This window comes from Netta rufina, assembly GCF_964035555.1.
Source record: "Netta rufina genome assembly, chromosome: 2".
Lineage (NCBI taxonomy): Eukaryota > Metazoa > Chordata > Aves > Anseriformes > Anatidae > Netta > Netta rufina.
Genome location: NC_140124.1, coordinates 57,515,387 through 57,576,681, shown reverse-complemented (window position 1 = coordinate 57,576,681; position 61,295 = coordinate 57,515,387). Strand labels below are relative to the sequence as shown.

The window sequence follows — 61,295 nt, the reverse complement described above, 5'->3', positions numbered from 1 at the left end:
TGGAAGGATATGGCAGAGACTTGCCTTCTTCTCCTATCTTTAAATAGCAATTTTCTTTATCTTATCTTAACCTATCATATCCTGTGCAGGCAGATAGGGGGATTACACTGCAGCTGTGTTTCTTTGACTGTCTTGTCCTGTTGCATCCTTTGTCACTTTTTATGTTTTAGTTATTTGAACTGAGATCAGTGGAATTTCTGAATGCTTATTCTTCCCAAATATCCACACATTTTTATACCCACCCCATTCTTTAGCAGGGGAATTTATCTCCATCAGTGTCTCCATCTCTCTGAGTATTGCTGTGCCTTTAATTTCCTACATGTGAAATACAGGGAAGAGCAGTTTCCTGCCTGATAAAGAAGGCTTTTAAATCTATCTGTAAGTGGTTTTGTGATCTTCACATAGGAAATTAATGGACATATAAGTTTCATTTTCCTATTGAAATTAATAATATTAATACTAACATATGTACATACAGTCTTCCCAAGGCAGGTGATCACTAAAGAGGAAAAAAAAAAAAAAAACATGCTCCCAAACGGCAAAGATTTATTTAATTACTTTTATTAAAATAAAAATATCATGCATTAATACGCATTAGACATTTCTGAGAACCAGTAATATGAAGATTAAGACTACATCATTTCTGCATAAAATAAGTTGAGCTGGTAAAAATGCAGCCTAGTATTGGAAGGGACTGGATGGAAAGATGAAAATGAGAAAGGTGCTGTAGTGGCTTTTTTTTTTTTTTTTTTTTTTCTCCTGTGTACAAAGTTAATCTATAAAGACAGAAATTATTTAATTTACTAATGACAATACCAGGGACTCATCCAGGCTGAACATGTACTGTCAGTTCTAGCTCCTCTCTTCTTTAGTGTCTTGTAGACCCAATGTATTTTGCTCTGTTACATTTATGACCCTGCAATTCCTGTTGTATGCTACGTGTTCCACCAGTTGGATAATTAAACACCAATATTCGGGGGACCCTGAGGCTTTATTTGTCTGGCTTTGATAACAGAATTTCTCTTTCTTGCTAGTGTCATATAATAATGTAAATGTTTTGCATGTATGTGACTCTAGTTGAGACTTTGACTTTCCTTACCACAGAGTCCTGGTGCAATGCTGTTGCACAACACATGACTATGAAATTCACAGATGGCCAGAAGTATGGCTTCATAAGCCAAATGTAATATGGATGAGAATTTGAGGGATTGCTTTGACTGTGCTTCTGCTTTTGCCATAAAACTGAAGTGAGAACCTGCCATGCATTTTGAAAGAGCAGCTTTTATTAGCGCCCTGATAAGCAGCACCTGGGCTTTCATATTGCACTTCCAATTTTCACAATTGTTAGCTGTATTATTGCTCACATTATGGAACTCCAGTACCGTATATGGAGAGAGGCCAAAGAGTCTTGGAGAGAAGAAGGGGTCTTGTTATTAGTTTCACTAAGCTCTGGATAAATCCCCAAGGTGACAACTTGTACGAAAATCTAAGTCAACCAATAAAGAACCCTTATTGTGAGTTCCTGTCTGGCTAAAAACCCTACAAGCTACCCACTGATTTTTCTTCCCCCCAAATACAACAGTATATTACAATAGAGTTCTCCAAAAATTAAAAACAATTAAAAAGAATAATATACACCTCATTTTTTATCGCTCAATATACAAACAATCTTTGATCAACAGTATAAACTATTAAACCATATAAAAGTCGAGAGTTTCTTATTGTACAAATAGTGCTTTCATAGTTGAGTAACTTTACAATGCTGCAAGGTACTGTCTGTATCTATGGGTATATTGCTTGACAGTTCATTAAAACCAAAACATTATTCCTTATACTCAATTGATTGCATCAAGACAAAGCAGCCTAAAATGGGGCAATGGATCCATAGGATCTCTGATTATCAAAATCACTCAACATTAGCCTTTTTTTATAGTCTCAGTGAAATCAAGTCAAACATCCCATTAATTTCAAGGGGAACAGTGTTAGGAATGTAGGATTAAAAAGAAACCTAGGTATGTGAGCCAACCTTCCTACCATTGTAGACGACTACTTCACATATTCCCTTTCATAAAATGTGAGGATAGCACTGATGGTATTTGAAATTCCACAGTCTTCAGATAGATTGTGAGAGGTCAGGAGAATGGTTTGGCTAAATTCCAGAGTGACTGGAAAAGATGTACCATATCAGCTACATGGGAAGAAAACCTTCAGCAAGTCTGGTTGATAGGTTCACAGCTGTGGTTTTGGATATTTTTTTTTCACTTTATTAATTAGAAAATCCATTACTTCAAAAAGAAAGGTACAGAGAGACCGCAAAACCCACTCTGTCTTGCATCCAGACAGCCTCATCTGCAACAAAGCTGAAACACATAAGAGGACAAGAGCAAAACTGATGATGGAGCACCAGCACCAAGTCTTGGCCAAAGGTATTTTGCCTGATGACTACAGTGGTGCAGGTGATGTGTCTTTTGCCAGCCAGGTCCTCTGTTCTCTCTTTTTCATGAGGAAACCTTTTTCTCTGATGTTACTGAGGGTTTCCTTGACCACTACCTGTGGTACAGCCTACTGTCTCCACACTTTTCTCTCCTTGTCCGCTTCATCTTCCCATGTAAAAGAATGAGGGATTTATGTGCAGTACCTCTTACTCATATGAATGAGCTATAATGTTCAGTCCACCAGGCTATGCTAACACAGGTGATCTGCAAATACACACAATGCCCAAAGTAGGCAAAACATGTGACAGAAAGTAAAACCTATCATGGAAGTGCCGTGATTTCAACTCCCCCTCACAATTAAAGTAATACATAACCCAAAGTATTATCATTTTAAACTCTCACTGCCAGCCTACACGCTTCCTCACATAAAAAGTAGTTATCTAATCATCTCATCTTCACATCATTGTATTTTTTCCTGATGTTGAGCCAAAGCATAAAGTATTTGTTTATTTTTTTCTTGTGTTTTTGTTTTACAATTGTATTCAATAGACAATGAATCAAAAATGTGTAGAGGTCATAGATCTGGCCCTGAAGTGTTACCTGGTCCTGATATTTGGTTTAGTTTTCTATGGACAGGACTCATCCTCCTGTCAAGCCCTCCTGGCACAGTGGCACTATGGCCCAGTCCCAATGAGTTCTGCAGATTTTCCCAGTAATGAGATGCTATGGAAGTGGTTGGTGATCAATACCCTATTCCTTTAAAGCAAGAAAACAAGACATTATATCTTTGGTCCTAATGCAGCCTATTTAGAAAACTACTTAAAGGTGTCATGTTTTTCTTTTATATAAACTTTCTATTTTTTTAAAGGCTCCTTATAAAGTTGTATGTTGGAACAAAGAGATAAAACTTACAAAAAGAACACTAGAAAATGGGATTCCCATATAGAAAATTGAATCAGTGGTGATAAAACATTACAAAGCATTCTTGCTAAGTGTTATACACAGAGTTTGACACTTCATCAGTATACAGTTTTCATCAGGAGGAGGACACAGGTACATTTTCATACTTTGTCCTGATTCAACATTTTCTCATGGAGAAACATGGGGAGAAATAAAAGCCGGCATCCTGTAACACCTCATCTGGAGAGGCAGCAGTCATACTAATAAAATGTGTTGAACTCTGAATCTGAAAAATGAGTGCTTGTCTGGAAATGCAAAGTTTCTCACTGGCATCCTGGAGCACCCCCAGACAGCCCAAGGACACCCCAGGCACCTTGTGATGGGACCTGCTTGAGCTGCTTGGGGTCCTATGACATTGCCACAGCCCTGGCTGCACCCTCCAGGCTTAGGGTGAGAGTCATCCCTTAGCACAAAGGCTGAGCATGCTGGGTTTTGCACAGGCAATCTCTGCAGAAATGCAGTTGACTTCTTTTCATTCTGGCAGTGGGAAGAAGTGTGTGCATCTATCCACTCTCACCCATGCGTGCAGTAACAGTCAATGGTTTCAGTGATGTCCTGTGGCAAATTTGGCAGCTGTCTTGGGATGGATTAGCTGGCCATGCCCCAAACCTGGCATTACTCTCCCTGCACAAGCCCCTTCCTTTCAAATAAACCATGAGAGCATATGTTGTAATGCTGGACCTTCACACAGCCATCTGACTGTGACCTGGGGGGACAGGGAAGCACCCTGAGATGTTCCAAAACCACCAGGCACAGTGTCTATTTCCAACTGCTTTCTCTGGAAAACTCACTGTGCAGTAGCCTGTCAGCTGGAAAAAAGAGTAAGATCCCACCCTCTAAGATGGATTTACCCTACCAGAAGTATTGCAACATGAAGGAGATTTCCCAAGCCAACTCCCTTTGCAGCAGAAGAAAACAACCCAAGGCCCAAATGAAGTAAAGTGCACTGACAGTGTACACTGGAAAACATCAAAGCAATGTGAAGACTCTTGACTTATATTTTCATATACTGAGCAGTTATTAAAAGTCTCCGAGCATGTAGTGCTTAAATTATTATTGCAAAAACAGTTCCTTGTTAACTGCTGCTTTATGATTAAGAGACACTGAGCCCTAACTTGTGTGTGCTGTCATTTTGCCTTTCATGAGAAATATAGTGAAAATGGAATCTTTTTTTTTTTGGATTGGTAAGACTCTGCTAGCTTTTAACAGTGGCTGTGGCTGTTACATTTCCCTATTTAGTTGCATTTTAAAAAACGGTATTTTATACCCGCACCTCCTTGGAGACAACGGCAGAAGTTTTAAGTTATTTTTGGATGCTGATTTACGTAAGCTCTCGGTGCATTTATGTTTTTCTATTATTTGAAAAAAAACACAACTTCTGTGTCCCATTCAATAGCCTGCATTCTGTACAACACTGCATCAGCAAGGTGGTCCCATGACCCCCTCCCCAAAACCGCTGCCTGACCATGTTTGCTTTTACAAGCAACTGTGATGTGCATGGGGCTATTTGCTGTTAGATGGTCTATGACCTGCAGTGGGGTAAAAAAAGCCAACAAAGAAACAACAGCAAAACCAAAAAACGATATTTCAGCTACTTTTTTTTTTTTCTTCTCTGTTTTTTCATCTCAGTGGCAATGGTTGGATACCTTGCTAATGCCTGTTATCCTACAAGTACCACTAACTACCCTGTAGCGCCTGTGCCTCCAGCAACAGCCTTGGAGCTATGCACTCCCAGTGCCACTGTATCTGCTCCTCGAGGCACTGCCCATTTATCATTTGCTGGCTTTTGAATCATTACCGAGCTGCCTATTTACATATCATGGCTTAGAGGGTACATATTTACTGGAATTATTTCACAATTCAGCTAATCCCACAAATCTGGAATCTTCCTGTATGCTTATATCAAGAGCTTGTAGTCCTAAATCTTCTTTCTTACTTTTCTCATCAGAAACAATATATTCCAAAAATTATGATCTTTCAAACTTACATTGTTTAATTTTAGATGAATTTCCCTTACTAGTAAATAAGACCCTTACTAGTAATGAGTCTCTACTGAATTCCTCCTAAATTGCTTTAAAAGGGCAAGCAAATCAACCTTTATTAAATAATTTTCATGCTACATAATGCTGGTGATACATATTGCCACTTCTCAGTGGCTTTCTTGTTTTAGATAGAAGGTTAAATCAAAACACCAGTACATTCTTCTGTGCAATAGTGTTGGAAAGATCCTGCGGGAGAACTTGCACTGTATGATTTTCTAGTGTTCTGCTTAGAGACATAACAGATTTAGCAATCTGAAAATTATCCATGATTTCTGTTAAAATACATTTTCATTTTATTTACATTCCTCCTGGGGTAGTGGGTGGAGAGAAAAGCACTGCTTGTCCATACAGGCTGCACACTTGTGAGAGTAACAGAACAAATCTGCTCTCAGGAACGCACGGAGTAATCTGTCACAAGTTGGACATAGGAACTGAATTTTGGTTATTGTCTTAAACACAAGCAAGTAATAATCAAATACTGCATCTTCCATAGTGCTGTGGCTAGGACTTGGTTACACTGACACAAATCTGTGAAACAGCACACCAGGACTACCACTGGATTTTGACCAAATATACTTCTTTACCCCAAACTGCAGTGTGGCTGATGAACTACAGCACGCACAGAAGTTACTAACACATTTTCCACTGCATTACTCTTAAAAAGGGTCATTTCACATGACCACTCTTCTCCTTTACTCCTCAATAAATCTGTAAAACCAATGTTCTAAGGATTTTCTGCTTGATCCTGGGGTCCAGATGCAATACTTAAACTGAAGCATGCACTGAGAGACTCAAAGCACAGTGGCAGCACACATTTAACAATTTCTTGCTACTTAAAGTGCTACCTCAAGTAAGTTCCCAACACTTAACTAGTTAATGGCCTTCGTACCAGAATTGCCAAATGTGCATTTGATTTCTGAGCTAATGATTTGATTAAAATAGCACTGCCAAGCTGCTTCTAAGTTACTGGCTGAATTCATGCTTTGGGCATTTTACTCCTGCTACCTTCATAAGAAATGTTAATGACGGAGGAGTTTAAGTTCTGTAACAGGGGTCCCTCGAAAGAATAGCTGTTTCACTTACTGTGATTGACACACCGTTAACACACAGGGTCTATATACTTACTATTAAGCTAAAATTCTAGCTTTGGCTGGTCTGCCTCTTCCACGCTGGTTACAGACCAGGATGGGTGTATAAAGAAGCTGTAGGCAGCCCTGTGTTTCAGAAGAAGAAGACAACTTTTTCTGTCGCTCCAGATTACTCTTCCTTTCCTTAAAGCATTTTCACTGCTCCTCCTGCACTGACAGGGGCTATAAAAGGTTAACCTAAGGGGGAGGTACAATGCGGCAAATAGCCTCAGCCTCTGCCCCGGCCTGATACAGCAATTCGCTGTATTCTGCCTTGAAGTGCAGAAAGTGTAACGCTGACACCACCCTTTTCTTTGCCAAATTATATACAGGATAATTTCTGCTCGGAGTCCCTTTAAGAAGGGAAATAAAAGTGCTTGGCTAGAGCTACCTGTGTTTCTTGCCCTAGTCAAGTTTAATTTAGTATAGTGCATCCTGTGTGTCTCATGAATGCTCCAATTTGCCACCATTTGCATTTCCTTGACATTTAATTGAAGACTGTTAAACATTATTTGACACTTCATTTTTCAGTTTTCAACATCTTTAACAGTTTTGTCGAAGAAAGACATTTTGACATCTCTACAGCTCCTACAAAATGGATCAGAAAAACGTCTTGTGTTTGACCATTAGAAAACTGAGCAGTGAGCGCTTTATAAACATCTATAAATGATTCTGTGCTGAGTTCCTCCTGTCCGCTTTTAGCAGTAGTGGTCAGTAGGTGATGTGTCCTGCCGTTTGCTCCTCGTGCTAGTTTTCCCCAGAGCGATCCGCCCCATCCTGCTATGGACAGAATCTCCCATACGTCCCCCAGATGCACTTTTCCTGTTCGTGCCAAGAAGCAGTATATGGAGCCAATTTGTAAAAATCCGGTGGTTTGGAATAACTTTTTCCGTTCCAGGAATTTTGGAAAACTATTTAGTAACATTATTTTTCTTCCTGCTGGTGATCTGAGCACCACATAACAGACCAGCAGTACAAGCATCTGATCTTGTAAAAGATCCAAAAATTCTGTTAAGAAACATTTATAAAAATACACGCTGTAGAAAGGAATTTGACTGTACAATGTGTACAGCTCTCAAGTTCATCCCAGAGTGGCTTCTTACCATGCTACCATTTGAAAACAAAAGGAATGCATCCATATTTCTCCTGTACAGGTAGATCTTGCTCCATTTCAACACACATCTCAGTGCAGGGCTGGCACCTCAGTTAATACGTGGAAATGGGCAAGAAAAGACCCAAGCTGTCCTGTTAGATGGGCTTTGCAGTTTCAGCCCACGCGCTGAAAAGGGAAGGTGTGCTTATTGATGCATTGTGGTTGCCATTCACGCTGAGCAGAGTCTGTTCTTGCAGCAGCCAGGTGATTCACCACGAGTCTGGCTTGCCTCGCTGCAAGAAGAAATTCTCTATGGTCATGCCGAAGCTTCAATGTATTCACTTTTTGGTGCTGCTACCCTCAAGTACTCTGGGTTTTCTGCCGCAGGAACTTTCAGGAGACCGTTAGGTTTCGTTTCCTTCGGTAAGAAGTCCTGCTGGTAGTCAGGATTGTCCAGATTTATTTGGTGGTTACCTGACTGGATCCAGTAAGGAGAGCTCTCAAAGACTGTTTTAGCCAGCGGAGACTGGTTGGTGTTGAGATACTCGGGGTTGTCCACGGCTGTGCTGTGGGAATTCTGGTAGCTCGAGTCCGTGGGGAGCTTTGAGTTTGCTGTGAGGCAGATGTTGTTGTAGATCGGATTCTGGACCATTGCGGTAGATGGTTTCTTGGGCATTGACTGGTTTACATACTCTGGAGTTAAAAACAGACAAATGAGATACTGAAAATGTAGACGTGTAACTAGTGCAGCCATTTGCATCACTCGAGGTGCAGTTTTAACCAAGCTGCACCACGCTTTTCGCACACAGCATCTCACCAAACTTCCCAGCTTTGCATTAGGAGGGGAAGAGAGCCAAATACAGCGACTGCCATGCTGTGGCACAAAGCACACCACCCTGGAGTACACCTTCAGGAGTGCAGTGTTCAAAGCAGCAGAAGGATGACTGACCACGAGACTGCTAAATAGCTACTGCTGATTTTAGTGTTGTGTGGGTGGCTACGTCCCAGATACTGTTCTGAAATTTCAGTCAGGAAGTTTGGCTGCCAGAAGCCATTTCCCTTGAAAAATGCTTAAAGACAAGGGAAATACCTTGAAAATACAGGATAGGCAGCAAGAGAGACTCCACATCTCGCTTACATGCCATCCCTTGCAGGATCTATCAGTCTTTTCAGCTGTTTTTTTGGGGGGAATGGATAGAAGGTTGATTTTTTTATTTTATTTTTACATCAAAAGCATCATGACTGCTTAACCCACTTTCTGGCTCACTCTATAACTACCCACGCTGTAAGTAAATGGGAAACTGTGAGCTTCCTTTTGTGTATCAACATCTGAAAGCAGTGACGCTACCAGAAAACTGTTTGTATTGCAGAAAGGGCTTTAAGGGTGAAAAACATTTTTACAGGCTATTTTCTGAAGTAGTAGAAGGCTTCAAACATACACCCACACACACCCAAACTCCCCAGCCTGATGGCACACATGGCAAACATGAGGAACCTGGCTTGTGAAGGAACTGAAATGAGAGGTGGCCAGAAAAGTATAAGAAAGGATATGCGCATCCATTTTCATTCTTGCTTACCTAGCAAATAAAAGCAGGAAGCATTTGGACTGCTTCCTTTCTCTAGAAGAAGAAGGAAAATGACTACATTCAAGCAAGAATCTTAAGGGATATAACCAAATGGCTTGTGAATGAATGGCTCTGGGATGGACACACAGGAGAGGTACTCACCTGGAGCAGGCAGAAAGCCATCATCTATGCTGTCCTCCAAGAAGTTGCCTGTTGGGTCTGAGCTGTACCTCTGGACAAAACTGTCTTCCCTCACTGGGTGCCCCTGCTAGGTTGGGAGTGCAGAAAATCAGTATTGAAGAGACTGTTTTGTAGAAGCTTATTCGTATAAATGATGTATAAATGGAGGGAGGGGAGTTTCAATAGGAAAATGACCTCAGAGTGCTACTCCTCTTTTACAAGTCACCCCACTTACCCCGTTTCTGTCGATGCAGGTTGTAGCAGAGTTGTTGCTAGTAGCGCTCTTTTAAAAAGAGAGAGAGAGAAAATATAGGCATCATGAGAAACGCTTCACTCTCAAATTGCTTTTTCTGTTCTCAGAGAGGAAATGCTTCCTACCAGTGAACTCAAGAGAGGAGTCCGGGATGTAGATGGACTGTTGAAGAAGCCCTGGTGTGGGACGAGATACTCATCTGCATCCACAATGTCTTCCATGTCCTCCTCCTCCATCAGAGTGCGATAAAACTTGGAATCTGTAGGGCTGGGCAAGTGCATCCTTTCGTCTCCCTGTGAGAGAAATCAGTGTGAGGAAGGACTCACAGGCTCCCTCCGAGCCCTTGTTATCCTGTTCTCTAAGAGACAAAGAAATTCAGTAAGAAGCCCAAGATGCAATATTTTGATCTGCTTATTTAACCAAATTTACCTAGAATTTAGGAAAATTTGGGTCTGCAATGTCTATACTGCTGTAAAATATCTGCATTTTTAAGAGGTTCAAACTCTGTTCTCCTCTAGTGATTGCAGTATGTTACTGGGCATAGACTGGGACCCGTACAAATTAAATATTGACTGGTCTCAAAATTCTGTGTGGAGTTCCAGCTAAGCTTGTTAAGGCATGGAAGGCAGCAGTAGAACTTGGCCTTAAATTATCAGCATGTGTTAAATGCTAATTGCAATACATTTTCTCAACTCATGCTGTTACTGAGCGTGAGCTCTCACTGCAGAGAGCATCACGAACAGCTCAGCTCTGTTTCCTTTTGTCAGAGCCAGAGAGGATGTTCAAAATCTATTCTGCAACTGCTCTCACTTTCCTAAATGGCTTCCTTTTCCACGTCATGTTTCAGCAAACACTTAACAGGAAATAATCCTTCATCGGCAGGGAGATAAACAGTCCAACAGATTCAGCTCTCTTATTCTCTGAAATAGAAAGCTCTGTCATTTCAGTCAGCTTTTGCTCCCTCGCATCTATGCCATTTATGCTGTATCTTTTAGTTTCAAGTAAATGCCAATAAAACAAAACCTTTTGCTGCAGCACCCAGCAGTGGTACAGGCAGGAGAAATCATTCTGCCCCAGCAGGAAGCATGCCATTAGAACATGGGCCCGTGGGGTCTGGCTTCTTTTAAGTGGAAAAAAAAAACATTTGTGGAAAACCTGTCCAAGCCAGGAATATGTTTTCCTATGCGTTATAAATCATTTTGGGCCTCATATTAAATGCCCATCAGACATGTTACTGCTGTTGGGTTTCCTACCTGTATAACAAGATAGCGTGGAGGGTCACGGGCCATTTTGGAGAACTCCGCAATCAGCTCACGGAACTTGGGTCGGCTGTCTGCATCGATCATCCAGCCTGGCGGGACAGCAGGGAGAGCAATGCACAGTTAAAGTTACTTTGGCAATCAAACACAGAACTTGAAATAAAACATACATGCATGGTACAAAGAAAGTTCATTCGCCAGCCACTAGCTGGTGTGAATTTCAGCATTTAACATGAATGCCTGGCAGTTTTGGAAGAATGATGGAGGTAGTAAAACAGTGCTGGAAAACTGCGCAGGTGCTCCAGGAGTCCCCAGAAGTGCTGCACTACCGTGTGCTCATGGTAGCATGGCTCCTATTTCAGCAACAGGTACAGTTTGCTCCAATGAGAAGGTCTTAAATGCCACCTAGTGGGCTGCCTCTCAGCATCCTCACAAACACTAGTGAGCAGGGATGCAGCCCAGTCCTAGCTTAGGGGATATGTAGGAAGCAAGGTAATAATCTGACATTCTAGCAGCTGACATAGATGAAAAAGGGGATTGGGATTCAGAAGCCCTTTGCTGTGCCCTATCTGGTCAAAAAGTGCTTTAGAGACACCCTACCTCTTGTGCTATTTTACTGCAACAGTTGGTGCTGGAAAGAAGCAACTGAAAAAACAGGGAAGAAATCAGATGAGGAACTCAGGATCTTGAAGTGCATCTGACAGTGCTGTGGTGTCTATGCTCATGGCACTCATCTTGTAAAAGGAGCACACAATCTTTTTCACATAATCATATTTCCATGCCATTGCCAAGAATTCAGCATATAGAAATGTGATATAATGAAAGCAACAGTGCCATTTTTTGAGCTTAGAGGAGTACCCACAAACCATCCGAACTCACATTTGACCATGATCATGTACACATCAATGGTGCAGATGGGAGGCTGGGGCAAACGCTCGCCCTTCTCCAAGACAGAGGAGATTTCACTAGCAGGGATCCCATCGTAGGGCTTGGACCCGAATGTCATCAGCTCCCAAACTGTTACACCTGCAGGGGGAAAGGAGAAGACAGTGACAGAGGTTTGGTGGGAGTCAGGGTGCCTGGCTGGGCGCAGAGAGGCAGCAAGAGTGTGTCTGCCTGTGAGAGTCAGTGCATACGCAGCAAAAGCATTTTTTGCCATGATTTTAAAGAGAGACAAATTAATAAAACAGGTTGAAATCATACTTCTAGTATCTTAGTGTTGAATGTCCCACAGACTTCCCAGACCCACAGAAAGGAAATACAGGTTATCAACTCCCGACTCAAGCCTAGGAGGTGGTTTTAAAAATGGAAGTTGTCTTTTTGTTTAAAATTATCTCTTTGGAGACGAGCAAGAGCAGTTGTTGAAAGATGTGTAAACCAGCTGCCTCAGTGTCGTTTGCTGACATACCACATACTCTGTGATGTAGCTGTTGTGATTGTCTGGTAGCTTAGGATACAAAACAAGATTTTGGAAGCCAAGATACATAAATGGATTAAGGGGAGCAGAGGCCTTTTTTTAACAGGACACAGGGTTTGACCATCTGTACTAAACATTTTCCAGGAGTATAAGAGAACGCAGAGTGGAAATTTTGCAGCAAGTTTCTCTGTCAAGTTTCCTTTCAGCTCGTCTTTCTTTGAAGTTGACTTATGAAACTATACCAAGTATAAAATTAATTCTCTATGGAGGGTATTGCTTTGATTCCCTTTTTCTGTTGTCCTCTCAATTCCGGGACATCCTACCACCTGCCCTGTGCTGAAGCACAGGCAGGTAAGTACTCCAAAACATTTTAGGCTACCAGGTTAGCCACCACCACCAAGTAAGTTTCTGCTATCACCTGAAATAGTGATGGCAGAAAACGGCGGAGTTACACCGATTGACACTACCTGATTATGTGGCCAATAGTTTTAAGTCTGCCTATTCATTATTCTGCTTTATTGTCTGTCCAGTTCTATTCCACATGAAGATGCTGAAGAAAAGCCTCAGCAGAAGATGACCACATGGAGTGCAGTCTCCTACCTGCAGCTTCGGTCAGGGAAGAGCTCATCGTGTGAAAGCATATTCCGTAAGACACCTTACACCTCACCACCACTCAGTTTTGTGTGAATTTTATTTTGTTGAATAGGTGATTTTGGCCCATGATTTAGGTTTAAACTCTAAATCTTAAGATAACAAAAAGAATAAAGGATGCTGCATAGTCACTGCAATTGTTCCAGAACATCCACAATAATTCTGTTTTTAGACTCACCATAACTCCAGACATCACTTTGATGAGTGTAAATCCGGTGTAAAATTGACTCCAAGGCCATCCATTTAATAGGAACCTAGGAAAATTCACAAACAAGCCGTAAGACAGATCAAAATTTTATCAGCAATATTTACCACCAGGTGGTGTTTAAGCCAATAGTTTGGTTGAAGAAAGGAAAATAAAAAACAAAAAAAACCACAACCAGCTGAGAGGCAAAGCAGGCAACTTCTGAGTCCCTTATTATTATTCTAATTTATTATGTTGAACCTGGAAATTGTGGAGTTTTAAGTTAATTAGAAATCTTTACAATATTTTTAACAGTCCAATTTATATTTTTTTATCCTTCTTCTACTGTAAGAAATCCAGTCTAAGGTTTATGACAAAGACGGATCTGTGCTCATATGGTTTCCATTTATGGTCTCTGCAATATTTGCAAGCAGCTTCTCTTTAATTTCTCAGCAGGATACATTCCCTCCATCAGCACGTAGTACAACATTGAAGGCGTGTTGAACCAAGTCTGACAGGTCTTTCTTCTGCTATAAATATACAGCGTTCCCTTTCTCTTCATAAACTGCACAGTGTTATTGGTGTTGGCTACATGATGAATTCAGACAGGCTTCTTTTTTCAATGTTTTTTTAAATAACCTTGGTTTTTCCCAGACATTCTGGGTGGGAATTTCAAAAGCATTTGTTGCTCTGCTACCTCTGCTCCCACTGCAGTCACACTGGCCTGACGCTGCTCTGGCTGTGCTCAGCGGACTCCCACAGTCTTCAAAGGCAGCAAGCTGAGATTGCAGCTGAGCCCTTTGAAAAGCCCACTCTCTTTTTTTCCTGTTTTTAACAGAAAGACTCATGCACAAGCAAAAACACCAACGAACACGCAGCAGTTCATCCATACTCTGGTGCGTTTTACCTTGCCTCCCTCTGCGTGATACTCCTTCTCGTCGGCACCAAGCAGCTTTGCCAGCCCAAAGTCCGTGATTTTCACATGCTGAGGAGTCTTAACGAGGACGTTTCTGGCAGCAAGGTCACGATGCACCAGGCGACGTTCCTCCAAATAGTTCATTCCCTGCAATACAACAGACTAGAGGTTGGCATCCCACATACACACTTTGGGCTTTGAGGCACAATCAAGTTGCCAGACTTCAGCTGCTCAGTGGTAACTGTATGCACACCACCATATACACACGTTAACCTACCCCTCGTTCAGAAAAAGGTTTGCTATTTTGAATTACGTGATTCTGATTGTTAGGGTGAGGGCATGCATTTGCAGTTAGATGGAGAAGGTGGTGGCTGTGGTTCTGCCCTATAGTAACATTTTTATGGGTCCATATTCCAGCGGAGTCATAGAGAAAAAAAGGATGGCAGCAGGTATAGCAGGGGTTCTTCTAGAATTTAGTTCAAGACACAAAATCAGGATAGCACTGGCAAATGAGTGGGCAAACCCATTTTTCAGCTGTGCTTGTGCAACCTTGGTGACCCCAGGATAGTGTAGTACAGACAATAACTCTCATCTGCCCTGTGCACACAGGCCAACTTCATCGGGAGCACTTAGATGCAAATGGCCTGAGAGGAATGCAAGTAAAAATAAATTAATCATTCAATATTACCAGTTCTGTGCCTCATTACCATGTACTCTGCCTTCTCAATGCTAACAAATAGGCATATGCTGGAAAGGCGATAAAAGGGTAAAAAAAAAATAAAATAAAATTCTTTTTATGGCTGAGCTCAGAGTTGCATCTATTTTCAAGTTGTCTTTGAAAAGGCAAGTTCTTCCAGTTTCACTGCCTCCCATGATTAGACTGCATTCACCATAGTATACGTGCTGTTTTGGTACAACTTCTCTTGAGGAAGAATAGACTTTTCTCTGGAGTGACTGCAGATCTCTCAGAAGATAAAATGGCTAATTGTGCTGTTTTGACTTTCAAGGCATGAATCTAACATCTGCCTCTCTGACCACAGGGATTATTCTCTGTTCCCTCAACTCCAATCTCTTGGTGTATGGAATCAAAAGTTCACAATTTCTAAGTTTCCTGCAAGATCCTTTCTAAAAACCACAATTATTCCCAGTCGATATCTTTCTGCTGGCAGTAGCTTATGTGCTTGTATTTTTATGAAGCGAGAATTAATAAAAAGTGCTTCTCGCCTACAAAATTAACACCAAAATGATCACTGTGATGTGATGACAGAGCATTGGAGGGAGTAATTCCTTTCCAGCCTCCACCCTCTTCCTAAGCCCACTGTTAACCTGGACCACCAGCGAATCCTCCGCTGCATTTTCTCAGCAGAACTTCACCCCTGCGCTAAGAGCTGCTCATGTTGCCAAAACAAACCACCCAAACAAACTGGCACAATGCCACCAAGAGTATGCATTTAATTATACAAATATATCCTTAATGAGCAGAGCTCTTGAAACAAAAAAATCTTGAGCTGCCGACATAAAACAGACTATCTTAAAAAAAATCACATAATCTCGCCTCAGTAGAGCAAAAAATTTCCTGCCAAACATGTATTTCTGCAGAGACTTATTAGGACTCAAAGCTGCTGAAAAGCAGAATATCAGTTTTGCACTCAGCTATTTAAGATGCTGATAGCCAAAAGACTTGTACACATGGATAACCATACACTGGAGACGTTGAACTGCTCATGCAGAAAGTGCAGCAGATCTATAATTTTGTGCAGGCCTGGGATTCAAGCTATTTTCATCATTAAGGATGAGACTAATGTGTTCAGTTACTTCACAGTGTTTTTACACATGGTGTGTATATACTCTGTCATAACATTTTGTCTGAATGACATGGCTGTGTACCTCAGTGAAAGATGATGTTTGCAAAAAATACAAAGAGAAATTATTTCAAAGCTGTGAAAACAGAAACAAAAACCTTCACAGTGGACTTGCCTCCCTGCTGGGTAGTTTCCAGACACAAATATCCTTGCTACAATTTTTCTCCTTCCCAAAAAAGTACATTTTAAAGAGTCAGAGAAAGTCAAAATATCAGGCTTGACTTTATCAGATTAGTAACACCAGACTCATTGGTGGGAAAAAGCCATGCATGAGATTTATGAGGGCTTTGAGGAGAACTTCAGTACAGAGCGACACAAAGGAGCGTGCTGAAGGTCAAGCAGCACTGGAGAGGGTGGAGGTTGCTATGGGTGAACGTTGAACCGATGTGAAAAAAAATCAAACAGAAGCTAACAATTGTGAATGGCAACATTTCGGGCAAGTGCACAACAAATGTGATGCCCTGAGGATTGATTTGGGGACTGATTTTGCCACCTTAAAAAGCAATGAGGAGGAAGAGAAAAAGGAGGAAAATGTGGCCTCCAGCTCATCCTCCAAAGCGAGTGAGACCTAGACAGTACAGTAATTGATTTCAAACGAGAGAGCAAAATAGTCAGAATAACAGCAGTTCACATCCCGGGTGGATGCATAAATTAAAATTCATTTGCTGAGGAATGTGCTGTAAGAAGTACACACACCGAGATGAAAAATGTGCTCTGTATACTTTTGGTGGATATGTTTCTGAGGTCCTCAGCATGTTTCCTGAAAGCAAACCACAGCCAGGAGAGCCTGAGATGTATACAAGGTCTCAAGGGACCGATAAGGCTGTAAGTATGTGGTTAACTTCAGGACCGGAGTTACTGAAATAAGCAGCAGTTGAGCACTTGGGCTTTGCAAACAGTGCTCACGTACAACAAATGTCATACAAACTGCAGCTATTGTTTTTTCTCCATTCTTCCTAACCTAACAATCTTCTAAACGCAGCATCTTGCCGCTAAAGGCTAGAGGCTGTACTTCTGTCTCCTTCGTTACACCTCTCTTTGGCTCTGTTGCTGAGTTTAGCACAAGCAGGCAGCCAGTGCTGGGTGTGATAATGATGCTTTTATTTGGCAACATGGCCCTTGCAATCAGATTACATGCACCAACTCAGTGCATATAAATTGCAGAGCAGACTTGGCGTGCCTGAATGTCTTTTGGTCACACACAGCCTACACTACAGCTGAGCTGGTATTTATTAATCAGCAGTTTCGATCCCCAGACCACAGAGATTACAGCCTGAAAAATCAGAGTAATTCTCAGTGTCATATTTAACATCAGTGTTTGCCCTGTGGCACAGGCCAAAGAAATCCAGTAACTGAGGCAGCATTTTGGTTTCAGAATTGCCAAATTCTATTCCCTTCTCTGCCGCAGCTTCATTGCATCACCATCATTTCATTACTGGGTGTTTGGTTTGGACATAAATGCACTGGTGACAATATTACACTGCCTGGGAGCAATTTGAAGAGATGATGAGGTTTGCACAGCAGCTCAGAGATGGTAGATTGCTGAAAACAAAGCAAGAGCTTAATGTTGTCCATAAGGTTTCTAGGAACCATGGGGTGTGGTGGAATATGGAGACTTACACGGACAGGTAAGGGAACAAACACGACATGTTGCCAGATCACCAGGCTGCAGTCTGAGTCCTAGCTGCCCCTGGAGGTGTGCTGGTCAGCTTACCTTGGCAATTTGCACACACCAGTTGAGAAGGTACTGGGAGCCGATGTTGTCTTTGTGCTCTCGGATGTAATCGAGGAGGCAGCCGTAAGGCATAAGCTGGGTGATCAGTTGCACAGTGGAAGTCAGGCAGATTCCCAGCAGGCGGCACACATGAGGATTGTCAACACTAGCCATCACATAAGCTTCCTGAGAAGAAAGAATGGAAGAAAGTGATGTGAAACACTCCCTTCTGCGTGACAGAAATATTTAGAGGCAGTATAAAACAAGTTTGTCGTTCAAGAGGTTGCTAAAATACTACATGCAAACTACATGCTGCCTATCAGATACAAAAGTATTGCTTCCGACTCTGTGGACCAAGTGTTTTCCATGCAGTGTTAGGTCTAGATTTTGAACACTTGGATCATCACTGAGATGCAGGAGAAGAGACAGTCTCCTGCTACCGGTACACCAAGCAAACACTGGACATCAAGTCCTGGGGACAACGCTCACAGACCTAAGAAGAATTAAAAAATCGATCACCAGCTGGAACCTGATGGAAGTTCAGGGAACTGGCATTTAGTCTGGAGAAGAGGAGGCTCAGGGGAGCTGGGGGTCAGCCTCTTCTTGCAGATAACTAGGGATAGGACTAGAGGGAATAGCCTCAAGTTATGCCAGGGGAGGTTCAGGTTGGAAATTAGGAGACATTTTTTCTTAGAAAGTTTGGTTATGTGTTGGAACAGGTTGCCCAGGGAGGTGGTGGAGTCACTGTCCCTGGGGATGTTCAATGAAAGGCTGGACATGGTGCTTAGGGACATGGTTTAGTGGGTGATATTGGTGGTAGGGGGATGGTTGGACCAGATAACCTTGGAGGTCTTTTCCAACCTTAATGATTCTATGATTCTGTGATTTTAAACATCTAACTGCAAGGGCAACAAAAGCTGTGAATGTGTCATATGGCTTTTTCCCTCCACAAATATTTTCACAAATATGACTGGAAACCAGCAGTTTGGAGACTTCTGCACTTCTGTCAAGGCTAGTACTAACCCAGAAAGTCAAAAGTTGTCAGCTAGGATGGGACTGACAGCTTTACTTTTTAAGAAACAAGACCTTTTTGTCCATGTTTTTCTTTAGTCCATGTCAAACCAAACAAGTTAATAAGCAGGTCACCTCTTTAGAAACCTGAATACATCTTACTTTAAGCAACACTGGTGAAAATATTGTCCCCAACTGGAAAAAAAAATATTTTAGACACATATAGCAATGTGATATCAAGAAGGTATTTATAAATTTCATTAAAAACCTATAATATAGCCTTTGGCCTGCTGGAATTTGGAGTTTGAGTTTCATAAATGTATGAAAAAACTCTTCTTTCAAGCCTGGGTTCATCCTATGTAGCTTTAGGTACCTGTGAAAGGTACTCAAGTACCTCCTCTTTGCACTTTCCGCAGTTAAGAGGTTGGTGCCTCTCTCTTCAGAGGCTGGTGCAGTGTAACAGGGTCACATTAAAGCCCCACACTTCATGGGTTCTGTATGCAAAAATTACTTATAGATTTAAATTAGATATTTATATTTGTATTGACGTCCTCTGTCAAGTTGAAAGAATGAATTCCAATAGGGAAAAAAATAGAGCTGAAGTTTTTATTTGTTTGTTTGTTTTTACTACTTTGTGTTCAATTTACATTATTTTAGTTTTAGAAACTTTAAATCCCTTTGATTGAAAACTGACACAATGGGAAATACATGGGAAATTTTTCATGCATCTAACTTTTGTTCAGCATCATAACTCAGCATCTGGAGTGACACTAACTAATCATCCCTTGGCAATTGAGCATTAGATTAGCAGCCCACTAAAGCCTAAAATAATAGTCAAGGTACAGTTGAGGCAGGGAAAGAAGCAAATCTACACTTTCTAAGGGCTTAAGAAATGAAATACCATAACACTAAAGTCATCATCTAACAAGTTTTCCACAGATGTCACATAGTTGTATAGCTGGTAAGAACTATTATTAAACAAAGATATTACAGCAATGACGTTCAAGAAATAAACAACCCCAATTCTTAAGCAATATGTTCTGGCCCTGGAATTGTTACTTGACGTGCCAGCCTAAGCAAAACATGATGTAATGCAGTTTCTTCTGAGGTGCTAATACTGCATTTGGTTTCTTTGTTTCAGAGCCTGTGGGATGAGAGTGGCCTCCAGGCAGCCAGATTAAAAACGATCTCCATCAGAACTGGATAAGGGATCCCCAACCTCCTGCAGAATATGAGGTTATTGAAAAACAATCTTTTGTCAAGGAGAGCGGTGATTCTGTAGGATAGCTCAAGGAAAGATGAAAGAAGAATGTGATGCACTCTTCACCTACGTAGATATTTACAGCAGCATTTTCTAGAGAATCTTGTGAATCTGCTGTGCGATGCTCTGATGGAAACAGAGACCAAAATACACTAATCTTACTAGGCTTCAAAACCCAGCAGTTGTACCGATGAAGGGCGTCTGTTCTTTGCGCTGTTTCCTTTTGGGATTCAGACCCATATTGTATTAATCTCAGCAGGGGCAAAAAAAAAAAAAAAATCTGCAGACTCAGAGCTGTTCTTCTCCCTGCCCATCTGCTGTGCAGCCCTTACGGGGCTGACCTGGAGGCTAAGAACGGGGAAGCTGAAGGTGCAGGGTGGGTGTATGGCCACACAGCTTTTGGAGAGCTTCCAGGTGCTGACGCTGCCTATTGCTTTTGGTATCTCAAAGTGAAACAGGCCACCGCCTCCTCTCAGGGAGCAGAAGGGAACTATTGTCCGTCCAGGGTCCCTCTTAGTAGCCTAAGACATTAAAGTGGGCCTTTGTTTCAACTGTTTATCTTGGAAATCTCTGCTGTATGCTCTGACCTGCTCCAAGTATGCTTGGTATTCAACAACAATCTTCTGAATTAGCCCTACCCTAATAAAGTCAGCAAGCGCTCGCCTGGATAATACGAACTAAAGCTGCTGTGCTTGTTCAATGCCTAGCGTGTTTCTGTAAGAGGAATCACCTTTAATTGGACATTATTATCTCTGAGGTTTCAGTGACCTTAAAAAGCTGGATGTGTAGCAAAAGGAGAGGAGCTTTTGGAGTCATCCCTCTGACTTCTTTCACCTGTATTTTTTTTTTTCCCTGAAATACAGAATGAATTCTACCAACCATATCATCTAAAAAATGAACAGGACTGAAAAAAGCAAGAGCTTTTTGTTAAGCAACCTAATTCAATGGAAGAGAAAAGATAATGTGGGGATGCTATACAGAAATTAAGTGCTTTGATATCGCTGCAGAGCACGCAGTCCATGCATCTACTGTCCTGTCATCAGGATATCTTGCTCTGCTGAAGGCAGGATGCAGTACCGTAGGGTTATTAATTAGCCCCTCCTCCAGTAAACTGGGATTTAATGCAGTTCAGTGCAAAGCATCCTTTGTGAAGACTGTTCTATGCTCTGTATCACTGTGAAGAGTGGAATGAAAGGTTGTGCTGGAGCAGTGACCAGGGAGACCATGCGGGTTTGCGACCCAGTGAAGGGTGACACTTGTCTCGGGGCAAAGGGTGTTTGTAAACATGCACCACATGGCCCATCATTAACTAAAATCAGGATTGATATTGCTTCATGTCTTGGACCATCTATTCTGCTGCAATACACAATCTGTTAAAGTAGAATAACATGTTGGAGTAATGCTGTTTATTCAGGGTGATCAGAAAATCCCGGTGTGTTTCATTATCATCAGTAGCACAGGTAGTGGTTTGTTCACAGTTGATCATACTGATGCTTTCTGGTCTATGCTTGTTAACATCTTCCCCAGCTTGAACCACTTGAGACAAGCCTTTCTATCTGAGTTGCCATTTGCTGTCCAAAGCTGGATTTTTATTTATTTATTTTAAAAATAATTTTCCTGTTAAAGTGGTTAACTTCCTAACCAAAAAGAAAAAAAAATCCACACAGACTTGCCCATGGCAGAAGGATTCCTGTGTTTAATTTAATGGTGCCATCACTTTCAAGTGGATTTATATTTAATTTAATACTATATAACTTTAATACTATGTAACTGAGCAACTAGCTTATGACAATCTGCAATGTCAGACATGTTTTTAATGTTCTTATTTGTACTGTCATAATGACAATGAATGACAAAATTCAAGGCCAGAGACATGAGAATAAAGAAAATGGGCTTAGCTGTAAATGTGTGTTTTGTATGGTTCTGCCCTCCCCTTATGTGCCAGTTCCTATCCCATGAGTTTAACATCAGTGATCAACTGCAAGCAAGGCCTTCATGGAAGACACAAAAACATTTGCCAGGCAATTGAATTATGGATGCAAATCAGCATAGTAGTTCTATATGAAGAATTCAGTTTGGGATGTTAAATATTTCTTGCCACCCAAAGTCCTGAAATGCCTTTAGCTGTTATAGAGGGAAATCCACAGACCACTGTCACCTTGGCAAAACAAACATGAAAACTTACATCAAGTATTTCCTTGTTGGCTTTTGGTGATGTAGCTTCTCTCAACTCTTTAATAGCAACAGGTATTTTAACCTTTTCCCCTTCTGGGATCCAAAGTCCCTATCAAAAAAAAGCACAAAGAATTACTCAGTCTCATATCTAACAGGTTAATTTTCACAATTACATATACATTTTACATCTTCTGAGAAGACATAAATATTTGGAGCAATGGCAAACAACAAAAATTTGGCAAGCAACATGTAAAAATCATTGTGTCATGTTGGTGTTAAGAGAATCCTGTCAATTGAATAGTATTTTCCTTTCTGTCACCTCTACCATACTTTTTTGAAAAAAAGACGTATTCATTACCGGTATAAATAGAGCGAGACATGCATGAAGAGCAACTTACATGGATAGGAATCTAATTAATTAGCACATCATGGCAACTGCATATGCAAAATCTTGCCAATTCCAATTTATAAATCATGGGATGAAATGAATTGGGATGTTTTCTTATGCAACAAGATGGCACCTATCCTGTACAAATAATCCAGCCCTAAACATACACAGTGACAGCTAGGTTTTTGTCTAACTGGTTCAGCGCTCTACATCTGTAGTGTCAGGAGGTCATTTAGCTGGGAGGTGAACCATGTGGAGCCATGAGGAAGCTCTGCTGCAGCACCTAGTGATGTAGGTGCCTGTTTTCAAAGGTCAGTGTGGTTTGTACCCCAAAGGTCTCAGCCACAGATGGAAGTCTGCTTCAGAAATAGACCTTTTAGCTCCCAGTTCATGCTTTTTTTGGGTGACTTTTGCATGTGGGAACAAGACAAAGAGGGAAGGAGAAACATCATAATCTTACCTTATAAACAGTGCCAAAAGCTCCGGAGCCTAAAACTTTGACCTTTTTAAATTCTGTTTCCTTTAAAATTCTCAGATGGGCCTGGTTTGGTGCCTCCCCACTGGGTGTCAGTGGTTCAACAAGCTGGTGCATACAGAAAAACAAGGCTTTAGAAGGACATACAGGCTGGGAGGACAGCAAGCAGCAAACTTTGTTGGGGGGAAATAAATCCTTAATTTAAAATAATGAACATTTTATTCCACGTGAAGTTTATGTGAGGATAGCTCCACTCTGACTTACAGCAATAAATATCTGGAGTTGATCCAAATTTCAGAGGTAAAATCAATCAAAACCAAGCTCCATGGAACCACTTCTGTCCCATGAAATTGCACAGTATGGCAACTGCCATTTTGAAGGAAAATGAAGGAATACTACTGTTCAAATGAAGATTTAGACATCAAAGACTTAAAACACATGGCATGAAGAACGGTGCAATTACCACAGATCTTAAATAAGATTAATTTTTTGAACTTGCAAATAAATTATAAAAATGTTTTAAATAATGTGCAAGAATCACCTGTAACATTTCAGGTTTAATCTTGTTTAATTAGATGAAATTCCCATGGTACTGGAGGTGGCTCTCCCAGACCACAGCACCAGGTTTACAAACAACAACTTAAACTGTGAGCACAATTCTTTCATCAATGCAAAAGGTAATGTTGAATTGACTGTTGATGTTTTAAAAATTTGATCTAAGCCTTATTGCAAACAGAAGTAATGCCCTCCAAACAGAGATATTTAACACTTTTTTTTTTTTTTTTTTTTTTAAATATAAGTCAGCTTTTTCCCTTTACTGATTTCCTTTTTCCTTTCCTTTGAATAAAACTATATTTAGGTAGATACAATCGTTTTTAGTGGACCAGTGACCTTTCTGTTGTGATGAAATATCCTAATTTTGTGGAGTCCAGAGGCTAAAATACAAGGTAAGCACAAACTGAACTCTGTTATTAAAACTGTAGAATAGAGCGGTAAGTAAAATATTATTAGGCAGCATACTGGAAAGCAGGACAGCTGTAAGGATTTTAGCAGTTTACTCTGCAAAGCCAGGGAGCACAGAAGGAAGCTGCAATTATACTTTTAGCAGAATACCAAATACAATTTGCTACTTATTTACCAAGATCAGACTGGCAAGAGAAGGAGACTAATCGTGAAAGAACATCTTTAAATTGAGGATAATGAATTTTGTAATTTCATATGTGAGGAACCCAGAGGGTAATGTTGTAATGCACATGAAACCTACACCGTGCAAAAAACAAAGCACTGTAGAAACCTCACTCATGCCCAACAGGGTAAACCACTCACTTTGATGTCTTAGTGTTTTTTGTGTGTTAAAAACAAAAAAAAGACCAGACACAAACACTTCCTTCATCCCTTTCCCTGCTCTCCTTTCTCATTTTTCTTATGAGGATCAGACTTACATCTGATCAAGCGGGTAACATTTTCAACAGTATCCAATTTGCTACTAGGCTTGTCTGGAGGGAGAAAGGTTTCAGTGCTAAGGGTCTAGGTGGCAAGGTAGCATGGATCAGCAAACACATTACACCTCACCTTAAGGCTTAGTCTTTTCCCCAATCTCAGTGATTGTCACTGGGATTTAGGCATCTAAATCCCCTAAAGCTTTGGAAAATTATATCCACAGGGATCAGACTTGAGATTAAGTGAGAAAGTGTTAAGTGCACGCTGCCTCTTTTCCAACGAGTGTGGCAGACGCCGTGTTAGTCAAGCCAAGAGCTTTTTCAGTTACAAAGCAGATCTGTGGTGCTTTAATCCTCTCGTTTGAGGAGGTCGGGACCCACTGCCCCAAATAAAGCAGCCAGCTCTGAGATGCAACTGTGGCACTCACCTCCCTCTCCTGCAGCAGCCTGCGCAGGGTCCGCTTCCTCACGATGTGGCGCCGCCGCAAGTACAGGCCGATGCCCAAGCCAACTACAACCAGGCAGAGGAGCCCTCCGACAACGCCGGCTGCGATGGATGGGATTTTGGAGCTGCAACACAATACGGGATGCGGAAAGAGAAAAAAAAATGCTTAGGTGTATGATTAAAAAACAAAACAAAACAAAAAAACACAATTAACCTAGAGGGGCTGCATGTAGCCTCAGGTTTTGACCAAACATATTGTCTGCACACTTCCTTAAACCTATTTGATATTTCACGTCTCTTGAGTCTCAATATTTTTAAGTTCCTCACCCCAGTGATTGTGTTTATTGTTTTCTTCTTCAAGGAAAACTGAAAAATCAAAACAACTGAGCTGAGATGAGACCATCCGGACTTTTACTGTGCTTGGCAGTGCAGCTTTCTCCTCCACTGCTCCGTCACCTCCTCCTCCTTCTGCATGTCATTTCTGCACAGCCTTCTGCATTTATCATTTCTGTGACATTTGCTTTGCTGGGTTTGTACTTTTGTTCCAGATTTGCAAGGCCCCCGCTTATTACATCAAGGCACTTTTGTTTCTCTTTGAAAATTATGGAGAAAAGGCTCTCCATATAGATGACGCATCGACAACTTTGTACACACAAAGAGAAGGTGATATTAAGAAGGAATACACAGTTGGGATACTGGCAATGAAGCTGTTGACAGCTCACCATTATGACAGGATGCGTGGTTTACGATGTTCTTGAAATCACTGGCCCTTCTACCCCAGTACAAAATGTCTGAGGCTGGGTAATGTGTGAACTGTCTGTGTGTACTGATTCCTGCCTGTTTATTGGTCTGGTTGGTTTCAAACTTAAATTGAAAAGAAAAACCTGTTTTCCAAGGTTGTCTTTTGGACTGTACTTGGAGATCCAACACAGCTCTTTATAAGCTGCCCCAGGGGTTACTATTAAATAAAGTCACTTTTTAACAGTTCTTCTAGGCTGATTTTGTCTTTCCATAGTCTTAGTGGCTAGAAACTAAATCCCTCTTAGTCAGAGAAACATGCTGACTTGTTGCATGTTCTTAAGCAAACCATGAGGCCAAACAATGCAAAATAAGATCTTGTGTGAAGAATGAATGCCCATCTATGCATTGAGAGGTTTGAGATACAGAAATTGCTGGGCTGGAAAAGCCCCTAGGGGCCTGCAATTAATTCCCTGTAATGCAGATAACCATATCAATCCTAAACATCTCTCTTTCCACCTCTAGATCATTATTCTTTTGTTTTCCAGCTCCTCCTTTTGTTCTCAAGTAACAGAACCCAGGTCTCACCTTGACCTTCTTTTTGACAAGCTAAGCAGAACAAGGTTTTGGAGTCTCATGCTAGTAGGAAATTTCTCAATTATTTAGTCATTTTTATAGAGCCTGCCCTAATCTGTCACTTCTCCCTACATATCTCCCTACATATTCTTTACAGAATGTTAGTCCCAGTGTTGCAGTGTCCAGCACAGAAATGTAAACACACATGCATTCTTTCCAGCTCTGTCATTAATTGTATCAGATGAAATACTCACCCATTTGGACAGCCTTCAAGACCTGGTCCTTTGCACCTGTAAAAACAAATGAATGTTACAAACATATTAGCTCTGGCATACCTACTGCTATAACTCCAGCTAAGAGTGCTACTGATGAAAACTTTGTGTTTCAGAGCAGTTCAAGGTATTCATAATGATCATGCACTCTATTAAATATCAGTCAACTGCTTTGCTCCAGAAGCTTTTACACAGAGGCATAGTTATGCTATGGACTCATTATAAAGAGTACTTTAAAACAGCATTCTGTGATGTGTTAGAATGGAGAGAGGACATAGATACACAGAATAAAAATGGACCTAGAGTCTCTGAATCTATGAAAATACATCTGTGCTTCCTACATGTGCTGTCCTATCCATGCAGCTCAGTCAAACTGAGGCTGCACAAAATATCTGGCCACAGAGGCAGCTGTGGGGTGGCCAGCGTGCTATCAGCCAGCACACTGGCTCTGCGTGGACGTTTGTATTAGCATAGAAGCTCAGGGCTGACTGTGGAGGAAGACAGGAGCAGCCTCTCCCCTATCCAAGGGCAGAAAGCTATATGGAAACACACTGCTGCAGATCCTCCTGCATAATCCATGTTTCCTGAGAAGCAAAAGATTACAATTTCCAGACTTCCTATTGCAAAGGAAAACGTCAGTAGCAGATACATGGTCCCAACAGAAAACAGCATTTCACAATCCTTGCTTTGGCTAAAGTGTTTTCTCATGTGTCTGTTGTATTTTTCTTTCACAATCGAAGATCTCATGCCACTGGCAATGTAAACAGGCATGACAGTTACCCAGAGAGACAGAAACTCTACTAGCAAGTCATTCTCCCTCCATTTAAAATGCTCCAAATTAATTTTGGCAGCCCGATGCAAAAAACAGCACAGATGAAAACACATTCACTTGATGGTCTAGTGGGCATGAGAAGCACCATGCATTCCTAAGTGCTACTGGGCTACAAGATGTATGCTCTTCATGGAATTGTGGTCTTTGTGGTGCCTACCAAGGAAGGAGAGCATTACAGAGGGGATTACATCACCACTGAAAAACAGAGCACAGCAAAGAGAAAAGTCCAGTTTGTGGTATCCGCTCCCTGTGCTGACTCGAAGAAGGTGCATCATCCCAAAGCAACGCCAGAGGAGGTCAAGCAGGGGGTAAGGAGTGAACCCATGCCAGGAAAAGTGCTCTGAGTTCCCTCTTGCTGGGAGGAGGAAACAAAAATTTCAAGATGGCAGGTGGGGCTGAAGATTTTATCTCACAGCTTGATCGTAGGTCTGGAGGAGGAAGAGGGGAAGCAACCACTCATTTTATTGCATTTTTGTTTATTTGTTTGGTTTCATTACTCTGATCTTCCCCCGTGTATTTGCCTTGTTTCAGGGCCAACACAGTGCTCCAAGGCCCAGCATCTGGAAGGTCTTGTGAGTTCACTGGGCTCCCATGCAAGAATGTGCATCCTGGTGTCCTGGACATGCTGGAAGTACTGTGCACACTGGTTCCCGGATTCTGGGCACCCAGCTCTGTTAGCATTCTCTGTCTGCCTACAGTTTGTTTTGTTTGCTTGGTTGTGTAACTAAGCACAATGAGGCTGTACATGCAGAGCAGAACCACCAGCTTCCCTATGGTCACAGGAAACGTATCTCACTTTGCACCAGGCTCCTTTCTTTGGGCGCCTGAAAGAAAACTGATCTAGGACCCAAGACCTCATCCTATCACACTATATCAATCACATGCATAGGAATTTCTCTATGTTAATGCAACAAACCATATACAACTTCTCCTGATAACGGACATGAAATTAAAAATACATTATTCCAGAATGTGACTGGGTTCCCTCAGATTAACTCTTTCTAAAATTCTGTTTTTCGATGATACTTTATGATTGCAAAACCTCCATGAACTTCATAACAGCAAAAAAAGTTGTCTGAGGGGATACTATCCACAGTCTGAGGAATGACTGACCAGTTATTTTCCTAGACCAGAAAGTGGGAGGAGGAGAGGTGTAGATTTTCATCTGTACCCTTTCTTTTTTAAAAATTATTTCCCACACAAATCCATCAGTACCAAGTCTAGTGGGATAAAGTTAAAAGGTATTCGGGAAGAAAATGATGGATCAGCTTGTGCTTTTCAAATCCCATGTGATTTTCTGATTCATTTCACAAGTCAAAGAAGAAACAAAGCCTATGACAAATATCCATCCAAGACTAAATATAGCCATCTTTTTTACTGTGGAATTTTATGATGACACCCAGCATAAGTAACCCAGGTTTTATGGAATCTAAACAATCACTTTTTCCATCCTTGAATCATTTTTCTTCTGCTTACAGAAACTAAAATGAGAAATGTGACCTTGTGTTATAAACTGCCTCAAGATCTTATGGATGTATTGGATGGAATCTAGCAGTAGTTGTAGTCTCTGAAATATTTCTCTACTTATTGGAAAATTAGTGCTGTGTACAGTCCCTGAAACTATTACATCCTGAACTCAGCATTTCATCTGTCTACATAAATATTACTTGTCCCAGTGCAGACACAGCTATTTATTTCCCAAATCCATCAAGATTTTAACAACTTTCTCCTCGACCTATAGTTCCTAATTTGATGTAATACAGCCACGTTGCTATGATTTATGGCCTTTCAGAGGGGACTCATGCTTTAACAGCACAAGTCCTCAGTTACTTCACAGTCATAAAAGAAATGGAAAACCATTGGGTTTTTCAAAGCCTTACAAGAACTTTCTTCTGCCTGTTCTTTCTGATTAACCTTCAGAGCACGACAAAGGCATAGAATGTGTGCTGTGCTGCTGCAAGCTTCTCTCTCAGACCCCTGTCCACCTTCTCACCCACCTCTAAATTCCCACGGGGCATTAACAAGAAGAACAGTAAGACGTAATGTTGGTAGTGACTCTGGAGGCTGGACCCTTCAGCCAGTACTATTAACTATGGTTGTGGCACCTCTCTTTCTTGTTCTTCCACCCCACTGGCTGTGGCTGAATTTAATTCTTATACTCTGGGAGAGTCGCAAGGGAAAAACAGATCTCTCAACATGGAGCAAAATAATCAAGCTGGTGTGCTTCATTAGTTGCTGGAGGTATGAACTGGGTAATTTCAGGACTTTTGGGACATTTCTGTCTTTAATGGAGCATATTTTCTCAGCTGCACTACAAGCAGAGCAGAAAGAAGCTGGTGTAAAAAATCCCCAAGCAGTTATAGGGGAAATGGGGGAGAAGTCTTTTGGGCTGAACAGGAGAAAGCTACCTCCCTTCTGTTTTCTAATGAAAGCCAAACAAGCAACTCAGCAAAGAAAGTTAGGCTAGATGAGATTTGTCACAGCAATATAAAGGAGGTGATGCACTGCAAGTACTACAAAAGTTAAAACCCAAATTTGAGACAAAGTGCAGTTGGGGAGAGAGGTCCTGTTTACTTGCAGCTTCTTTGGATAAAGAAATTAGAGCCAGATCCTGGAAAACTGAACTTGTATGAATACTGAACTCAACACATGTAATAAAATTCTGTGCCTCTGTACATGATATTGGACAGGGACAGAAATAAAGAACTTGTTTCTTGTCATACAGAAATCGCTGAGACTGTGTTTTTTAAAGACGCAAAAACTTTGTGAGACAGATGTTTTCCACCCACTGCTGAACAGATCACATTCCCGCAGCACAAGGAGGGAAAGGCGTGAAGATGACTAAGTGGCATTACTGATTGATTGCCTTCATGGGGAAAATGCTGTGCTGGGCTGCACGTTCCCACATGGTGCCTCTGCCACTGGCTCCCTACCCATCAATGCCCTTGGTCTCAGAAGTCCCATCTGTAAAACAAAAATAGCAACACTACGTTCCTCCAGCTCTCTTAAGCCCATCAGAGGTACAGCCTATTTCTTCTGCCACATTCGGGCAGCAACTTGAGCATGTCCACCACGTAACTGTGGCAAACTTAGCCCAGCCCTTTCATGTAAATGATAAAATAGATACTACTTTTTTTTTCTTTTTTTTTTTTTTTTTTTTGTCTCCTGTGGTACATTCTTGGCTGCTAAAGCCAAGTAGGAATTGATGAGCTCTGCTCTGGGGACTTGTTTGTGCACAAAATGCAACTGCAAGTCTTGCAGTTACATTCCCGTCTGGCAGATTATTTTCCCTGAGTTTGTATTCATTAAAGTCTAGCATTTGATCCTGCTACCAAGGCCACCCAGTTGAAAGACTTGTTCAGATGTGGTTACTGGTTATGCTGATCCAGTAACTGGCCACATGGAAATCCAATATCCTTCTTATGAAGGATTTCTGCATGAAAATGTGGCCAGTTATAAGAATGATATTGGCTCACGGTGGCCAGTTTGTATCGGTAGAAACTGATGATCACAGGTATTGAGGTCATTAATAAAGATCAAAGCTATTAAGATCCCTTTTCAACTGAGTTAATCTCTTATTATAATTGTGATGGGAAGCTGCGATGAGCTTTGCCTGCAATTGTAACAAGACTCAGGGGTCACCGCTGTAAATCACGGCAAATACACTTTGCTGTTGCAGCTGCCATCTGAAAATAAGAGCACTGAGTTCCCTACGTCATAGCCTGAGAAGCACTAGGGAGGCCAGTTGCTTGCCCTCTTAGCCCTTCTCCTGTGGTCCGTGAAGGTGAGGACCTGGGCACTCTATTTTTTCATGACCAGACAGTTGACCTAGGTAAATATACAGTGGAATGATGGTTGGTCTGATTGTAGCTGGAGAACAAATGATGTTAAAACTTCTCTCTTGCAACACATACTATGGAAGGATTTTTGATTGAACAGATACTGCAGGTTACAGGTCAGATGTCTGTGAAGGAAAAGACACCAAACATGGGTTGTCTTTTGCTCTGAAAGCATTATAACGCAACAACCTAATCTGAAACCCCACACCTTACTGCGCATCCCGTGTCCTTTGCAGGTTGGAAACCGTCAGAGGACATGGGTGCAGCCTGGTCACTTACTGTCACGTAGGTAAAAGCCAGCTGAATTCACAGGTCATTAAAGGGGGCAGTTCAACCATTCCCCAAATGAGGACAAAAGCAGTATGTGCAGATTGGGTTTACTGTGATGCCCATTGATTAAAGCCACTCAGGAGGCAAGTGAAGCTTTAAACCAGACCACGTGGTACCATATTGAAAAAGAGAAAAAGAAAGAAAATCACTGTGGTATCCCACAGGGATTTCCCTTCAAAAAAATCAAAGGTGTTGAGAAAAATGGGTCCCAGGAACTCAGCATCCACCAGATGTCACTGATGTTCCTCCCCAAAACAGAGGACCCAGTACCCAGCCAGGTGGAAAAAAAGGAAAAATAACAAAAAAGGGCACTACTATTGGGTGAGTTCTGTAAAATTCCAGAAAGTTTCCTATCTAAATAAGCAAAAAAACCCAAAACTTTCTCAAATCCCCTAAAGCTTTTTTTTTTTTTTTTCAGCTGTGTAAAGAAGTGCCATTGAACTTTTTCTATTTACAAAGTCCACTGTACTCTGCGTAGTTTACCTGTGTATGCCTGACCTCTTTCACTTCCTGCTATATTTTGTTCTTGGTGCTTTGTAATAGGGGAGAAGTCAGGAAGGGAAAGAGCCTGATATGAGCCATTCCTTTGCTTTTTACTTTTTCTTCTCCATTCGGACCCAGGTTTTACTCACCCCCGTGTACAGTTTGGATGGCAGAGCTGGCAAACAGAGTTGGCATCTGCATACTTCCAGACGAGGGTATCGTTTTCACCCAGCACTCCTGCAGGGCAGGTTTTCACACAGTGGGGGCCATCTATAAAATGGGCACACTTCATGCAATGGTCTGGGCCCTGGAGAGAAACCAAGAGACAACTTGTTTGTGATGCCTTTATATTGGTCTATTCAGAAGGAAATGCAAAAGATAAATCTACATGCATTCGACGGCAGCAAGTTTTTAGCATCTTGTGGTTTTATTACCTAGCTACCTAAAAGCTTACAAGTATTTTCTCTTGTAGGATGAACTGTACAAAAAGCAGTACCTGATGTCTAAAGCTAATACTTCATTGAGTTTCCTCTGCCTGATGGGAAAGCTCACATTTTTCATTTAAAATGAGGAATAATTTAATGACACCCCGACAAGGCATAAGTTGAAAAGCAGAGGGCTAGGCTGTTTTCTGGTGCAGTCTACTATATTGAATGATTTAAAATGATGGAGCTAGGCCTCCTTATCCCTCCTAAAGTACTGGCCCCAAATCATTATTTTCCTGGTTTCTCAGCACAGCTTCCCTCCTCCATTTTCGAGAAGCACAGGAAATGGAGGCAACCCAAGGATGCCATGCATTTTCTACTTTGAATAGCAATTCATTTGTGCTTAAAGGCACTGCCTTTAGCCATTTTTGGCAGAACTATTTTTACTCAGACTGTAACAGCACCAGGAATACCGTAAATATTTTAGAGCAGGGAAACCAGCAGTTCTGGGTCAAATTCTATTACAGAAAGCAAACAAAAAAATTATACCATATCTACAGTGCTGGTTTCAGTGGGACTACAGTAAGACAAGTTATGTGAAGATTACTTTAATTACTGCAATGTCTAAGGGCCACTACAATGACTAATTAGTAGACGCTGGGCAAATGTGGAACAAGGGGTGGTCACTGCCCGAAGGAGCTTATGATGTTAACAACATCCTTTAGGCAATGGTGGTCTAAGCTGGAAGGGAGGATGGAAATACTTCACATTACTGAGCAGTGACTCCTCGGACTGATGGGCAAGGGTTGAACACTCAGTGGCTGCAGGAGATGGTATGATGCGTTTTAAAGAGTTGGACTAAGGAGCACAGAGTAGGATCTGTGATGGAAGCAGGAGATTCGATTTCAGTTAGCAAAAAGGTCTAACTGAGACAGTGGATGCATTAATGAGAATGAGAATTTTACAATTAAGATATGGGTTTAATCTGATTAAGAACAAATAATTTTTCACAGTTGCCAAACTGGACATTTCATGACATGAGAATATTCTAAAAATTAAAGAACAAAATTGAGGAAGATTCTGGATGCCTGGAAAGAGTATACTATATTGGCTTTTGAAGAAGGAGCTTTTGTAAGAACTTGGAAACTATAAGCATGTAAAATCCCATCATTTTGTTTTGATTACCTTTCTTTGATCTTAATTTACACCTGCAATTACTTTAACATTGGCTATATACTTTAAACTAGTTAGAGGAAGGAATGCAGTTTTAAGTAAAAATTGTTTCCTGAATATTGTCCAGAAAATATTTTTAATCACAATTTTATCATGGCTTTCCAAGTGAGAAAAGCTACTGTATTAATCCAGTATGTTAGCATTTTTTTCCTGTGAATAAGGATGTGTAATATTTTTTTCACGCCAACTTGGCTGTTCAATAACTACATGTTCCAAAAATGTTCACCACATTAGCATATCTTCACATATGTAAGTAATCCTTACTTTTTTTTTCTGTAAAAGGACATAAGAAAGAAAGGCCCTACAATGCCTGCGATTCTAGGGCTGTCTTGATTATGTACGTGGCAGGGGACACCAAAGAGAAATACATCCTGAAGTTCCCTCTCCTGGTTTTGTCTTCCTACCCCCAGATCTTGCCCTCTAATTCACCCCATCTCTGCCTGATCCTGGAGAAGGGTAAAAGGGAATTCAGGATTATGTCAACGAGGGGAATACATATGGGTGCACAGTCTTAGGTACAGGTTTGTTAAACTGAGTCTGCCCTTACAGGTCCAGTGCAGGTTGCGTTGTAAGCAGTGGAGTTCTGTACCAGGCACTCTGGGTGGCAGGGGAGGCATTTGGAGTCCCTTTCAAACTCTCGTGGCTCCCTGGAAAAAAAAAATAAAAAAGAGAAATCATAAAAACTCAGCTACTTCGTGAGTGATAAAATCTTGTCGTCTCTCCTCTTCCTGGCTTTTCCAGTTTAAGTCCATCAAGATGATTGTCCTGAGACAGAGGAGGTGCAGGGGAACCATCCTGGCCGGTGGCAGCAGCAGGGGCACTAGCTCAGCACAACAAGGGAGAGGTAAGGGAAAGGGAAATTTGGGTGACAGCAGAACACATGGCACTGTGGGCTGCATGCTACAAATTAGTTTACTTTCCGTTTTAAGCTAATGACACAGGATATTCTCAAAGATTTCCACGGGCTTTTAAACGGTAGTAATGCAAAGAGATCAGTAAAAACATTTCAAATGATTCCAAGGCTCCAAATAATAATTAGGAAAGTTAAACAGCAATGCACTGATAATTAAATTCATGCCCTCCCTACAACACACAATGAATCATTAAAATATGAAAGTTGGGAACAGATGGTTTCAATAGCAATAAAGCTGTTCCACTTCAAGTAATGGTGTTATTAATTAAAGTAAATCTACCCATCATACAACACAAAAAATGCCCAGATCTGCCCTTCGGGTCATAATAGCTGCTGGAGGGAATTCACTTATAAAAAAGACAGCTGCTGAATGGCAAGTTGCTAGACAAATACAAACATCATGGGCATCAGCACCCTGTCAAGTACTTGCTTAATACGAATGATTTTAAAAGCACAGCTTTGAGAGATTTATTAAGAAACAAAAGTAGAAGTGTTTACACCAACAAAATTATGATGGGAAAGCGTTTGTCTAATGCATGTTACTGAAGATCAGCATATTTTTTGGTCCTAGCCATGCCTTCCCTGCCCACATCACCTGCTGAACTGACTGAAAAAAACAGCCGCCGTCCTGACAGAAAGGCATCAATATATTTTCCTCAGCTCGAGCAAAGCTGAAACAATAATTTTGCCTGAAATTGCTGCTCCCACTGTTCTTCAGACGAAGGCTAATTTTCCCTCGACTGTGACTCTGCAGGGCAAGCTGCTCACCTGGCTGGTGGCCAGGAGCTCCGTGCCACCTCAGTGGGAGCCCCCCAGGCACCCTGGGGTAGCCTCTGACCTCCTGAAACATGTCCAGAAAATCCATCACCTTGAGCATACCTAAGGGTCCCTTTGCAGTGTGTGACTTCAGGGGGTGACTGCATTCCCAGTGACTACAACTGGCTCTGAATCTTGACAGATGTGCTTAACATGACAGGCTTGGCTTGGATTTTCAGGGGTTTTAAGCTCCTTTATGTCATATGGGAAGGAAGGATAGTGGTTGGCCTCCTTGGGCCTGCTGATAGCCTCCCGGCAGGCCTGGGGCAATTTATTCACATTGGTAGCTGTGCTGGGAGCACACTCCTGGGCAATGCCAACCAGGGAAGGAGAGTTACCTCTGCTCCCAGCTTTTCTCTGCTGGGGCACAGTGCTCAGCTCAGACTAACACCCTTGCCAAGTGGGTGAAATCTGGAGCAACCAGAGACCCTCTGAGTTGCTTACTTTCTAGCCACATGCATTCTAAAATCAATACCCCCCTCCCCCAAGTCATTGCCAAAACCCCAAACACCCCCCAGGTCCCTTACCCTTGCAGGATGTTGCACTGTTTCACACACTCCTTCTGACGACCGAAAAACCTGCAGGAGAAGCAGTGGAAGGGCCCTGGGCCCCAGCAGCCCACGTCCGAGCACAAGGGGTCACACACGTGCCTCTCAGCAGCTGAGAGGGGGAGAGAGAAAAGAGAAGAAGCTGTAAGCTTCAAGGCAGGAGAGAGGGTAGACACAGCATGGCAAACGAGTCTATCCTGACAGCCAGTTTTTCCAAACTATTCCATAGCAGACAAGAACAGTCCTGGTAGTGTGGAAGAGGAATAATATTGGTTCTCATAATTCCCAAAGCCTGAAATCAGGAGCAATTCCTGGCCTTTCAAAATAAAAATGAGTTCTGTGACCACCCAACAGCCATACAGTAAAGCTGAACCAGTATCAGAGGAGATATATATTCCAAAATGAAAAAAAAAAAAAAAATCATATTTTGCAAAGAGAAATAATTAGATTTTGGCTAAGGGAGCACTGCAACATGCATGAACAACCTTGCCAAACAATTCTGATGTTCAGAGCAGGCTTCTGTGTCCGTCAACCTATGTGGTTTCACTGGGCACATAACAGGACAGTTATGGTCACAATAGTCACCATGAAGCCCATGTCCTCTGTAGACGAATCTTTCTTTCCCTGTCTCCAACAAAGCAGTACCGCTGATGAATTTTGCAGCCAGGGGGATGCTCAAATTACTTTTGCATTTTAGCATGAGCTTCCGTGGGTGCAAGAAGGTATCTCTGACTTACCACACTCATTTTTATTTCTGTTCTGTATGATTTTAGTTTTCTGACTCTGAGTAGCAAAGAGGCTGTGCCAGTTCATGCTATCAGCATAGCAGAGGTTCTTGTTCTTCATAATGGCAACATCTCCATCACTTATTTCCTTGAGGGAGCGCAGCCCTAAGGACTGTATTTTCAAATTGACAACAGCAAGGGAATACTGGCCACTGAAATGGAGAAAACACACAGAAGAAGGAGGGTTAGTAAACAGGGTTGTACTTGGAACGTTTTTCTTTTGGTTTTCAAATGTGTTGCTGCATAATGATTTTTTTTTCAACTGCAAATTCAAAGCTAAATCTGGCAGGACGTGTGCACTCTGTCAATGAATGATGTGCAATGATGGCAGTAGGTAGAACAGCTATTTCACACGGGTCCACAAACACATCTTTCCTTTCGGGCCAAGCCCAGGTGGGTGCTGGATGCTCTGCTATTGTCTGCTCTGCCTGGCAGCTACCATCTCCATCTCCGACTGCCCACCAAGCCCCAAACTGAATGTCTTCAACCCCAAAGTGCTTCTGATCACATCATAAGTTGTCTGGCACCCTCAGCCCTGTACACTTACAGGCTAGGTGGGGAGAGCACAGTCTTTAGAGCAGGCTCATTGCATCCCCCTAAAAGCAGTGCAGAGTTGCAGGTTTGATTCCACTCAACTGCTACAAAAACAGTGCTCAACACCTCACAGGTTATTTCCCATTTGGCATCGGTTTTGTGACAACCCCGTCTCCCTGTGCTAGATACCCTGGTGTGCTCAGAGAAATGCAGCTCTCAAGAGAACTCCTTTTACAGGCAGCCTGGCATGTGATTTACTTACTGCTGCTTGGTGCGGCCCCGGATAATCTCCAGATTTTCAAAAGCGTAGAGATCAGTAGCATTATCAGGCCACGCCTGAATCAACAAAAATCCTGAAATGAAGAAAAGAAGATTAAAAATATATAACAATAATGCAAATGCGGTCATCGTTGGAGGTGAAATGTCCCCCTCCTGTCAGCTTCTCCTGAGCTGGGAGAAGGCACTTGTACTTTCCATGTGCTTTTCTGAGAATCTCAAAATGAGACATGACATTTCAGGGCTATTTGCAAACACCGTTTTGTAAACAGTTTACTCTTTAGCCCACCACGAGGGCTGAGGAGCGCCAGAGAACAGTGTGTCAGGGAACTGCACATCCTGCCACGCTGAGCCACCAGTGACAACTCCTGCCAGCGAGCACCCTGCCTGAGAGGCTGCAGGAGCGAGGCACTGCCCTGTCTCCTCTGTGAGGTGCCCCTGGGCAAGAGGAAAATTGGGCAGAAAGCAGGAATGGTGCAGAACAGACAGCCGCTCAGTGTGTGTTTGCTGTGACAAGCAAATTTCCCTGCTAAGCTGAGGCATACTGGAGGAGGTAAAGGATTTGGGAAATTGCATGCCACTGTATGAATCTCTGAGGTTAGTCACTGCTGCCCTGAAGGGAACAAGGCAGGTAAAAGAGAGGGGGAAAAAAGGTAGTCTGCAGCCACATTCATGGGCCCAGCTCTGACATCATACTTATTTTATAATGGGATGAACAAAATTACTTTTAATAGATACTTGTACCAGCCTGCAGCCAAGTGCTCTGGTGGCTGCGTTGTGCTGGCGGAGCTGTGCTTACCCCCAGGAAGGGCTCGACAGGCTGGGGAGGGTGTCCTCTCCAGCGGAGTGATGCAAGGCAAGGCACTGAACACGCTTCCCTAAGGAGTTGCTGAAAGGTTTTCCACAAATAGAAACACTTGGCTTTTTTTAGCCGGAGGGGCACGCCCCTGCATCACCACATACTTCTTGGGTGGCTGGGGATTGCTTCTGCTTTCGTTCCTCGCTAGGGCTGACAATTAGGCAGAAGGGATGGTCTGCCATAACCACACACCTTGGACAGGAGGCCAGTACAGGTTACCTGGGTGTAACACTGGCAAAATGCTGCTGACCACCTTTGTGAAGGGTGACCCTCAGAAGCTCAGAAACAGAAACAATTAGCCTGCACTTCTCCTCACAGGCTTGAAAACCTCCCTGGTCTTGCTTTGGGTTTTTAGCAGTACCGGTTAGAAAACGTCTCACACTTAGCACGCATCACTGACCTGATATTTCTTTGACTGTTTTGAAGACATCCAGCTTCTTAGGGTCAAGGGGCAGTGTCTTTGTGAAGGCATCCCTGAAACAAAATGAATGAGGAATTGGGAGAACGGATCAGCCTGAATTTCTCCCTAGCGCCTCTCCTCCAGTGCTCAATGACCAGCTTGCAACTCACCCTAGAAATGCAACTGGGAGAATGCTGACATCCCCATTGATCTTTGTACAGTTTTTGAAGGAATCAATGTTTGTGGCATTTATGGAGAGAATCCCTTTCAGTTCACCTATTCCGATGCCATTGCACACTGTTAAAGTAGAGACATGAAAATCAGGGGGAGAAGAGAGAAGCATAATCACATGTAATGGAATAAACATGAAAATACTGCTAGTCCAGAAAACACTCCCACTTGGTCAATCCCACCTCTGTAAGATCTCGTAGATCTTTTGTCTACTATTGCTTTTCAGAAAATGCCAAAGAACAAACGTTTCTTGCTTGTACAGCTGTGCAGCTCTGGTCCTAGCATCTCTGCACACAGGCTCTGGCACATGCCCTTCTCCCTCTTTGTCCCATTTTTGTTTTATTCCTGTTGATGAGATATTGGAAAGGGCAAACAAAGAAGGCAGATGTGCAGGATACACACGCACATGAAGTGCAGTTTATCTGCACAAGTGTACTTAACAGCGTATCTCATCTGGAGAGCATGCTCTGCAGGCATGCTTTCTGAGTACACGGTTTGTCAGACCTGCAAACTATCAGTGGATGTGCATATTGAATTTGCACTTGGAGATCTTAATTCAGGTCAGACCCCCATGTACTTATTCTAATAAATCACCTATCATTTCAAAGCTTTATTGTTTCATGCCATGCTTTTTATACCTTTGCTGCATAGCCCGTCACACTTTTTACACTTCCGAACACCATTTTCTTCCACTTCATAAGTATCAGTATTGCATGAACGAACGCAGGAGCCATGGTCTGTCACCACATAGTTGTCTGGAAAAACAAAGGATGACAAAGAACATTGAAATACAGGCGGGATGCATCAGGAGATGCACATGTATGTCAATACTAGGAAAAAGAAGGTTTTTTTTAACTTTTGGCATACATAAAGCACAGGCATTAATTATTAATTTTCATGTCCTTTGAGAGCAGACAGACATGCAGTGCTATCACCATTTTACAAGAGAGGGGAACAGTCGCAAAAGGGTAAAACAACATTGCAAAGGACAGACTATGCAGCAGTGCTGCTATCTGGATCAATACACGTCCCTTTTGATCCCTCACCTTCACTAACTCTTCCAGGGTAAGGGCCAGGAAGGGCAGCAGTAAACCTCAGAAAGGGATACCAGTTCTGTATGTTAAAGTCTCTCTTGCATTTAAGTCTTGTTTGTTTAAGAGACCAAGGGCATGGAAAAGTGTGAAAGAAAAAGCAAGCATCTGTAGAGGAAGCAATGATCCCAGGATTTCACAAAGAGTATTTAAACCAATGACTTTCTATCTGTCATAAATAAGAACCAGTTAAGAGTTGATACTGCTTCAGTAATCCACAGGATTGATCCCATATGTCTTTCCTGGCCATCATTTTGATGATTCTCATAAGATGTTTTTTCTCCTCATCAAGAGAGAATCTTCAGAAGTCAGAGTGTAACCGCTAAAAATCAGGGAAGCTGATGGATGCAGGAAGACTGAAGAGGCTGTCCTCTTTATCATCTACTCTCTCATTCTTGTTACTTTTTCCCAGTTCCCTGAGAAGCTGAGGAGAACAAGCAGGTGCTCCTGCACTTGGCTGTAACACAGGTCCCTTCCCACCTCCCTCGAAGCCTTCACCTCTTCTGTGGCAGCAAGCTGAAATGAACTTACGTGGACATTCCCTCACACAAGTGGCTCCAAAGCTGTACTTTCCATCAGGGTTGACATCCATCTGATAGGTGGTGGGGTTATACAGGACCAACGGGGGACACGTGTCCTTGCACGTAGCATCATCCCGAAACTTGCGGCATGCCTGGCATTGAACAACAGCACCATTAAAAAGCTACCAGGGTTTCATATTAGCTGTTTAAAAACACTCCTATGGGCTCAGCTGCTTCCTCTTAGCTCTAACGGAAATTCTGAGCAACTACAGGGATGGTCCTTTGTGCTTTGGAGGTGAAAAGGTGTTTCAGGCACCCTTGGGCAATTTAGTTTGATATTTGAAAGAAAAGAGTGAACGTGAGGTTTCTTGTTCTGAACAAGAAACCTTGGCACTCTGGAGGAGAGCTGCTGGGATTCACGTGGGAACAGGAGTGAATCTGCATGCCTCAGACAGAAGAATTTTCCCTACAAGCAGTAACCAGATCAAGACAAACGGTACTTTCTTGGCCAGCCACTTTTTAATAACCTCAATCAAATCAAGTTCTTTCCTGCCTATTATTGACTTTTGTGGCTGAATATTAAACAGAAGATGTTCTATTTGGCTGTAGGTAATGAACAATTAAGCAGGTTTTTACGAAGGACAAGTTGGTTCTTCCAACCCAATCCTGCATTAAATTAATAATTATTCCCTCCTTCCCTTTATTTTACCCCGGCTTTCCAGATTAAAGAGAATAACTCTCTTCCCTGTGAGCCAGTAAGGGCATCCTAGCCATGCGATTTCTCAGATTGCACCAGGAATACAGATAACAGCAACAAAACACAAACTAGACAGTTGCTGTGGGAATTACTTGAGTGTCACTTAACTTAGAATGACATATAGTGCAGAGGTGGGGAGGAGTTAAAACCACAACATGTATCAACCCATGGAAACTTCTGTGGAAAAGCAATGGCATTTTTTATTCCTAAAAAAGTTGGATTTACTCCTTCCCCCTCCACACCACCAGGGTCCTCCAGACCAGATCTTTTGTGCCTGCCCCTCTGAGCCAGGTTTTCAAGCACTGATGACGTTGTAGCATCATTACCAGGCAGTCGCTTTCCCGAGGCCCTGTGCACCCTGCAGCACACTGGTTGTGGCAGCAGTCACTGGGCACCTTTCCCCGGCACCGGCCAGAGCACTGCTGAGCACAGATGACTTTTGTTACTGGAAGACAAAGAAGTAAAAAGAACAGGAATTAAGAAAGTTTAGGCTGAATTGTCTGCAATGAAATTGATAAACATGGAGAAAATGTCTCATGTAGAATCTGTCCTAGAGTTTCCCTGTGGGATGCATATTCTGTCCTCAAGTCAGGAGAAAGTGAGGAAGGGTGAGAGTTGGTGTGGGTGGTGGGGATGTATTTTGCCCTTAATTATCTTGGCTCTTGTGAGGTGCTAAGCCCTCTGGTCCCAGCCAGCACATCATGTCCTGCTTAGAAAGAGCAAGAAAATTCTGGGAGTCATTGCAACTTTCAGCTGGGTAATAGAGCAGGGTTTGGCTCCACTTTATTGAGCTAATCTGCTACTACTGCTGCTAGCTTCGGGAAAAACACCATAATAGGAGAAGTGCCAGAGTTCTGTGCTATAGTGGGAAACTATACATTGTTGGTAGGGTGCTAGGATTCCTTTAATGCACTAAAAATACATGTATTTCTGAAATTTGCAGAGAGAGGGGACACCCACTCAGCAAACTGATCTCATACACATACTATATTGTTTTTCTTTAGGCTTCAATTTCTTGGCCAAATTTCTCATTACTCAACTCCCATGGGGTTTGCACCAGGGCAACCCGAAGGAATAGCTGGCCCTGATTCAGCTTTCTACAGGAGAGGGAAAACAGCCTGCAATATTTTGTTTAGAATCAGGAAATCATCTCAATTTGAATATCAAGCAGAGAAAACAATAATTACAAGAATTAAAAAAAAAAGAAAAAAGAAAAAAAAAAAGAAATAATGGCTTGCATATGTTAGTACAATGGGCCAAAGGTCTGTTTGTTCCCTACAAAAGTTACGGATCTGCAGACCCTGGTGATAGGCACCTGACTCCTTGGTCAGGGGAAGTGGATTGCTAACCCGCTGCACCACAGCACCCCAAGCACCTCAGCTGTGCAATAAATACAGTAACTGCTACCAGCTTCTCAGATGGGCACAAATGGGTTACAACATTACCAGGAGTTCCTGTAAGTCAGAAACAGATGGTTGTCAATTAACAGAGAACTATCAGAAAATGTAACCTGCTACAGGGTACACAACCATAATTATTTCTTTTTAATCACACTTCCTATCTTTTTCCATTATACACTTTTGTACCCAAGCTGTATTATTTCATTTTTTCTTGTAGGTCTGTAAGCAAGATATTGTATTTTCAAGGAAACATAAGCTCTACACTACGCATTAGATTCTCTGATAGCAATTCCTCTGTTCAACCAGAAACAGGGGAATAAAAGGCACATTGTTCTACATGAACAGCATTTTGATAACATTTTTCTCATAAGCATCAGCAGGGGAGTAAAACAGCTCATCACTTTGATAGCTATTGACTGAAGCTTCCTGCTGGAGACATGTATCATGGCAAACGTTTATATTTCATACAGAATATCCCACGTTCATCGAAGGAGAAAGATAAATATCACACCAAACTTTCCCACATATGGAAATGTGGGATACATTTTCAGTTGGCCAGATTCTCAAATGCTTCAAGAGGAGAGCCAGAGCCTGCAAATGGTTTCATTTTATGCACTCTGAGTAATCCTCCCAAAGCCAGTGAGAGTTTGTGAGTGCTGGAAGTCTGCAGGATTGAGACCTGACATTTTGCAAGCCCATGGGACAGCTGTGCTGTCTCAATGGCAGGGAGCGACCTAGAAAGACCTTTGTGTGCGCAACCACTGTCCACCTTGAAAGCAATTCACTGTGCTTGCAAAGGCACAAACCAGTCTCCAGAGCTGACCGAGAGAAAACAAAGTTTATAGTAAATGAAGAGGGAGAGGCTCTATGTTCTTTTTTTTTTCTTTTTTTTTTTTTTTTCTGTAAGCTGAAGAAGTTGTACAGACTTGACTTGACACTTGCAAGCAAGAAACTCTGCTCTAAGTCATTATTTACAATGGAAAAACCTAAGGCAGGATGTTGCTCTCATTTGTTGTAGTGTAGATCAGCAAACTTTCCACTAAACTTTACAGGGTTACACAAAACTGTCAGGCAAGAAGAATCATAAACTGTGTATTTCCCCAATTGTTATACAAAAAGGAAATAATGAAGTATCAAAAAATTGAGACTCTCTTCCTCCTCAACTTTACTTTAGGAGAAACAAAGCCTTGAAAAATCTCAAACACCTCTGACTATATGTTATGTACCCTCACAATATCAGGCAAGCAGCCTACCTGCAGAATTTTACAGTGAAACACATGCAATCGAACCAAACAACCTCACAATCCCAATGTCTCCATTTCGAAATGAAAAAAATGGCTATACATTTTCAGAGGGCCTTGAAAAGGTCGTCTGAGTGCAATATGTAGTGTTACTGCTCATGCGATGGTGACATAATTTGCATTTCTAAAAGAAACCTAAAGGGATGTCAAAAAAGGGAATGAAAGCAAAAATCAGGTTATGTTGTTGCTTCTACTGTTAATCAAAAGCATTGTTAAACAGCCAACAGAACTGCTCTGCTGGCAACAGCTGCAACACAAACAATTCACCTTGCAGCTACTGCATTCTCTCTTATATGGTAAAATAACTTAAAGGATAGATGTTCTCAAGTACAGATGGGAGAAAGTTATGGGAGGCAGATAAAGGCTTTCAACGCAGGAAACAGCTGCAATCTTTTCACTCTGGAGAAATATCTCATCTGCCAGGAAACCCAGACCCACGTCAAACCACCTAAAGACTTCCCATCCAGAAGCAGAGCTGCTCAGAGGGACCAGAGTCATGGATGCCCCATCACTGGAAGCGTTCAAAGTAGGACTGGACAGGGCTTTAGGCAACCTGATCTAGTGGAAGGTGTCCCTGCCCATAGTAGGGGAGTTGGACCAGATGATCGTGAAGGGTTCCTTTCAACCCAAACCATTTTGTGATTCTGTGATCCCTGTGACTGAACTTTTTTGGAGCAGGAAGCCCTTATGTGCACATGTGATATAAGAGGCTGGTTTCAGACCCCTTATCATGCCCATTGGACTGCGAGGAGAAGCAGGCCACGTGTGTTGGTGGTATGCTTCAAGGAGTTCTAGCATAGCAGGACTGAGAAAAGGACCAGTGTAAAACACTTGCTGCTAGTGCTCACTTGACAGGTAAATTATTCAGTAGATAGAGGGTTAGTCAGTCAGACTGTAGCACCCAAGATCATTCTTAATTAATCTGCAGGCTTACATGTCTGGCAGTTCTGTTCACCAGCACCCCAGCAGTGGTCCTCTGTGCAGTTCGGATGGCATTTTGGACCTAAAACATGAGAGTGGAGCATTATAAAAATGTTTGCTGTTTAAACCCTGGATGACAACATCATAGGTGTCACACAAAACAAAACCTTGAGCCTTCAATCTCAGTAAAACAGGGGGAAAAGCAAGCCTCTGTATACTGGTGCTCAGAAATTTTGAGAGTTGGACCTCAAATCCTTATCTGTTGTTCATCACTGGATTCCTACGTGCAGTTCTCCACACCTTTTAGCAAGCAAGCACAATACCCAGACAGTCTAGCTGACGAAAGAGGAGTATTTTTCCCAGGAACTGGAATCTCAGCCACTGTCCGACTGGGCCTTAGGCTTTAATTTGCATAAAACTGCAAGTCACTGCTGGCCTGCAGTCAGGCATGTGCCAGCTGCTTGCTGCAGGCCACGTGGAAATCAATGCACATTTCTAAGAAGAAAACAAAACCAACTGGATTTGCAGGCAACTGCCAGCTACTCTGACCACAAAGCAATTCTACTTGTCTGCTTCGTGCCCTCCTCCTGCCTTCTGCCAAAAATACTCCTCAGCTTAGGTCTATGCAACAGACAGACAATCATTGGAGAAACAGCAGGATGGACGGACACCCTGCGTGAACTTTGATGTTGTTCAGTACAAGGCTATCAGTATTAAGCATCCCTTTCCCACCTCTTCCTCCTTCCTCTTCCTGCCATGCTTACTATTCTATCTTTTTTTACTCTTAATGACAAGCAAAGTCCCAGAGAAACAACTTATTTTAGATTTCAGGATCATTATTAAAACCATAAATGGCTGTCTAAGCAGATTAATCTGGAATTCACTACATTTAAGAGGCATTTCCTATTAGAGTGATTCCTCCTGCTGGTAACACGTGATTCTCCCTCCCCCTCACTGCCCATCACATAGCTGAACAAATGCCAATACTTATCCAAGAGCTGACTGATTTGATGTGGGAGCAAAGAACTGTACTTTTTTTTTTTTTTTTTTTTCTTTTAAGTTTAAAAGTTAAAGGTTAACATTTCTGCGGTGTTCAGAGTAAGGCTCCTGTGATAACTTATGTTGTTCACAGACCCTTGGTTACACTGGGCTCCGCAGCAAGTATGTCAACACAGAAGCTGGCTATTTGGCTCCCCAGCAATTATGCAACTAGAAGATAAAGAAAATGTTTTCCACCAATTTGCAGTGCCAAAGGTGAAATGTTCAGAAATGAAAAGAAACTCTCCTTCCTATGAGGTAACTGGGGATTTTACAAGGGATTTGTAAGCCTCAAGGATTAGTTTGAGCATACTTCAGGCATATAACACAAACTTTTAAATATACAATTTTCTTCCTCCTGATCTAAAGCATCAGATTTATCTGCCTCTTATCATAATTTTTGCAACGATTATCCATTCAGCCCAAAACACCAGTGTTTTACAGCACTCTAATAGAAATCTGGGCCTTAGAGCAAAAAAAGGCCTTAAGTTCCAGAGGAACTTATGTTCCAGGGGGTGTTATAAACCTTTAAATTAAAGATTTTACTTAAAATATTTAAATAAAAGATTTCTAGAAAACAAATGATTGCACATTATTCTGAGTTGTGTGGCTGTCTTTAAAGAAAAGCATACATATGGTACTGTATGAAAGCAAGAAAAGCTTCTTTGAGCTACGTGTTAAGCAGCAAACCATGATGAAAACTACATCATATGCCAGTTAGGAAGAATTTCCCTTGGAAGAAGGTTTGATGGCCCTGCATGCAAGAATTGGTGGACCTGAAACCCACAACACAAAAGTCGAACTGTTGGTTCTTCTCCCTGAAATGGGGAAGCACATCGTGTTTTGGTAAATTAATACTTACAAGTAGACAGGTTGCTTGCAAAATCAAGTACTGTGAGAGGCTTTCTGCTTGTGTCAATGATGTCATTCCATAGGACGGTGTCCATGTTACACAGTTTGGGGTTGTTGCTGATTTTAACACCTCCATTGAGAATTTCTGCCATGAAAAGAAAAAAAAAAGTAATGAGTGAAGCCAACTGCTTAAGTCTTCTCTCTCAGGTTTAAAGAAAGGGAAACAAAATACAGACTTCTTCACCTTCATCACACTATGCTGACAGAAATGGACAGTCTGCATGGCACAGGCACACCTGAAGGTGCAATTAATACCGGGCTCAGACTGACAGGTTTTTGAGGGTTGGCAGCTGTTGGATGCCACTTAGATGTCACTACATGTTGTTTTACACCCAGTGTCAGCTACAGAGGCCACAGCCCTCAGCAGAGATGGCAGACAGGAATTTGTTTTTACTTGCTGCACCTCATGGTCCAGCTTCCTCTTGCAAACACTTCCTTTTAGTGCTACCAAGCCTGCATCAACTGTTGTGGCAGAATATGAGGCATACAATCTGTTGTGCTGCCTCTGCTACAGCAGTTGTGATCTCTGGTAGAGGTTGAACTAGGCATGATGGTTTGCACAGCCAGAGACAATGTAAGACCCTAAATCTGCAGCTCTTTACACATCACCAGCTCCCACTGGAATTTAAAAGAAAATAACGAAGTGTACACATTGGAATCAAAGAATAAAAAATAAGAAGTGAATGATTCTTTGCCATTTTGGGGGACACAAATCTCACCACCCTGTGGCTTTAGACTTTCTGGATCTTTTTGTAATGGAAATCTAGGAATTTTCTTCATCTTTTGAAAATGGCTGTGTAGAAGGAAAGCATGTAGGAAACTGAGAAACTACATGCAGTTTTTAAAGCACTGACTGGGAGAAGATCTTTGGTTAGATCTTGATACCAATAACTGTATGGCTGAAGTTTACTTTGTGGGTGCCTCCACCTCTTGCAGTCATCTCACCTGATAGCCGTTTCATTGGTAGCTCTCGAAGCCCCTGGGTTTTATTCATGTGGTAGTTGGATAAAACTGCCAGGGCAAAAGAATTGTCGTAAAGCACATTGCCTCGGATAATCTGGAGGTTTTCAAGGGGAATGACATCCACCATGTTAAGCGCGATGAGCACGTAGCCTGCAACCTCCTGTATGGTCTGAAAGAACAACAGAAGAAACAAGGAGCTTAATCCATAAAAGTTTTCTACAAGCCAGCGTTACTCCCCTTGACAAAGATGCTTTCCTTCCCTCACTTCTCCAATCCACCATCTTTTAATTTTAATGAACAATAAAGCACTTAATCTCATTAAATAAATAAATATATCAGAGAACAAGAAGGGACTATGTGGAAAAGGGAGTTGAGAAAACCTGACTTCATGCTTGTATTCTGTATTTGATTGATTTGATTGACTCTAAGAGCAGCTGCCAGAGGGTCACTCCAAAGGGTCTGCTTACCTGTATCCTGTCTCCAAGTGAGGGCAAGCAGGGATGCCTAGGGGATGCAGGAGAACTGGGCAAGCACATACGATATGCCAACTGTGTATGATTCTTCCCCTGAATACTTGCCCAACCTCCAACCATTTGTAGCAAAGACTTGATTGAGGTTTTTACTCTCTCTCTTCTGTGCTCCTTCCCTAACCAATGCTCCAATGCTCAGCAGAGGGGAGGATCAGGTGACCATCTCTTTCAAGTAATAGGTAATTGCAAGACAAAAAAACAAGAGAGGCACTAACCTAGGATGTAGGTTAATGCCTGTCTTGTACTATGAAATGTGTGCATTTCTGTCTCATATGAAAATCATTGTAAATGAAAAATCCTCAGACTATATCTTAGGATATTCTTCTGCTCTATGAAGTCTACAAGTGGTTTTTCAGGAGACCTTTTATGTTTCTGGGGACACTGAGCTACATGTTCAAGTTGTTCTTGGAAAGAAAAAAAGCAGTACTGTTGGATTTATAACCCATATGTCTGAAACATTGCTTTTCTGATGTTCTTTCTTATTACACTAAAGCTTTTTTTTTTGTTTTGTTTTGTTTTGTTTTTCTTTTTCATTTCTTTATTGAGGAAAGCTCATGTAAAAAGATTAGTCTTCTGAACTCAGAGTGCTGACCTGCTCATTCAAATCTACCATACAAGAGCTCTTGGTACCAGATATACATTAGTCATGTCAAAAACGTATCTTCCCCTTCCTGCTTCTTTCTTTGTAAACCTCCTAATCTGATAACCAGCAATGCCAAAAGCAATGCATTTAAAACACCTTCTTTTAAAAAATATAACTTAAGGTGTGAAAATGTTGCTGGCATCCTGGCAGTGGGGGAACAAAAGGGGACAAGGGGGAACTCCTTGTCTGGTCGGTGTCTGCTGGTGGGGGCGCCCAGGGGTGCCCATGACAGGCCACTCCTCCTCATGCTCCAGCTGCATTTTGACATCCATCCTGTCTGTTCCCCTCCCGTCTTGCTGCTGTAGCTCATGCAGTTGTACCCAGAACAAATGTTGCGATGGGAGTAGCCCGTGCGTTAAGTGCAGAGGATTACCTCAAAGGTCACACAAAAACGCAGCTGGTGCAGGCCGCAGCTGCTTGCCTGTTTGGGATGCTGGCACTGGTAGACTGTGAGGCACTCACCACCATGGCAGGGAAGGGGGTCACAGCCTGGAGGGAAGGGTAACAGCTTCCACGTTTCAAAATCTGCCATCAGAGGGTTGCCACTCACTGCATGATTTGCTTTACCCAACTGTACAACAAAGGCTTTTGCCCTCTCGCAATAAGACAATGAGTAAGCACACAAAAGTATTTATAAATACAAAGAAACCCATCTGCATGGCAGCCAACACAGTTTGGGGGGCAGTGCTTGAAAAGCTATTCCTCAAAGTACCTGATTTTGTATATTTGAGCCTAACTTGCAGCCTAGATACATGCTGAAATTGTAATCTGTGATTTCTCTGACAATAACTAACTATGTTTTTGGATCACCACAGCATTTTATAGGTAACTGATCCATTGCACTTAAAAAATGCAATAAGATTCCTTTAGCAGGAAAGATCACATTGGCCAAAACCACTAACCTTCAGGAAAGAGAGATCACGATTGTGCTCCACGTAGGTAATCTCCAGGTTACTCAGGACCACCTCACAGTTGTTGTACATCCTCTGCAGGCTGGTGAAATGGTCTTCCACATGCCCCAGCTGGGTCAGCTTGTTATTTGTTCCTTGACATACTGTGGAACAAAGAAGAAAGCTCCATGAAGGAAAGCAAGAATAAGTACAGAGTAAAGACTTATATCAAAACATCTCCATGCTATGCAATAAGGAAGAAAGAAGAATAATACATAAAACAATGTTATAGAAGACTTCACAATACTTTCCAGGTAGAAAACTTCATCCCAACTTTGTTCTTCAGTGGGAGCCAAAGTAGTCCTTCATCTCACCATTACTATAACACATCCCTAGCCTGACCTCGTAGCTTTCCATAACACACTGAAATAACTGCATTCTTTTAACTTGGAAAAAAAATAATGAAGTGATACTTTTATAGAATCATAATTCCTAGAAGCACCAGTCACAAACTATAACACCATTGTGTGGGGTGCTATAAAGCAGATAACAAAGACACTTGACAAAGCTGGAAATAAGTTCAAGAGGGAAAACACCTGTTGAAGGTCTACCAAACAACTGATGTTTCATTAGTAGGAAAAATAACTTAATAAGCAGTGATAAAACCACATGTCAAAACCAGTCACTGAACGTGTATTACTTCTCAATGCAGTCATCACCATTACAGAACTACACTGACAACATATGAAATTTTCTTCATCCATGTTTGAAACAGTCCATTCACTCACATTCTTCCATTATTTCTCTTTATGTGTCTACATAAACATCACAGCACTCAGGATCAGAGTGGCAACTGTTAGTAAACGGGGACAGTTTAACAAGGACTGTGATTACACCATTTAAGTCGCTTGTTACTACATGAGCATCAAGTGTAGAAAATGACCCTTTTATATATGTCTCAAATTTCTGTAATGGATGAGAAATTCTTAAGCAGGATTTTCTGCTCCATTTTCCAAGTTAACTGCTCCAGAGTGTTCATGCTTAAAATCTGCATTTATACTCCTGAGTATTACGACCACTAATTATCAACCAGAGTCACAGGAGAGGTCTTATTCTGTGGAGTGGCCACATTTTGAAGGCAGAACGTTAGAAACCTTGTCATATACAGGTCTGCTCTGGAAAAGGCATTGCTGTTGGGGATGGCAGTGAAGAGGCTTTGCACTGGCTGGAAAAGTCAAAGAGTCCTCCCAGAGGTCTTCTGGGATTTTGAGCGGTATTATCCTCCAAGGTGAAAACACGGATCAGGGATAGAGCACAAAGCTCAAGACAGGTTCTGTGCAGAAGCTGCAGTTTTTATGTTACAGCTTGAACCCAAGGATAGGCAGAAGGAGGAGCCCTGGCTTTGTCCTCGAGACCACTCATGCCTACCTTCAACTCTGTGCAGCTCTGGCACCAGCTGGACTGTGCAGCCAGACAAGCCAGGCCACTGAAATGAGCTCCAGGAGAAACAGCATGCACTCAGATCTGCTTCCCTTAGGATCACAGAAGTGCTGGCACTCTGAACTTGGGTCAGCCATCCTGATAAACATACTCTTTTTCACTGCTTTCTAACTTGGGGCTGATGCAGCAGGCTGAAGGCATGGTTGCACACATGCTTCTCCTTCTCCCTCTCTCACGGGGCTGCTCAGTGAACCATGCCAAAGAGCTGATCCAAACTCCAAACAATGCAGAACAATAAACAGATCTGGACAGAAGGTATTTTTAGCTCAAGAAACCTTATCCATTTGGGTCACTGTGGTGCACCATGAACTCCTATATTAGAAACAGCCCTGATGATGAGAAGAAGGAGCAGGTAGCCAGAAGAAGCTCACCAGTGTGTGAAGCTGCAGAGGAAAACCCAGACGTAACAAGCTCTGACAAGGCTTTGGGTCAGTCCACCAGGACCTTTCTTCCCTTTTCCTATGAGTAAAGTCAGCTTTGATGGCTTTCTACCAAAGGTGTCTTAAGCCACATGCCAAAACACATACCCTCCATCAGGCACATCATGTCCTCTATGCAGTAAACAGAAGATGTAGGAATAACATTTCTTAAGATCAAAAGTAAATAGGTTGCTTCTGTTAAGATCGCAACATTATATGGCCAGGAGCTTTCTGACCACCCTAGAGCAGCTCCCCCCCCTAACACACAATGTTTTATTTGCTCAGAGAGATAGAGGGTCAAGTTTTTGCATTTATTGCAAAAAGATTTAAGTACATCAAAAAAGTGAACTCAGTTACAGCAATATTTACCAAATGAGAACCTGGGTCATAAGCACGATATGCTGAGCAAATAGAACCAAAATCAAACAAAACAACCTAGACACTGTTACTGAACTCAGGCAAAGGTATTGAATAATTTTCCAAATAAAAGGTTTTGAAAGAAAAGAAAATGGCATGCTTATATGTGATGAATAATACTATTTCTGCAATTTCTTTGCTTATGGAAACTGTTCTGAGAAGATACATGCTATAATTATCTGGAAATAATACTAGCATGAACACCATTCTGGCCAGAGGGGAAAAAAACAACACCAACAAATTGTAGTGTAATCTTCAGAAGTAGGCAATGTAGACTGAGATTGTATATTTCAGGTAATAGTAGCAGGTCATCTTCTCTGGCCTATGCCAAGCTGCATCTACTCTGGCCACACAAGCAATAGAAGTACTCTGTCACACACAGTGCAGCACTGGCCTGTCTCTGCAGAGTTTAAAGCAGGGCATGCATTCATGAGTGGATGGACAAATCATATTATGATTTAAACTCTGTTAAGCTTTATGTATTTGCTCTCCACTGATTTTGATGCCAGTTGCATTCGTTACATACTTTTGTTTTAATGGGTAACAGAACCAGCACTCTGTAGTTTTCTGCAGTTTTAGAAGTCAGTGGTGGGAATGGATTCTTCCATGGTACCGCTGGGTACTGTGGTAGTATATCTCACATAATATATGCCCCATGTGGGCAGTTAGACATGGCTCCAGTACATTTTAGATAAAAGGGAGTGTGGGGGGAAAAAAAAAAAAAAAAAAAGTTTCCTGATCAAAATTCATGGTGAGATTGTCCCCAGCCAACAGAAAGCTAAGATCCAGATCTGAACATCAGCATGGGATGATCTCTGTAGGATGCAAACTTTGCTCTTATCTGTTGTGTTAATTTAAGAAAAATACAGCCATGTGGAAATTTTTGACAATGAGTATTCTTCCCACTGTCTGCAGCAGCACAGGGAACAGGGCTGCCCCAGATGCCTGCAGGCTTACCCTGTGGGGCAGCAGTGCGACCCACCACAGCGCAGCATTTCATTTCCATGGGGTGTTGCTCTTAGCACCTGTTGTGCTTCCTAAATACCTGAGTAATGTTGGTGTAGAATCAGTTACAGTATTACCTCAACAGATAGCCTAAAAGAAATGCTTGCTCCCCTTCTGTACCCCAACTGGGCTGTGAAGTAGCATTCCTAGGTGATGCAACCTGGTCCAACCTCTGCAGCCCTCTGCCTTTTCATTGTTTAAAACTGTGGGGAAGGTTGCTGGTTTCTGCTGAGCACACTGTTGTGCTAAGAACTGGGGCGAAACCAAAGCATTTCCTAAATTACATTTCTCCACAAGTGATTTTAGGGGTAATAGAATGCACCCATCCCATTATAATGCTAAGCAACTATATTGTCCCAAATCCATTCTAACTCATATTAACCAAACTGGTCCTTGCAGCAATTGCCCTGTGAAATCTGTTTTGATCTTCTCCCCAGAAAATCTCTGATTACTGAAGTACCAATCCTGTCACGCATATTTGTCCCAGAGTTTACAAAACCCTGGAGAAAGCTTTGAAACAAAATTACCACCAATCCCCAAATCACCATCTGTCTCTGTCCATGTTTTGCCTGTGCTATCCCCCCCAACGCTGCTCTGACATACATATCAAAATAATAACAAGGCAATTTCTGAGACACCCAAGTCCATTTCCATGCTTCAGACATCACCTGTGGCTCTATACTACCTGGCATAACACATTTATATACCTTACCCACATGTTTTCCAGCCATTACTGACAATAGTGCAAAACCCACAAAGAAGAGATTCTCTGGTTATTCTGCAAGCACATTTATAAATTTTAATCTCTTGTTGCTTGTGGTAAGTTCATTTTTGATTCATTTTGGCATTTTTTGGAAGAGCAGTACCTGCAAGAGCATTTGCTCCTGATGCACAGATGCCTCTGAAGGCCAGGAGAGAGAATGGCTGTTGGTCTCCCAACATCAGAGCTGCCTGCCACCAATTCACTTCAACAGCTGCACCTCCACAGCCCTGGAAGGAGCTTGCGAGGGAGCTGTGGGGTATCCAGTTATGTGTACAGCTGTGTTCACCATAAACTGTCCCAAAAACCTGCCCTCAAACCATCCCAGTCAGCCCTGCACAAGGCATGGGGGATCCTGGCCATGCCCTGCATATCCACGCTCCTCCCTGGGAGCCACAAAAGCCCTCTGGACTGCCGTGGAAACCAGGGAAGTGTAGCTAGCACTATCAAACAATCAAGATAGTGGCATTTCAGATTATGAGGCAGCACTAGAGCAGAGAGAACATCTGCCACGATGAATAACAATTTCTGATAGAACCATAGAATGTTTTCTGTAAAGAAAACAGGGGTGAAATGTCAGATGTTCAAAAAGAAAATGACATTTTGTTATATGTGATTAGCAATTTAAATAGTAGCACTTCACTTATTAGCCAGTTCCTTAACACTAGAGAGAGATGTGGTGGAAAAATTTCTGTATTACCAGGTTTCGAGTGTATTTTGCATATTGAGTAAGAAGTTCAAGAGGGAGGAAAGTCCACATGACGCAAAAAGAAAAACAAAGCTGCTGTAACATGCTGTGGGAAGTTACAAAAAGGAAAGGAAAGGAAAGGAAAGGAAAGGAAAGGAAAGGAAAGGAAAGGAAAGGAAAGGAAAGGAAAGGAAAGGAAAGGAAAGGAAAGGAAAGGAAAGGAAAGGAAAGGAAAGGAAAGGAAAGGAAAGGAAAGGAAAGGAAAGGAAAGGAAAGGAAAGGAAAGGAAAGGAAAGGAAAGGAAAGGAAAGGAAAGGAAAGGAAAGGAAAGGAAAGGAAAGGAAAGGAAAGGAAACAAGCGAGGAATACAAATAGTGCTCAAGTGCTGGCAGATGTTTTCCCTTGAGAAGAGTGGTTACAAATGCATGCAACACCTAAAAAGACCAGTTTCAGCTTAATGTCATCAGCATTTGGGCACTGGAAAAGTTGCCACAAAAGATAAATTATTATTTTGCACATATTCAAATATGTTAATTTGAAACATTGTGAAAAACAGCCCTGTGTGGCTGTTCTAAGTCCCTGCCCAGAAGTGTGGTTTAGAGTAATGCAACTACTGAGATTAATCCAGATTTTTAGACACACTGGGAAAAAAAACAATGACAAGAGGTCTTAAAAATACTTAGATGGAAACTAATTGCAAAAGTGACCCAAAACAAATGCCATAGTGAAGAAAAAGAATATGCCCTAATGGAAAGCTTTCCCAGATGGTTTCTTATTTGTATTTACTTGATGACAGTAACTTTTCCAGCTAAATCTAAGTTTAAGTTTCTCCTGCTCCCATTAGGAGTCAAAACCTGCCCTTCGATGGTAAAAGCCACATTCCTAAATTGTAGGGACAGAGGCAGTTCTACAGCCAGTTGGCCTGATTGCTGGTGTCTTCACCCGAAAGAATAAATAATACAAAAAACAGCTTGCTCCTGAATGAAGCAGATTTCTTCAAAATCGGAACATTTCTGACAATAAGGGATTCTGCCTTATGAATTCCCTAAGTGTTCTCTCCCCCACCCCCCTGCCCAATACTACTTGCTGATATTTTTGTTTTTCTTCTCTGTTGTCATTATTTAATTCACCATCTACAGATTAAGGCAAGATCAGGATGTGCTGAAATCAGTCTTTCCTCTGGCTTCAGTGAGAACTGGATGTTGGATTAACTTCTTCTCCCACTGAAACTGGTGCAAATTTGGAGCAACTAAATTTACACCGTAGGCTAGTCCAGAGTCTGAAGGAGGGATAAAGCACAAAAACAAGCTTTTCTGTAAAAAGCTCAAATTCAATAATGTGAATAATAGATCACATTTTTTTTGAGGAGGTGTTTCTATCAGGGTCCTGAAAGGTACTTGGTTTCATATCAGTTTTCTTCAGATGGGTTTGTCAGGGGTCTGTAGGAAATCACTGCTGACAATGTCTGAAGATGACACAGATATCTTTGGGGTTCTAAACAATAAAGAGAGACAGGTGACCTGTGCAGGCTGATTTGTATAATTTAGGAAAATGAGCTCTCTGAACAACATTTATTTGAAATATAGCCAAAGGCAAGGTCTCACATCAAAGCCTGCAGAACACGTAGTAGATTGAAAATAGGGACAAGGCATGTAACCTCCCTGAGAAGGACTTTGGGATAATAACAGGTGACCAGCACATGGCTTGATGCAACAGAAAGCCACAGACACTGGATGCATCAGCAGGGAAATACGGAGCAGGGGGAGACCTGCAGCCGGCATTGATTGCCAGCCATGCCCTGGCACGCCGACAGGAGCAGCCTCTGCACTAGAGGGCTCTCCTGTTCTAGCAAAGCATCTTCCAGCGGTGGCGGGAAGGTCCATCCTGGCTTCAACCCTTCTCCAAGGTGGGTTCCCCAGGCTGGTGAGCTGTGCTGTCCTGTCTGCCCAAGACTTGGTTTGTGCATGGAGGGGAAAATAAAGGCTTTTGGTCTATTACAAGTGCCATCACCAGTTAACTCAACAAATGAGCTGTTCCTATAATTTGTTAGTGAGCAACACACAATAACAAGGAAGCTTCATATTTATCGACAACTGTGCAAACACATATACACACAAATGATTACAAATAGTTTATATGGTTTATACCCACCAGTTATTAATTTTGTACAGAAAAACACACAGCTTCTTTCCCTGCCCCAACCCCCTCTGTAGAAACTCAGGCCACACTTCACGCATTATTTAAAATCGATGTTGGATTTTAAGTCCCCACCCCCTGAAGTTTCTCTGTGTGAGCTCTGTGGAGCATGGTGATGAGCCTGGCCCTACAAATCTATCCAGAACGTGATGTGAAAAGCGATGAGTTCGTGTTATAGCTTGCTGGTTTTAGGCCTGCGGTTCCCTATGCAGAGCGGTGCAATTGAACATGCATGCTCGAAGGCACAAAACTCTTCAAGTTGAAACACGCCAGCCACAGCTTGCACGTCTCACAGTGTACATACAACATGGCGAAGCAACACCAAGCACCACAAAGAGTATAACAACATTGGAAACAACTGTGTAGGAAATCGGGGGAAAGGCAGTGCTGGCAGTGTATCTGGTAACACTGGGTGGAAGTACTTCCAGATCCATGGAGCAGGGAAGGGCTGTTGTGCAGCACCACTCATGCAAAGTTCAGCCTTGGTAGACGTCTCAGAGAACTGCAACTGTTCTCAGCACCCACGCTTCATTTTGTGTTACCGTATTGCTGCAAGGGTTGTAAAAAGGCTGGGCGGAGAGCAGCAGCAAGGAGACAGAAGACCTCTAAGATGGCTCAACAAGCCTTTAATCCTGGGAGACGTGCATGGCATGGGCGTGGCCTCTCAAGATCTACACCAGGATTTTGGGGAAAACAAGAGGATGACAGATACATGAACTTGTACCCTGTGATCTGAGAAAATGCAGTCTTTGTTGTCGTTTGTTCTGGCAATGTCTACAAAACAGCAGGATTTTATAGCACAATAAAAAGAGACAGAAGATGTGTGCCCATGAAAATGTGGGACCAGTTTCTAGTTACATCAGCACTGGATTGTTTAAAATAGTTTCAAAATGAGTTAAAACTTCAGAAACAGGATTTAAAAGCGTGAAATGATGCTGTGAACATTTTACCATGTGGGGTTTCTTAGGACACTGCAATTGCTTATTTTCATTTTTGCTTTCCAATGAAAAGAAATTGCACGTTTTCCTTGATTTATATTAAATCAAGTCTTATGTTGAAACAAGCTGTGGTGCTCACAGATGTACTTCTGAATCCCTTGAGACTTAAATTCTATGTGAGCACTCATACACAGCCTCATGAAGGGTATGAGAAACCCATCACAACTGATTCCAAGTAGAAGACTAAAAGTTTGCTATTACAAATGCAACACATTCTCAATTTTTAACCAATAAGTATATATATATATGCACACACACACAAGCATATATATATATATATGCACATATGTAACTCTCCAAGGCTACTAGACTGACATCTCTAGAGACTGTAATAGATCTGGAGAACAACAGCAACCATCCAAGTGTTGCTCTCCGCCTTGAACCATGCATGCCCACCCTCCATGATAACCACTTCCTTGCACAAATCTGCCCACTGAAGCCATGGCAAGTGCTGCCAGCAACCACAGCGTATGTTGGATCAAGCCTCTGGGCCTGTGTAGCTGCTTCAATGCACTATGCTTGCACTGAAGCTGCTCTAAAGGAAGTAACTTTGCAAATCCCAGTCTCACACAGATTCAAACAGGAAAGTTACAGAAAGAGAGTTTTATGCCCCAAAAGTCCCTGGGAGATATCTTGTCTCTTAGGAATGAGATTGCCTCCTGGAGTGAGACTAAAACAAGACAGGAGCAAGATAAACAATGTTTGCTGCTTCAAACACTAAAGGTACTGTTAAGTTATCTGTACCAACATAGTGAGCAGGCTCTGTCAAACAACTAAAAAGAATAAGTAAAAGCTGATAACTTTAAAAGGTTGTATCCATGGGAATAAATGTTATAGTTAACGCTTACATAAGGGCTTCCAGCAGAAATTTGGATATTTGTACATGTTGACACACAAGCAAGTTAATACATGCTGCTGGGTTTCAAAAGCCTACAATAATATTTAAGTTTAAAAGGAATGGTTGAAGAGAATATTAAATGTAAATGAGCTCTGGATCATCTTCTGATCTTTGGTTAAACCCTGACTAAAAGTCAGTGGAGAGACTGCTCTTGAAATCAATGGGATCTGAATCAAGCTCTTATTTCACTTAATTTAACTGTGTGAAATTCAATAAATGAGGTAAATAGTCTTACCGCCTTTTTTTTTTTTTTTTTTTTTTTTTTTTTTCTGGAAGGAGGAGAGCTACAATTAAGTTTTGAAAGCAAAGCTGAAAAGCCACAAAGTGATTTAACAGCACCTGGGTAAGTTTTGAAGATGGAGACCAATTTATCTTCAAAAGTCTGGGAAGAAAAAACATTGAATTTGGTCGTTGCTACTATAAATGTTGCATGTTACAGCAAGTGCACTGCTTTTAGAGTTGGCCTTATTTAGCAAGACAAAATCTCAGCCGCATTTAATGCCAGATTTCAGTTCTGTGAAGAAATGTAAACAAGTTTGAACATTTTAAAATATACTTGAAATGCACGGTACGATACGTTACAGGCTGTTCACACTCTGAAAAAGTTCCCTCTCCATCTCTTGATTTGCATGCTTAGCCTCTGCCATGCAGACTGAGCTCAACCACATCCAGCCTTCCACACGCTCCTTCACCCTCTTCAGCAAAGAAACTGCTCAGTGGCTTAGTACTGAGCCCAGAAACTGCAATCTGAACTCCAGAAGTACAATGTTATACTAGATAAACCTCTGCTAATGCTCTCAGAGCTCTGCCTTCATAATGCACATTTGCCAAGGTCACAGAAAATGAGACGATGTAGTTAATCTTTTGTTTTGATGGGTTGTACAATAGGGCACAGACACGGGTTTTATTTCTCTCGGACCTTGCCAAAATAGTTTTCCCACTTCTCTCTGCTTCTTTCTTTCCATCTTTATAAGAGAAACATTGCAGCTCCTACGTGAAGTATTCTGAGGGCCATATGTACAAAAGGCTATAAAACCGCGGCAGACTTTTGAGGACCCTTATTTATCTTTTGTCTTTGAAAACACTAATAAAATAAACATTAACAAATGGGTCAATGGAATTATTTTCTTTTTTTGAAAAGGATTAAAATGTAGATACGTCAAAAGTAGATACATCATCTAGTACCATTTTTTGGGTCAAATTATTAATTCAAATATAAGCAGAATTTGTTTAGATGCTGCTTAGATGTGAGTGGTCTCCAACTATTAAGAGGCCAAATGCAGCTGCTAAATTTGATTCTGCAACTTGCCTGTCCCCATGGTTTGAAGAACAATGCTGCTTTTGTGTTCCTCATGGACCATTTCCACGGAGTCAGGTAGACAAAACCCCATGCACTTTTCTAACACACGCACATAAAAAGCTACTTGCAAATATGAAAATTCAGTTGACAACATGCAGATAAAGATTAAAAAAATAAAAAAATAAAATAAAATCACCCTTACATAAATGCCATAGAGAAAAAAAAATGCCAGAAAGAAACTGCTGCATCAGTTCAATGAAAAGGGAGTAAATGTCCCCTTTTATATGGAAAGCTGTTACATTAGCTACAATGTAAGTTACAGCACAGAGTGTAAAAATGTTATCGGTAGAAGTCAGTTGCACTGTGCTTATCTGTGCCAAAGATGTCTTGAGGGGAAAAAAAAAAATAAACTTTTTACTAGTGCAGCAAAATGCGTGTAGAGACATGAAAGCTTCACTGTAAACCTGATCTAATTCACTCATGCTCCCACCTGCTGCACTGTTCCTGAGATGTTTGCCCTGCAAAAGATTGCACGCAGGTATTTGGATGGCTGGAGGTTTTTTGCTTTGTATGTGTACTTTGTATGTTTGTTTTGTTTTGTTTTTCTTTTCTAGAGATGGTCTAGAGGAAAACAGAGGGGAGCTGCTGTGTGAGGAGCAGGGAACACCACCAGCGTGCACTGTGGCAGGAAGATGGACCCAGCATCTCCTTGCCTCTGACGCTTTGTTCTGAGAAGTTGCTTTATAAGGGTAACTAAAAAATCACGTTTTGGCATTTTTCTGGCACACTGTGTGGAGGTGCTACATTTTTTCCCAGACTGCCTCTTGTGTGGCAGTTCAAAGAAAAAAAGAATCACTGGGGTAGCAAGCTGTGAAGAGAGTAAAGGCAGGCACTAATTTTTGAAATCCACTGTTCTAAGGATTTGCACACTTGAAGCATATAAGGACTTTTACTGAGTGTTAAAATACAAGAAAAAAAAAAACATGCATGGTAGGCACTTATGAATGATTGTTAAAAAAAAAAAAAAAAAAAAAGAAATTTCATTTTTCCATGATGCAACATTAACTTCCGAGGGATTTGTCTTTGGCCACTGCATCTCAGAAAGTTTCCAAAATTACAAAACAGTTGCCTTCTGAGCGAATAGACACATCACACTATGAACTCTCCCACTCCATTGCAGAGCTGCTCCCTGCATTAAGTAACTT

At 41.8% G+C, this 61,295-nt stretch overlaps 1 protein-coding gene across 1 annotated transcript; it reads right to left on the bottom strand.

Moving 5' to 3' along the window:
- Positions 1-7,973: 7,973 nt before the first annotated feature.
- On the bottom strand, positions 7,974-50,017 carry EGFR (epidermal growth factor receptor; the record flags this gene model as incomplete). The annotated part of the gene is made up of 27 exons (XM_084281284.1): positions 49,922-50,017; positions 47,829-48,015; positions 46,834-46,968; positions 44,947-45,015; positions 41,638-41,756; positions 40,565-40,706; positions 39,581-39,697; positions 38,882-39,008; positions 38,712-38,785; positions 37,439-37,529; positions 36,595-36,794; positions 35,837-35,969; positions 34,128-34,227; positions 32,072-32,229; positions 26,421-26,456; positions 24,836-24,977; positions 22,954-23,076; positions 22,116-22,214; positions 17,659-17,844; positions 14,074-14,229; positions 13,161-13,236; positions 11,794-11,940; positions 10,909-11,006; positions 9,781-9,948; positions 9,638-9,685; positions 9,385-9,490; positions 7,974-8,350 (listed from the first exon to the last, which is right to left on the bottom strand). The coding sequence occupies exons 1-27, from the start codon at positions 50,000-50,002 to the stop codon at positions 7,974-7,976; spliced, it is 3,495 nt and encodes a 1,164-aa protein (XP_084137410.1). The 5' UTR covers positions 50,003-50,017.
- Between the last annotated feature and the right edge of the window lie 11,278 nt (positions 50,018-61,295).